The sequence below is a fragment of the Populus nigra genome, chromosome 1 (genome assembly GCF_951802175.1).
Source record: "Populus nigra chromosome 1, ddPopNigr1.1, whole genome shotgun sequence".
Lineage (NCBI taxonomy): Eukaryota > Viridiplantae > Streptophyta > Magnoliopsida > Malpighiales > Salicaceae > Populus > Populus nigra.
The window spans coordinates 6,569,648-6,630,595 of record NC_084852.1 but is presented as its reverse complement, the minus strand read 5'-3'; the positions used below and the strand labels follow the sequence as shown (position 1 = coordinate 6,630,595).

The 60,948-nt window shown below is 32.8% G+C and overlaps 5 protein-coding genes, 1 long non-coding RNA gene and 1 other non-coding gene across 8 annotated transcripts in view; 2 read left to right on the top strand and 5 right to left on the bottom strand.

Annotated features, from left to right (window-relative positions):
- The first annotated feature begins 12,290 nt into the window (after positions 1-12,290).
- Positions 12,291-18,977, top strand: LOC133680026 (cyclic nucleotide-gated ion channel 4). The gene is made up of 7 exons (XM_062102814.1): positions 12,291-12,972; positions 15,439-15,654; positions 16,646-16,959; positions 17,114-17,222; positions 17,650-17,886; positions 18,179-18,265; positions 18,400-18,977. Exons 1-7 carry the CDS (start codon positions 12,391-12,393, stop codon positions 18,913-18,915), a joined length of 2,061 nt encoding a protein of 686 aa, XP_061958798.1. The 5' UTR covers positions 12,291-12,390; the 3' UTR covers positions 18,916-18,977.
- A 6,769-nt stretch (positions 18,978-25,746) lies between these two features.
- On the bottom strand, positions 25,747-27,608 carry LOC133683892 (uncharacterized). The gene is made up of 2 exons (XR_009837420.1): positions 27,507-27,608; positions 25,747-26,585 (listed from the first exon to the last, which is right to left on the bottom strand). It is a non-coding gene; the product is annotated as an uncharacterized LOC133683892 (long non-coding RNA).
- Positions 27,609-29,923: 2,315 nt separating this feature from the next.
- On the bottom strand, positions 29,924-30,915 carry LOC133681018 (uncharacterized). Its single transcript, XM_062104102.1, has 2 exons — positions 30,458-30,915; positions 29,924-30,273 (listed from the first exon to the last, which is right to left on the bottom strand). The coding sequence occupies exons 1-2, from the start codon at positions 30,593-30,595 to the stop codon at positions 30,061-30,063; spliced, it is 351 nt and encodes a 116-aa protein (XP_061960086.1). The 5' UTR covers positions 30,596-30,915; the 3' UTR covers positions 29,924-30,060.
- A 2,240-nt stretch (positions 30,916-33,155) lies between these two features.
- On the top strand, positions 33,156-39,029 carry LOC133704157 (uncharacterized). Its single transcript, XM_062128923.1, has 2 exons — positions 33,156-33,837; positions 38,496-39,029. The coding sequence occupies exons 1-2, from the start codon at positions 33,385-33,387 to the stop codon at positions 38,853-38,855; spliced, it is 813 nt and encodes a 270-aa protein (XP_061984907.1). The 5' UTR covers positions 33,156-33,384; the 3' UTR covers positions 38,856-39,029.
- Positions 39,030-43,591: 4,562 nt separating this feature from the next.
- On the bottom strand, positions 43,592-43,664 carry TRNAE-CUC (transfer RNA glutamic acid (anticodon CUC)). The gene has a single exon. It is a non-coding gene; the product is annotated as a tRNA-Glu (tRNA).
- Positions 43,665-44,046: 382 nt separating this feature from the next.
- Positions 44,047-47,296, bottom strand: LOC133686078 (vesicle-associated protein 4-1-like). Its single transcript, XM_062106949.1, has 7 exons — positions 46,943-47,296; positions 46,762-46,832; positions 46,258-46,339; positions 46,014-46,132; positions 44,831-44,908; positions 44,624-44,743; positions 44,047-44,528 (listed from the first exon to the last, which is right to left on the bottom strand). The coding sequence occupies exons 1-7, from the start codon at positions 47,211-47,213 to the stop codon at positions 44,475-44,477; spliced, it is 795 nt and encodes a 264-aa protein (XP_061962933.1). The 5' UTR covers positions 47,214-47,296; the 3' UTR covers positions 44,047-44,474.
- Positions 47,297-56,552: 9,256 nt separating this feature from the next.
- LOC133675152 (diacylglycerol kinase 1-like) overlaps positions 56,553-60,948 on the bottom strand; it is a 6,483-nt gene continuing 2,087 nt past the window's right edge. For both annotated transcript variants that reach the window (XM_062096448.1, XM_062096443.1), the window contains exons 6-13: positions 60,634-60,757; positions 60,284-60,332; positions 59,934-60,016; positions 59,300-59,367; positions 58,808-58,885; positions 57,556-57,643; positions 57,201-57,317; positions 56,553-57,035 (exon numbers count right to left, since the gene is read on the bottom strand). In XM_062096448.1, coding sequence (XP_061952432.1) covers positions 56,724-57,035; positions 57,201-57,317; positions 57,556-57,643; positions 58,808-58,885; positions 59,300-59,367; positions 59,934-60,016; positions 60,284-60,332; positions 60,634-60,757 — 919 coding nt within the window. In that variant the 3' untranslated portion in view covers positions 56,553-56,723. The remainder of the gene's footprint in view (positions 57,036-57,200; positions 57,318-57,555; positions 57,644-58,807; positions 58,886-59,299; positions 59,368-59,933; positions 60,017-60,283; positions 60,333-60,633; positions 60,758-60,948) is intronic.

Here is a 60,948-nt window from a genome sequence, read left to right as displayed (position 1 = left end):
TTTCAGATACCACCACAACCTCCTATTTCATGAACAACCATGACAACAACTCTAACCACCCATAAATTAACATAAAATCACCATGTTCCCTTTCTTTCGCCTCATCTATTTTGTAACTAACCTCTTCTAACATAACCTCACATCCTCCATGCATGATGTTAGGATCTAATTGGCCATTTAGTCCCTCAAAGAAGCAAGAATAACAAGCTAATATAAGATTGACTCTATATTTATCAAAACATCAATTAAACTTCCACTACATCTAATAATTTTTATCTAAAGTAAAATTTTACTCTTATTATAAGATACGAGAATCTAAATGAAAGATTAACTTTCATGGACAAATTGTCTTCATCTCTTCTAAAATCACCATCATTGTCAAACTACTCAAACCTCTCTTCCCGCCGACTAAGGCAATTAGCAGTAAAAGCACAACCTTCAGAACACATTTTACTCACATTAACTTGCTTTCGATCCACCCACAGAGAAACCCTCTAACCCAAATAAAAGGCCAAATCGACTGTAAAATCCATAGCCATAGATTTCCCCAAAACAATTCCTACTTGAAAACACCACGAAACACCCCATAAATTTCAAGTTGCCAACCACCCAAGAAACTTTCCTCACCAACACGTTGTTTCTCTCAACGAGGAAATTGATTTCTGTATAGATCTTGGCTTCCTCTCAATTTTGGGTTTTCTGATATAATATATATGGGGTTATTTTATTCATTTTGATTGATTATGATTTTTTTGTTGATCAAAGATGTTCTATTATTTTCAAAACAATGGAAGCAAAATGTAAAATAGATTAAACTATAGGATGCTTACGGTAGCTTTTCCTTTTAATTAAAAAAATTATTACAAAATTAAGAAAAACAAAACATAAAAATATAAGACCAAGGCGTTAGTTTCATTTTCTTCTTGTTTTTTTTTATATATTAAATTTAGGCAATGACATGGAGTTGGCTTTATACTTTAACCATTATAGACGAGTAGGAAATCAGGATCCAACATATTTGAACACTAAAAACTCAGTTTGCACCTCCGAATTCCTTAGACTGGGTGCTCGATACCGATTGGAAGCTCCTAACGGTTGAGACACCAAGGTCCGCTTTCAAGTTCTCGGCCGTAGTGTTGGAGAGTCTGTACACCCGATTTTTATCGAGTCCACCAGACGATCCTGCCTCCATCCATAAATCAGGATTGAAATATGGGTGGGTTGAAAGATTATCCCCGTATATCTCCCTCAACTGGCTATTATATGTCTCCTGAAAATTAAAAAAGAAATCATCAAATTCAATTCAAGAAAATAATAACTTACGAAAGAAAATGGTTAAATGAACATACCACGAAGTGTTGAACGCGATTGTTGATGAACTGTTGCACCCCCTTTTGGCGGTCTTCACTTCGGACGTGCGTCTCTACAAAAAGCTTCATTGAGCTTGGCTCACGTCTAAGAGACGTAGCCTATAAGAAAAAAAATGTTGCAAGTTAAATATATTTATAAATAACAACAAATTAATTAAAGATAGATGTCATTAAAATTAATCTTACCATCCACTTCGCATGTGCAATGAACGGAACAGAGTCGACGGTGTGTGTTGTAACTGAATCATGAATTTGCCAGTTCTGGTTCTCAGCATCAGATTGTGAGCGTCGTATAAACCGCTCAGACATCATGTGCTAGATATATTGTGCCCACTCGAAGGCATTTCACCTTCATCATCATGTCATGGAACATGGTTGATTCTCGTTCTCAAATGAGATTCAAAATAGTACGAGATAAATGTTGAGATCTCCTTAATAATATAGGCCTCACATATCAAAGCCTCAACATGCACCTTGTTTTTAACCTTTTTTCTTAAGATTGAACAAGTACTTGCATGAAATTAAAAAAATATTTTAAATAAAAAAACAATAAAAATACATTAATAATACATTGCATTTGTAATATCTAACATCTTGAATGGATATATCCATCTATACTGGATTGGGCCTCCAACTTCTGCCTCATACAATAAATATATGAGTGTATGCTTCATTTAGTCAAAAAACAATAGAGAAAATATCATCTCAAGTTTACATATTGTCTTGATGATATTCATTTCAAGCCTCTCAATGTGATGTGTCTGCAACTTGCTGGAGCATATATCTCTAAAAAAATGATCGATCTCCGTGAGTGCATCCCATATCCTCTTTGGCAACAAATCACGATAAACTAATGGAATGAGTGTTTACATAAACATGTGGCAATCATGACTCTTCATTCCATACAATCTGCATTTCTCTAGATTAACCAAACTTGATATGTTCGAGGCATGTCCATCGAGAAAGCACAAACTTTTAAGCCATTGGTAGATTAGTAGTTGTGCATTCTTTTCTAAGACGAAGCTTGCTCTTGGCTTAACGACCTGTGACCCATCAAAAACCAACTATATATTTTTACGGTTACAAAACAACGCTATATACATTCTAGCCTTCATGTTGTCCTTTATTTTCCTCTTCACATCCATGACCGTGTTGAAAATGTTCTCGAACACGTTCTTTTCTATGTGCATGACGTTAAGATTATGGCGAAGGAGATTAGTCTTCCAATAAGAAAACTCACAGAGAATACTTTACTTTACCCAGTTGTGGGTCAAACCAAAACCAGGAAACTTCTGTTTAGTGAATTGGAAACCAAACACAATGTCACCATACTCTAACACCATGTCATTCAATTCTTTACTAGAAATACATAGGGGTGCAACATCCTTTTCAACTCTACCAACAAAGAAATCCTTTCTGTAGTTGTGATTTGTTGGCAAGAAATGATGATGGAGGTAAAAAAAAACATTTTACCTCCGTTTGTTAGTGTGAATGTCTTGTTTTCCATGTAGTATCTACATGCTAGTTTTCCATGCATGCTCCAACCAGAAACCATTCCATAAGCTGAAAAATTATTGATAGTCCACATCAAAGCTGCTCTCATACGAAAATTTTGTTTTCTTGATACATCATAAGTCAAAGCCCTGGAGGACCACAACTGCATCAACTCATCAATCAACAATCGAAGACAAACATCTATATTTCAGCTCGAACTATTAGGACCGGGTATAACCGTAAATAAAAACATGAACTCCAGCCTTATACATATCCTAGTTGAAAGTTGTAAACCATGGGTATAATAAGAAGCAACAAATGACCCAAATGGGTTGAATCCGTCTATACACAACCCAAGATACATGTTCTTTGATTCAGCTGAAAAGTGAGGATGCACATTGTTAAAGTGTTTTCATGCTTTACCATCAGAAGGATGCACCATCATTCCATCTATCGCATCATGTGATTGGTGCCATGTCATGTGCTCAACAGTTTTTGATGACATGAATAACTTTTGTATTTTAGGTGTAATTAGAAAGTATCGAAGTTTTTTATATGTCACGAGAGTCTTTTCCATGCCAGTTTTGCGTTTGTAACAGGAATGTCCACATGTCATGCACTCGGTCAGCTTAACATTTTCAAGGTAGTACAACATGCAGAAGTTAAGACATAAATTTTTTAGTATTCTAAATCGAGGGGTTTGATTATAGACTTAGCAACATAAAAGTTCTCTTTCAGCATATTCCCTTCGGGTAAAATGCTTTTTGTCCATTCAATAATTCTGTCACAACTGTCCTCACTTAACCCATAATTCAACTTGATGGTGAACACCTGTTCAACGACTGATAATTTATTATGATTTGTATAACCATCCCATAATGGTTTATCAGAATCTTTCAACATATAAAAAAACCTGGTCGTGTTTGCATTAGGTTCTTCTATTATGATTGGACATTGATCGACATTACCTTAATTCATTCTCATTGGATCTATACCCATATTCATATAAGGATTACTGTTGTAATTTACAACTCCATGCACATTGCTAACATTAGAAGTTGACCAAACCATCATTTCTACCACGCTCTCGTTACCTACCAAATTCGTTGAATTTCTAGTAATGCTTATCCATTTTATAGCTAACCTTCCCTAACATAACCTCTTATCCATTTTAGAGCTAAAAATTCCATGTATGCTGTTAGGATTTGACTAGCCATCTAGTCCCTTAAAGAAGCAAGAACAACAAGCTAGCATTAGATCGACTCTGTATTTATCAAAACATCAATTAAACTTCCCCTTCATCTAATAATTTTTATCTAAAGTAAAATTTTACTCTGATTATAGGATATGAGAATCTAAATGAAAGATTAACCTTTATGGACAGATTGTCTCCATCTTTTCTAAAATCACCATCATTGTCAAATAACTTAAACCTCTCTCCCCGCCGACTAAACCAACCAGTAGTGAAAGCACAACCTCCACAACATATTTCTCTCTGCCAATTTCATAGCCTCTCTCACGACCCTTTTCTCCACACATTAACTTGCTTCCGATCCACCTATAGAGAAACTCTTCAACTCAAATAAAAGGCTGAATTTACTGTAAAATCCATAACCATAGATTTCCCTAAAAAAATTCATACTTGAAAACACCACAAAATATCTCATAAATTTCTAGTTGTCAGCCACCCAAGAAACTTTCCTCACCAATACGCCGTTTCTCTTAACAAGGAAATTGATTTCTGTATAGATCTTGGCTTCCTCCCAACGAATGAGAGTTTTTTTTTTTTTTAATTCTAAATAGAGAGAAGAAGTCGCAAGGTGAAGAGAGAGAGGGATTAGGTTTTTGGGTTTTCTGATATAATATATAAGAGATTATTTTAATAATTTTGATTGATTAGGATTTTTTTATTAACCAATGATGTTTTCTGTTATTTTTAAAATAATGAAGGCAAGATGTAAAATAGATTAAACTATAGGATGTTCATGGTATTTTTTCCTTTTAATTAAGAAAATCATTACAAAATTAAAAAAAACAAAAATGTTTTTAAAACCAAGTGAAGCTAGACCCGCAAGTTTGGCATTTAGAAAAAAGCTTAGGTGCTTAGGCCTAGCAAAGCAAACCTAGGCATCTATTTTATTTTCTTCTTGCTTTAAAAAAACATTAGGCGACAACATGGAATTTGCTTTACATTTGGACCGATAAAGTTGAGTAGAAAATCATGATCCAATATATTTGGACATTAAAAACTGAATTTTACACCTTAAAAGAACATGAAAATCTTCATAGAAAGCTCTAACCAATAACAAACCCCAAATGCCCTCTAATATGCCTAAAAATTCAAAATTAAATGAAAAACATTTAAAGCTTAAATCTTTTTTTTTTTGTGTAACTGAAGGCGAAACCCAACTTTATTATGTTTCTCTCTTGAAGACAAATCCACAAAATCCAAAATCAAAGTTAATAGTGTTCGTAATCCAACCACCCAAGATCTTTTTCTCTCATCATTTTTTTTTAATTATTCACTCTTTCCTCGCTCAACTTCAATGACTAAAATGTGATAAAAATAAAATTTAGAACTAAAATATAATAACCTTAAATAGGGATAGAAAAGGAAAAAAATTGAAACTTGAGGGATTAATTGAAGCTTGTGTGCTATTTATGAAAAAAGGGCACCGTCTCCTTCTTCATATCAATTTTGATCCTCAATCTCTCAATTTTATTTTTAAAAAGAAGCCAAAATGTATTTTATAAAATCGATTGTTAATTTAATATCAAAATGTTTAATGACATACTAACAAAGGAGTGAAGAAAGAGCAAAACAAATCATTTGAGTTCATAAAATTACACAGGCATAGCTTTAAATGAAAATGATGCAATTGAAAATAAAAAGTGACGTGGTTGAATTGAAAAAAAACTATAAACTTCAAAGACCAAAATGTGAAAAAAGTGAGCAAAAATGCTTGTGAAAGCATGAACAGTAAACACAAAACAGTAAAAGAACATATTGTTTTGGTTTATTTGATAACAAACAAGACCGCAGGCATCGATATTGATACAAATTGCACGGAACTGGCAGTAATATGCCACAAAATCTTCATTAATTGACGACTGTTTTTGGCACAAGAGAGCAAAGAATAGAAAGGCTAATGCCTGACGACGGAAAGCATCCATAACATCATCCAATAATAAAGGCACCCAGACCATTCAATGACGAGATCGAAGACCCCAGTTTGGCAAGCAAATCAATCAGCACATGACTCTTCCTTTCTTGCTCAAGCCATGTTTGAAATTGAATCAAACACGCCACCCCTAGCATGGCCTATTCAACATTATGGGCCAGAGATCCCAGCCGAATTCTGCAACGCAAAATGTCTGTATCTGGGAAAATGCAATAAAGTATATACTAGTTAGAAGGGGCATCTTCTATTTGTATTATGGAAGCTAGCCACATTACAAAGTCTTTGTTAGATGGAAAGATCTCCATCTTATCGTCTAAGATTTGGTTGCTTTCACAGTTTATAATTAAAATCTCTTTCTACCTAGCTAGAAGCAAAGCCTACAATGAGTTTCTAATTTATCTAGCATAATAAAATTTTAATTTTCTCTTTTTAAAAAAAAATAATAAAAAACTTTGAAACTTATTTTACATCCATCAACGAGAGCTCATCCATGTGCCACGGAGTCACATTTGAGGGCCATGGCTAGCTAGGTATGTACAATTGCAACCTGTCTTGTCCATTTTCTTGCATTAACTCTGCAATCATTCACATGCTTTCTGAAACAACAGGCTCACTTTCCATTAACCATCCAAGTTGGTACGAGTATAGAATAAGAGAAGGAGATGAGTCGGGCTGCTGAGAGAGAGAGAGGATGTTTTGTTCTGTATAAGCTGAGGGCAGTGGTGTGTTCGATGGGCTAACGGCCCTTCATCACTGCTTACCTGTTAGTTCTTGGTGGCTAGCTGGGAGAAGAAGTTGCGTCGTTCACGTCCATGAATTCCTAGGTATCAAACAGATAATTGATGGGCAAACAGACAAAAGGGACGAAACTGCATGGAACCTGCTGTTGTTCAAACTTATTTGTGAATGAGACCGCAACCGTCCCCCAGTCCTTTTCTTGACCTTCTCGCCTTCCTCACGTATAGTTACTCTTGCCCTCCCCCTCCGTTTCTCTCTTCTGAGTTTCCTATAATGTCCCCGTGCTTTCACAATTTAATCATATCCTTCATAGATCCACTTCGAGCATAGCCACAAGCTCTCTCGATTATTATCAAAAAGAGCATTACCTCCGCTCCCCTTATCAATCAAGCTAAAGTACAGTCCCTTTCCTATTGATTAAAATTTGGACTGGTGGTCAAATAATTCCAAATTTCGTGAAAGAAAGAAGAAAATGATTGATATGAATAACGATGGTGTATATTTGTGTGTGTGTATCTAAAAATAAAAAAAAACGGTGAATCAAAGCTCAAATGAACTGATCAATTCTTAGAAATGATTGTTTACACAATAAATTAAAAAGAAGACTGGACGATCTAGTTAAATTGACGAATCAGTTAACCTAGTGGTAGGCCGGTTCTTAAACCGCTAGCTAGCTTTTAATTAATTTTTATGTTCTAGATTATTATTCTACTGTAATGTTAGATAAATATATTTTTACCATAATATTTAACATGGTAAAAGAATAATAAATATATGAAGATTTTGTATATATTATTATAAAAAGATACATGGTGGTTCAGCTATAATGAGTAAACCACCGGTTAGACCTCCGAACTGCAACCGTAGCGGGCTCACCTTGGTGTAAGTCGTTCCGATAGCACTATATATATATATATATATTTTAAAACAGCGCCGAAGAAAGACACGACAGTGATCATTAAAGTGAAAACTTGGGTTTCCCAGCATTTTGGCACAGCCTGCATGAACATAAATGTGTTTTCTATTTTAAAGTTTTGACGTGACAGGAGTGCCTTGCCTTCCTCCACACTCTTGCTGAGGCAGTATCATCAAGGGAAAAAAAGATTAAAGTGTAGTAGTTAAAAATCATTTCTCCCGATGGTCCCGCTGAGTTATATACATATCAATTGTCTTCTTGTTTCCTGGTAAATTAATGGCAAAACAGTTGCTGCACAGTTACTTCTCCGTCTTTATATTGATAGCGTAGTACAATAATTATAATAATTTAAAATGTTTTTTATTTTAAAATATATTAAAATATATATTTTTTATTTTTTAAAAATTATTTCTTATATTAATACATAAAAAAATTAATTTTAAATAAAATAAATTTATATTTTTAGAAAACGTGGTTTCAACCGTGTTTCCAAACATCCCCTTAACATATTAAAAAATATTACTATTATAAAAGTAAAAAAAAATTACTGCTGTAAAAGTAGGAAAAGAAGTGAAAAAAAAGAAAAAAAAAGAATCCAATATTAATTACTGTTATAATCCATATTGTATTGGGTGTCGGTGAATAGTAAAATCCCAACACCCTTTAACTTATTACTTAATACTCATTTATATCATAAAATTTAACCACTCAATCCAAAGATTTTGTTTTGTTTTTTTATGTTAGATATTCTTATCATTTATTTTCATCGACTGAGGCTACATCCCTTTCTAATTAAATTGAATTTTTGCTATAGTAGCGTTCTTTATGGAGTTAATAAATAGTTTGTATTTTCCTCCATTTTAGGAGAGAATTTCTCAATGAGCTTGACCTTTTGTATTATAAAAATCCCTTTCTAATCAAATATTAGACAAGACATACACTCTCATGAAAGCGGGATTAAAAGTTTGTAAATAAAGATGCCATTATAAAAAGGGATAAGGACCCTCTCGTGTTTTTTGAACATGATTTATCATTTTTTCTTTAATATAAGTCTTCTAAAATAAATGAATGTCTCTGAGATATTAGCAGCTAATATTTACTTAATTAAGTATTAAAACTAAGATACTTTGTATTAATACTTAACTTTTAACTTTACTCTAAAAAATATAGAAAAGAAAAGGGAATTTAACAAATGATCATACAAAAAAACTAAATTCTAATTCTCAATATAAAATTTTTGCCACGTTATTACTAAATGCTATAAAGTTTTTACACAAGTTTCTAGAATCAAGAGTATCACGGGATGATTGTTTGTTGAGTTTCTTTATACTATATTTTCATTTCTATCTAACCTTTTCTTTTTAGATTCTCATGACCACCAATGCCGGAGATATTTCAATTCAAACGAGGGTTTCAATAATCATGTATACGAAAAGAAAAAAAAACCGAATTAAGCAATGTGATGGACTATCAAATTTTTTTTAATCTTTCCCTGGATTCTATCTTTTGAACAAATGAACAAAGTTTAGGATATTAATTTATTATTTTTAGATTCAATTATGTATTAAGCTCAGACTTTTGTAGATCTAATGAACTGTAGACCCCTCATCTCTAAGCCTACCAAGCACTAAGCCCAAATATTTATAAGTTTAACAGCTCGCTAAACCCACAATTTCTAAGCTCAGCCAAACGTTATGCCCATAATTTTCACTCTAATGAAACATATTTTTATGTTCGGGATATTTTTTCTTTTTAACACATATCTCAGGAATATTTTCCATCAACATTAATATATATGTCAATGATATTTTTTCTCTTTAATACATATGTCAAAGATATATTCCATAAACATTAGTATATATGCCAAGTATATTTTTCCTCTTTAATATTATTAAGGCAATACTATGTTTTTACCCCTCCTCTCTATAAAAAAATTTACAGGCTATAAATAAGTCATAAATCCTTCAATCATGAGGTTTAAAATCTTCATTCTCTATTGTATATTTATTTTTTAAAGTATCTCTCTATAAAATTATTATATTTTCTCTAAAAAAATCACTGACTTAATCAATGGAGAGTCCTAAATTCACCAAATCGAACCTTTTTGCAACCACCTGTCACCTCAAGGGGAGAATGAATTAGATTTCTAGAATAAAATGATTAACCAATTATCCAAGACATAAGTCTTACCCTAAGCTGCTTGGATTTTTTAAGACATCATCAGTGATGTCGTTTGTGGAAAACATTAAAAATAACCATAAATTATTCTTCTAGGGCTGTTTAAAAAAGAGACGCGTCATGGACCTCATTACAACCATCAACATATTCGCTCCACCAGAGCCTCAACATTCTTGGATAAGAAGCAAAAAATGCTACGTAACAAATTGATCGCCCAAAATCAGAACATGTTTCTTTATTCATGCTCATGGACTTGATAAAAACGAGCAAGTCTGGGGGTGGTAATTTCAAAAATAAACCCGAGTAGATCCTAGGGTTTGCTTATTGATATGCTTAGCATGATTAGGTATCTGAGCCATATACTCTCCTGGTTGGTAGCGAGCCACATACTTTACATCCTCAGCACTTATGTTGCTGGGGATGTTATTCATAAGGTTCTAGGGCAACCTCTCTCTCTGCTAAGTATCTCTAACATGGGAGGAGAAGGACTCCTGTGAGAAGGTTCTCTCATTAAAGGACCTAGTTTGATGGACCTTTATCCTTATGGCTTCTTTCAGGCTATAGTTGAAACCTGAACTCCTCATTGAGTTTAGGAGCACTTTTTTTTTATATCAAATCTGACTTTTCTAAGGTCCATTTTGTTCTGACTAAGACATAAATAAAGAGAAATGTCCAAATAAAAAAGGTGTCTGAAGTATTTTTTTTCTCCTTTTGGATTGGGAACAAAGGTGGAAAAGATATCTGAGATCTTGTTATGAGAGCAGGTTTTTAAAAAGCACAAAAAGTGAAAGTAAAAGAAAAGTCACTAGTAAGAATGACAAGGGTTGTAACAAAAAATATTTTTACTCCCATTGTTGGATGGATGACTCTTCATATCATCACAAATCTCTAGAAATTCACTTAATTGTTACATTAGAAGCCACTACCACTTTGTTTCCCAAAGGACACCTTCCACTAGTAAAGACAAGTCACCTAGACTTGAAGATCCTGACTGTCATGTATGGGACACGTGAAATCTTTAGAAGAAGGTAAAAAGGTCATCATCTACTGGTAACAAAAGATTTTCAAAATCTTTGTGTATAATATAATACACACAGATTTGGGGGGTTATTGATGGACTACCAATTTTTTTTTGTCTTTTCATAGATCCTCCCTCATAAACAAATGAATAAAGTTTAGGGTAATAACCTATCATTTCTAGGCTCAACCAAGAGCTGAGCCTAGATTTTTATGAGTTTGGTGAACTACCAGACCCATCATCCCTAGACCCAACCAAGCACTAAGGCCAAGTATCTGTGGGTTTGGCGGTTCGTCGAACCCATAATCTTCAGGCTTAGACAAACGCTGCACTCATGATTTTTACTTTGATAAGACATATTTTTATACCAGGGATATTTTTCCTCTTTAGGTACCAGCCACTAGTCACCTCGAGAAGAGAATTGATCAGATTTCCAAAATAAAAAGATTAACTAATTATTCAAGATAGAAATTTTGCTCTCAAGCTGCTTAGATTTTTTGAGATTTTATTATCAAGAATTTGAAAATTTTATACCATACTGTTCTCTTAGAATAATTTTTCTTGACAATTGTATATATTTTTGTGTCATTTTCTATGTTAATCTAATTCTCATCTTAAAAGAAAAGAGTTAAGGTTTTTTTTTTTTATAAGAAATCTTGAATTTAATTTTGAAATAATAATGTAGAAAGTAATTAATCCACTAGCCATCAAACCCATAAGGATATTTCGAAATAATAATGTCATAAACCTTTTCCAAAACATTATATATATATATATATATATATACATATATATATATATATATATGGAGAACATAAATTAAATATGATTGTATTAGAATGTATTAATAAATATTATTTTTTGAGTTTTCATAAAAAAATATCAAACTCATAGAAAGTAATTAATTTATTTTTGTTAAGTGTGGTTGGAGTTGCTTTTCAAAGAATTTTTTGTGCCGAATTGTATTAAAATGATGTTTTTTTAATTTTTAAAAATTATTTTTGACATCAACACATCAAAATGATTTGAAACACTAAAAACATATTAATTTAAAATAAATAAAAATTAAAAAATTAAATTTTTTTAAAAATACTTATAAAACATATAAATAAACAGAATAACCCGTAGAAACACTTTTTGATATTTCACATGGCGTCAGTGAGGAGACATGCCAAAAACGTGTTGGGTAATTACCATTGCTGATCAATTATCCAGAGTTAATGCTGACTTTTTAGCTTTATCTCCTTTACTAATAATTACTCATCTGATTAAGTGAAGGATTAGAGGCAGATAATGGAGGAACAGAACACCAACCTAAGGGTATTTTGGTACTTTAATAAAAGGATCTTATTTCTCTCAAGTTCTATCTCCACAGTCTACAGTTGTGTCCTTATTTCTTATACATATTCATGCCCCCAAAGAAAGTCATACGTGTATTGCTCTCCCCTTACCAACCTAAACACCTCCTCCAGCTCCCTCTCTTCACCTCTTTTCATGGCTAGTGAGCACCAAGAAAACTCAAATGCTGCACAGTACTTGCAGTATTTTACAGATGAAGACAGCAAAACTGAAGAAGATGAAGGTGAAGATGATGATGATGAAGAAGAAGAAGATGTGGAGGACGAAAGTCCACCAGATTGCAAAGGCATGTTCTTGAATCTGTGTGGTGGTGGCTCTAAAAGAAGAGGGTGGTCTCTAGGACAGGTGTTAGACCCTAGAGGCAAATGGGTTCAGGAATGGAATAGGGTTTTTCTCCTTGTGTGTGCCACAGGACTTTTTGTGGACCCTCTCTTCTTCTACGTCCTCTCAATAAGCGACACGTGCATGTGCCTATTCGTCGACGGGTGGTTTGCCATCACGGTCACGGCTCTCCGGTGCATGACTGATGTTTTGTACCTGTGGAACATGTGGTTGCAGCTGAAAATAGCCAAGAGACCACATGGTGGTGGTGAAAGTGGTGGAGATGGAGAAAGAGGAGGGTCCCGAGTTGCCGGCCCTTGCTCCTCGGCTCTGAGGTACTTGAAGGCTAAGAAAGGATTTTTCTTTGATCTCTTCGTTATTCTGCCTCTACCCCAGGTAAGATTTTCAGCAAATGACAACAGTAATTAACATTAATTACCATTCAAGTAACTATCACCAGCATATTGAATCTGTTATGTCATGGCAACTAGTATATAACACCATATATGTTACAAGGGGCATGTTCATAACTTGTTAAGTACATTTTTTGTATGCTAGTGTTTGAGAAGGTGACAAATGCAAATCCATGCCAGTAGTTGTTTTTAGCCATGGATTCTTTTGGCATGCAGGTTAACTCTCTCTCTATATAGGGTAGTGTAACCATGTGATCTAGCCATGTCGTTTTTTCAATTTAGAAAAGAAAAAAAAAAGGATAAAAATGGGTAATGGAAAACAAACACAACGGTCTGTTGATCAATTTGATGCTTGGTTTTTGGAAGGAGCTCTATGGCTTTCACTTTCTTAATTAGGCTTGTTGGGAAGTTGACTTCGTGCCATATTATATAATATAATCAAAAGAACTTTTTCCAGGTTTTTATATATGTTTACACACCTCACTAACTATATAATATATAATGATTTATAGATAATGTTTGTTATTGTAATGCAAGTGTTTTTTAAAAATGTTTTTTATTTGAAAATGTATTAAGATATGTTTTTAGTTTTTTTTTTTAATTTTTAAAATCAGCACATCAAAATTATTAAAAAAATTAATGATTTAATGTTTTATCAAGTAAAATATACTTTTTTAAAAAATAAAAAATAGAAATTATTATATTCTCAGTCACTCACTAAATCCCATAGATATAATTAACCCGAACTATAAATAATGATTCTATTAATTTAATTTTAGATTCCTGAAACACACGTGAATTGATATAAATGGAATGTTTCACTTTCATAAATTACTTAATTGAAATTTCAATGCTACAGATTACAGAAATTAATTAGTACTTTCATTTTAATAAATTACCTACTGATTTGCCATAAGAAAGTGAAATGGAAGCTAATTTCAACCGAGTCTTCAATGCTATTTGCCATTAAATAGTAGTTGAGGTCAGCTATATTCCTTAATCTGGACTAGCATACAAGAAATAGAAAAAAAAATAAAAATCTGGACTAAACTCTTACAAATTATGTGCATATAATGAAGCATTCCATGAGTGCACACATGATCTAGTACTGTTTCTAGATTCCTGAATTAAACGAGTTCTCTGTGTGATTGGAAGTGTAGATGATGATGTTATCATAAACCAAATTCAAGGCTAAAAGCTGTCCAGGCCCCCACATTAATTGTCAATCAGCTATAAATATTCCCTATAGGACGTAAAGAATAGGTGCAAATGCTGCCTGAATAATTCCGGTTCTGAAATTGAGTCTCAACTTAGCTTTTCATCATCCAAGTGTCCATTCATTTGCTCCTATGCACGTGTCTGTCACATGTCTTGCCGCAAATGATATTTCTGATGAGAACATAAGTTCAGTCAGTAGAAATATTCGATTTTAACTTCCAAATTCAATCAGAGTAGGGAATTACAGTACACTCTCTTTGTTTCAGAATCATTAATTCAATAGCTTAGCTGACTTTTAGCTAAAACTCTAATGGCGGATGAACGTGAAATATATAATTAAAGAGATGAGATTAAGGAGGTCTAGAAAGGAAAAACGAGAGTGCTGTTACTTTCATGTCTAAACAGTCATTATCAATTACATGTTTCTAGGAGACAGGTGGTCGCAGCTGTTTGGAAGGCAAAGTGGTAGAGAGAAAATAAAGTTACTTTCAAATGGGAACTTTAGAAAAAAAAAATCAAAGAAAAGGTTGAGATTTATTTGAAGATTTTTTTTTTAAAAAAATTCAATTAAAAACTGCTAAGCAAAGAAAAATTACTTATAATTAATTGTGCAGTAAGAAACTAAAGAAGTTTAATCTAGGCAAGAATATTTGCTAACTTTTCAATATGTCAGTAGTTGCTGCATGAATATTTGCTAACTTTTCAATATGTCAGTAGTTGCTGCATGAATATCTATATATTAGCTTACAAGTCGTATCAAAATAATTCTATTCTTCCTAGTTTTGATGACTCACATGAAGGATGTTTTTGTAAGACATAGGTTATCTCTAGACCCTTCTTCTAGCTCAATATAATTGATCTTAGAGGTGCTTTCCGAAAAAAAAAAAAACTGCTTTTACAAATATATTTATCTTGGCATTTCACAAATATATATATAGTAGCATTTATGTTAACTTTAGCGGTGGTTATGGTATATTTTCACTGATATTGAATCCAGCAGATTTAAGCAAAATATGAATTGAATTTGACAGAATTACTGTTTAGAGTCATTGTCGTAATAAAGAGATATGTATATATACATCAAAAGCAAACATTGCTTGAAATGCCATTGCATGTATCTATAGATGACGGACCTCTTATACGCTAAGTGAAAGTGACAAACAGAATGAAAGTGTCCATGATATGTTGAAGTTGACACAGGATATATATATGCTTGCTTTCCTCACTGCAGATTGTGTTATGGGTGGCAATTCCATCTCTGTTGCAAAAGGGATCAGTAACGCTACTGATGAACGTGTTTCTGATCATTTTCCTCTTCCAATATCTCCCAAAAATACACTATTCCGTCTGCCTCCTTCGACGCATGCAAAGTCTCTCTGGCTATATATTTGGAACTGTTTGGTGGGGAATCGCTCTCAACATGATTGCTTACTTTGTTGCATCACATGTAAGTTTCCTTTATCTATATATATATCTCCTATATCTTTTTAATACAGTTGTTTTAAGCCTTTCTTTTTGTATGTTCTCGAGTTTGTGTCCTTGAAGTGGGATATTACCGTTGCATGCTTTTGGCCACGCAAAATCGAAATATGTATAGACACCAAGGGAAATTCACATAATCTTTTTTTTTTCGGTGAAAAAATAATTGTATGCATGTGAAGAGGAAGACAAAGATGAGTTATATATATAGATATTCAGAACATGTTTTCACGTTTTGAACTTCTTAATTTATTGACTGTGAAAACAATTTTATCAACTGCGATACTCAGAGCGGAATAGAAAGTCCTAAAAGGGATTCTCAAAAGAAATAATTTATCAGCTTCTATTTGTTATCTTTTGAACTTTTAATTATTTAGGCCCTGGATTCTAGTGCCATGGAAGTTGCGAAACTAGTCATTAAGCAAGATTCTTCGTAAATATAATTTCTTATCTAAAGAAGTACCTTTTAATCATATAAAGATGAAAAGTAAAACAGCATGATAATTGATCTCTTTGACAGATATCGATCCAAATTATTTTGTGAGTTTTTTTTTATAATTATTAATAAATAAAGTATAAATATTGTTAAATCCCACTTCAAATTACTTGATTCGAATCTAAACCAATATATATAGCATAAATTGTCATTTAATACAAACATGATTTCATTATGTATTGTTTTTTATTTATTTCATATTAAATAATAAACAATATTTAAAAACCAATAATGGGTTTGGATATAATAATTAAAAACCCAATTCACCGGTAATCACTGTCATCCTTACTCTTTTCCAACTGTAAACCATACAGTTACTCTTTACCAACTGTAAACCATAAAGTTGATGTGCATCATTTTGTATTTAAATATTGGATCAAGAAGACAATGCTTGTTTTTACATGTTAATTTATTAGGAGGACTGAATTTTCCCTTCTTAAAATATTCAAATGAACGTGTGCAGGCAGCAGGAGCATGTTGGTACTTGCTGGGAATTCAAAGGGCTGCAAAATGCTTGAAAGAACAATGCATAGAAACACCGGGTTGTGGCCTGGGATTGTTGTCTTGCAAAGAGCCTATTTACTATGGAACGACAAGAAAAGTGATGGAGAAGGCGAGATGGGCATGGGCGGATAACAAGCTAGCAAGATCTATGTGCTTAGACAGCCCTGATAAATATGATTATGGTGCATATAAATGGACCGTTCAGCTTGTTACCAATGACAGCAGATTAGAGAAGATACTCTTTCCTATCTTCTGGGGCCTAATGACTCTCAGGTAATTCGATCGACAGTCCTCAACATGGACGTTCTGTCCGGCAGTACACCGTACACTAAACAAAAAGGCTCACGAGAAAGAAATTCAAGATTAAACCATCATCGATAGATACTCTTCTTTTTAATTTTCTGACAATCATGTGTTTTCATCACAGCACTTTTGGGAACCTGGAGAGCACAACTGAGTGGTTAGAAGTTGTTTTCAACATCATTGTTCTAACGAGTGGGCTGCTCTTGGTCACCATGTTGATTGGGAATATCAAGGTGATCTCAACATTTTATTCAACTTTATTATTTCTTAATGAGTCGTAGATAGGTGACAGTGGCAGGTGCTACCCCATGATTAATGGAATAGATTCCGTATTTACTGTGCTTGATAATGGCCACTCGTGAAGACCATTTTACCTGACACACCGTTCAATTCTTGCAAGGAATCCATTTAACTTCCTCTTGAAAAAAATTTCGAAGGACGGGTTGTCTTATTGGGACAGTCCATCATGCATTGTCCAGAAAAATTATAAAAATTATAGAGCTTTAAAGGGCCCACGTCCTAGTGTTCCCTGTTTTTCAAACCAGCACCCATTCTTCGTCTTCTTCTTCTAATTTAATTCCCTTTACAAAACTTCATTTTCATTTGAATTAATCATCAAGAGAAAGAAGATTATGTTTACACCATTGTTTGTGCATGAAGGTGTTCTTGCATGCAACCACATCAAAGAAGCAAGCAATGCAATTGAAGATGAGGAATATAGAGTGGTGGATGAGGAAAAGGCACTTGCCTACGGGGTTCCGGCAGAGAGTGCGCAACTACGAGCGGCAACGGTGGGCAGCGATGAGGGGTGTTGATGAATGTGAGATGATCCGGAACCTCCCTGAGGGCCTTAGGAGGGACATCAAGTACCATCTTTGCCTGGATTTGGTGAGACAGGTAAATGCCAGATTACCAAGCTATTGTCTTTTTTATCTTTGTTTTTTTTCCCTGTGGGTCTAATGGGGTCCAATACAGTTAAGAAAAACAAAATTGTGGTTTATTATTATTATTATTATTATTATTATATTGACTGTATCTTCTTCCTATTATACAATGGGCTTCTAGTCCACGCACATTTTAAAAAGAAAAGACTGCTGAGTTCGTTTTCAGTCCAGTCAGATCTGGGCTTTGCAAATTCTCTGGTTTCAAATTATAATTTTCGAGGGGATGTTTCAAAAATCTGTTTCAGGTACCACTGTTCCAACACATGGATGATTTGGTCCTCGAGAACATTTGTGACCGTGTGAAGTCTCTCATCTTCACAAAGGGAGAAACAGTAAGTTCCTCTTATGATCCAAAGCAGAAATTTATTGTACGGGAAACGTTAACATGAGCGGGCAGAGTTGCTCACGCGTGAGTAATAAAATCATTTTCCTGAACATTCCTAATTGCTAAATGATTTTCTTGTAGATTACAAGGGAGGGAGATCCTGTCCAAAGAATGTTATTTGTAGTAAGGGGACATCTCCAAAGTAGCCAAGTTCTCAGAGACGGTGTCAAAAGCTGTTGCATGCTAGGGCCTGGGAATTTCAGTGGTGATGAGCTCTTATCATGGTGCCTGAGAAGACCCTTTATCGAACGTTTGCCACCATCTTCATCAACGTTGGTCACTCTCGAAACCACCGAGGCTTTTGGCCTAGAAGCTGAAGACGTGAAATATGTGACGCAACATTTCAGGTACACATTCGTTAAGGAAAGAGTTAAGAGAAGCGCAAGGTATTATTCACCTGGATGGAGAACTTGGGCTGCTGTGGCTATTCAGCTGGCTTGGAGAAGGTATAAGCATCGGTTAACGCTTACCTCATTGTCATTTATAAGGCCTAGAAGACCTTTGTCAAGGTGTTCTTCTTTGGGAGAGGATAGGCTTAGGCTCTATACTGCTCTCTTAACTTCACCGAAGCCGAATCAAGAAGATTTTGACTTTTGAAAATGATCAAGTGTTGTATACTATGGTACATTTCGTTGTTGAAAGGCAGTTGCATTATATTATTCGGCTGCTTGCTTAGTGGCCATAAGGCCCCCATTACTTCAAAAATGAGAAAATACCTAGCAGCATGTGACCTACCATTTCATAAACGGAGGCCAAGTATAACTTCGATGCGCCATAAGATTGATATTCGCGGCGAAAAGAAATCCATCGAAGAGGAATAAACTTAAAAGGTACTTTTCAATTAAAATATATGTTTTTTTCTTAAATAACCGTTTTAATTCTTTCTCAATAAACAGGTATTTGATATTTAATGAATACAAATAAGTTCCATCTATCTTTTTTTAAATAAGATAATCGCTCTCATTTCATTGATTAGAATATTTTATAAATTCTTCACAAACTTGTATAAATGTTGTTCCCTTTCATTCTAAGAGTTTTCTACCTTTAAAAAATGGAAGGACTTTTTTTTTAAACCAAAAAAAAATTATTCTTAAAAAGAAACTACCATATATATATATATATTTGTGCAGGTGCGCATCCCATCAACTGATTTATATACTTTTTTTCTTCTAAGTTTTTGATAATCAACTCATCACACGAAGAAGAAGAATTCTTCCATCTTCATTTAGAATAAATTCTTCTATATAGATATATTTTAATTTATCCTCTAAGAATTATATAATGTCTCAATTTCATCTAAAAATTTTATTTTATTTTAATCAATCCTCATAAGATTCATAATTTCTATACGATTAATCTTCTTAAAACAAGAAAAAATAATAGACTTTTTTACATCAAATTTCTTTCTAAAATAAAATAATTGATGTTGATACTATTAAATAAGAATAAAAGATGTGAAAGAACCATTAAAATATGTTCATTGTAATTATAAAGAGCCATAGACTATAAAAACATTTTGGACACTCAGCAATTCAAGAATATGGTGAAAATAAAAAATCTTGAATTCTAAAAAAGAAACTGTAACTTTAAGAGTTTATAATTTCAAGTATTTTATCAAATAATTGGTGAGCAACTTGAATTTATAGCTTGCCAGTATATCTTTACATACTCAAAGCTAATCTGCAATGGTTCATATTATAACCAAAATATTTTGTAACATGAAATCATAGATGAAAAATCTAAAGTTTCAGCTATCATGCTCTCACCAATAATAGTTCATCATTATCATTATCACAACTCCACAACTGAAGAAATTTAAGACAATGAAAAATAGAAATCTTACAGAAAAATAGAATTTCATTCATATTATTCTTTTGTTGTTGTTGTTGTTGTTGTTGTTGTTGTTGTTGTGTGTGTGTGTATAGTAGGGAAATTATGTGGCAAGGAAAGATAATCTTGCATATAATTTCTCCCAAGAATCTCGCTAAGATTACATACTAATAATAAGAGAGCATAATCGTATCTAAACTAGGTAACAAATAAATTACATTAGGCAATAATATAATGCTAGAATATCTGCAGAATCATATTCATCAATAGCTGCATCTGTAGAATCATTTTGTCATCAATAGATGCAGTATCTTCAACACTCCCCTTCAAGCTAGATCGAGCGAATTGGTGGATCCAAGCTTGCTCAAAAACCGATGAAATTGAGTAGATGGTAGAGCTTTTGTGAGCACATCAGCTAATTGATCATGAGAATGTATATACTGAGGTTAGATGAGTTTGGCTTTAACCTGCTGACGTATGTAATGACAATCGACTTCGATGTGTTTTATGTGTTCATGAAATACCAGATTGGATGCAATATGCATAGCAGCTTAATTTTCACAAAACAGTGTCATAGGAGTAATGCCATAAAATCTGAAATTGGCAAGAAGTTGTTTGAGCCATATCAGTTCACAAGAAGTAGAGGCCAAAGCACGATACTCTGTTTCAGCACTTGAGCGAGCTACAACGGATTGTTTCTTGCTTCTCCAGGACACTAAATTGCCACCTACAAACATACAATAGCCAGTGGTAGATCGACGATCGAGAGAATTTCCTACTCAGTCAAAATCAGCGTATCCCATGATGTTATTATGACCATCGTGAATCATAACTATACCACAACCAATGGTGCCTTTCAGATATCGCAAGATATATTTAACCATACCTAGATGTTGAATTGTTGTAGTATGAATATAGCCACTAACAAGATTGATAGCAAATGTAATATTCGATTGGGTGATTGTTAAGTAAATTAGTTTGCCAAAAATCTTTTGATAGTAAGTGTAAGAAACAAGAGGTTCACTAGAAGATTCCAACGTTAATTTGTTGTCTAAAGGGTTCACAAGAGGCTTAGTGTACAACATATCAACATCCTCCAATAGATCAATGATGTACTTATGCTAATTGAGAAAGAGGCTACCATTTTAATCCTTAATAAATACTTCAAGTGGCCAAGATCTTTAATCGGAAATTGTTTCTAGAGAGATTTTTTAAGTTGAGTTATGGAAGCATCATTACTCCCCGTTATAATAAGATCATCTACATATATTAGCACGACTAGTTTATGAGCATAACCAAGTTGAATAAATAAAGAGGAGTCTGCAGTACTTCTCGTAAAACCAAGACCTTCAAAAGCAATATTTAATTTAGTATGCCAAGCACGAGAACTTTGCTTCAGGCCATAGATAGATTTGTGAAGCTTGTAAACCAACATAGAGTTTCCACTTTGAGGATGCCCGAGAGTCCGGGAGGAAGTTTCATGAATACTTCTTCAAGGTCGCCATGTAAAAATGCATTACTGACATCCATTTAGTAGAGAGACTACCCCTGGTTGATGGCAACAAAAAGAAGAACTCTAACAGTAGTCATCTTGGCCACAAGAGCAAATGTCTCCTTGTAACATAAAATTTCTAAGTAAAACCTTGTGCAACTAGATAAGCTTTGTGTCGATCAATTTTCTCATTGGATGTAAACTGTCTTGAATATCCAACGACATTCGACAACTTCCTTGCCAGCAGGTAGTGATACTATACTTTATGTGTGATTTTAAGTAAGAGCCTTCAATTCTTCATTCATGGCCTACTGCCATACTGTCTGTGATTGAGTTTCCTTAAAGTTCTTCGGTTCATGAACATTTGATATAAATATAAGGAATGCACTATATATTGGAGACAGTCAATGATAAGATATAAATATGGAAATAGGATACCTCACATTATAGGTGATATAATTTTGCATTCGAGATGGCAGTTGACGTGTTTGAAAAGGAATTCTTCTAGTAGCTAACATAACATCAAGAGAACTAGGTAGATCTGATTTACTAATACAGTCAAGTCGAGGATTGTTGGAATCAGAGGCAAACTGGAGTTTATTATATTGGTCAGTTTATTGTTGATATTTTCGCAGAACATCATTGCTAGAAATGGATGCAGTGGAGGACTGAGTTTGTTGGTTCGGATTGAGAAGAATAGAATCAGTACTAGGAACAGTAGACAAAATTGGTTGATATTCTCAATATTAGGCAAAGGAAAAAAGATCAGACAAGATCTCCCCCTATTTTCCTACAGGAAAATATGATGTCTTCAAGAAATCTAACATCTCTGGACACATATAACTTCTTCAACAACGTGTTAACTTTTTTAACAATGTGTCATAGCATTTGTATCCTTGTTGGGTTGTGGAGTAGCCTAAAAATATACATTGCTTGCTCTAAGATAATTTGTCATGATGTGTAACTGATAAATGCATGAAACAAGTGCAATCAAACACTTTAATGTGAGATACATCTAGAATTTTATCCTGTAAAAATTTAAAAGAAGATTTAAATTCCAACACTCGACTAGGTAAGTGATTTACAAGATAAAAAGCTGTAAGGACTCTATATGACCAGAAATATTTTGGAACATTCATTTGAAGCATAATGGCACGAGTTTTTTCAAGCAGATCATGATTTTTACATTAAAATATCTCATTCTATTGAGGTGTGCCAACACAGCTAGTCTGATACAGAATTCCATTAGAATGTAAATATTTTGACATGTCTTTGGACATATATTCGGTGCCATTATCAAATCAAAAAATTTTAATATAAGCAGAAAATTAATCAAGTATTAACAAATAAAAATCCTTAAAACAATTGAATATGTCATGTTTCGTTTTCAGCAAGTACACCCAAGTAACTTTAAAGAAATCATCGATGAAGGTAACAAAATATTTAAAACCATCAATGGAAGTATAAAAGAGTCCCCATACATCTGAATGAACAAGTTCAAAGGCATGGGTGCTTTTCGACACCAAAGAAGTAAAAGGAAGTCTTGTAAATTTCAAAAAATGACAAATCTCATAATTAAAAGGTTCATGTTTTTTAACCAATTTTATTTTACTAGGAACAAACTCTGAAGGGTGTGTCTGACAATGATGTCATAAAAGGTTCTCATGTAAGGATTAATTGTTGTTTGAAAACCCCCGAAGACTTAAGAATTATGAGAGATATAATAGAGACCATGTAGAAAAAATCTTTCACCAATCATCTTGTTGGTGACAAGATCCGGAAACACAACCTTGAAGGGGGTAAAAATAACTTCACAGTTTAAAGTAGATGTAATTTTACTGACAAAAAGAAATTGAAATGGAAAGAAAAAACATATGACTCTATCTTATTGGAGAGTAGGTTTATATTTTCCTTCCCTTTAACATAAGTATTTTTCACGTTAGCAACAAATATAAAAGTGAAATAGATAAATGACTTTAAATCATGAATGCTATTTAATTTGTTTGACATGTGATTAGTGGCACTAGAAATTATCCAAAGATCATGTAAATTTACAAGCTCCAACACAGTCATAAAAGCAGTCAGTTTACCTTGGCTATTTTTTGGGTCTATCTCTACTAAAAAATCAGCAAAATGACTAAGGAGGATAGCTGATTGCTTCTGGTCTTAACTGGTTGGTTGATCATGTAACTTTTCTTGGCCTTGTCTGTCTTGTAAATAATTTGCAAAATCAGATAAAAAAGTTGTCAGGTTGGCCCAAAAAATCTTAGTACTGGAATTATTATGTGTAAGTCATGATTTATGATTATTTACGCGTCTAGGTAATCTCTTTAAATCATTTGCAAATTTAGGCTTGATTTCGGGATGCAGAAGCCAACAACGATCCATATGATGACCAAGACTGTGATAGTATTGACACTTCAAATTAGTTTGTTTCCCTTTGTAAGATTTATTATCATATAGTGATCTATATTGACCATGATCAATGGTTCCAGAATTCATATCTTACAGCAACAACTTGGTCTGATATGGTCTGATATGTATTATTTTCAGATACTTCAACTTCACGAGTCACTACTTTTCTGCGTATTTCTTCACATTGAATGGTGGCACAAACTAACTTTAAGGATGACAGTTCTGGATTCATCAGAATATGACTTCATAGATCTTCAAAATCTGGACTGAGACTTGCCAATAGCTAAAAAATTATATCCTCATTAGTCCTTTTCTGAAGTATGGTAGCATCTATAGTGTGAGAGTGATACATTTCCAATTCATTCCACAAGCTTTCAAAACTTCCCAATAATTGAACAAAAGGTTTTCCTTCTTGGTGAAGGTTGGCAACTTCTCGATGAATCTAGAAAGTCCTGGCAGAATTATTTTGATTTCCATACATGTGACAAATAACATCCCATAGGTTTGAAGATGATTTTAAGAAACTAAAAATTTTAGTAAGGTTTCTTTCCATGAAGTTGAGAATCCAGACATAATTAGCTGGTCTTTGGACAACCACGCTTTATATTCCGGATCATTCACTTTAGGAGAAATGGTCGAACCATTTATAAAACCCAATTTAGATCTTCCACCAAGGGCAATGGTTATAGCCCTTGACTAAGAAAGATAATTGAACTCATTCAACAATACAAAGCTCAATCTTTAGGAGGTGTTTGTGTCATCTAAGTAATTTGCTGGTGTAGAAATCTTTGAGCCAACATCAATGGCATCCTTTAAGTGATCTTCTATGGCAGCACAACTAATTCTGCCTGTGGTTTTTTAAAAAAAATCAAAGAACCTGCTCTGATACCATGAAGAAAGTTAAGATAGCGGAAAATAAAAATCTTACAGAAAAATAGAATTTCATTCATATTATTCTTTTGTTTTGTGTGTGTGTGGCTGTAAATATATCAGGAAAATTATGTGGCAAGGAAAGATAATCTTGCACATAATTTCTTCCACGAATCTCGCTAAGATTACATACTAATAATAAAAGAACATAATCTTATCTAAACTAGGTAACAAATAAATTACATTAGGCAATAATATAATGCTAGAATATCTACATAATCATATTCATCAATAGCTGCATCTGTAGAATCATTTTGTCATGAATAACTGCAGTATCTTCAATAACAACATTAACAATCCACACTCAATTCTATCATCATAAGTTTGCATCCTTATTGAAAATTTCAAAATTAATCATGGCTAAAAGACAAAACTATTCTTTGCATCTTCATCTTGATGCATGAATTTCTATCTTTGCATAAAATCTTACTTGAAAACTATTAAAATTCAAGGACAATTTAATTCCCTACAAATAAATATAAAAGTAACCTCAATAATTCTTCACCATTTGCTCCATCAATTAGGCAGAAAAAATTACAACTGACTTCGAAGTTTGTCACGAGATGCTTGGAAATCAGTAGGTGGCTAATTCTGCTAATGTCACGACCCGAATCCCCGGATCTAATTCTGCTAATGTCACGACCCGAATCCCTGGATCCATGATCGGCACATAGGCAAGGTTCCTCTCCAAGGTTCCATACCTATGCGAACCCAAACTTACACACAAACTTATCCTAACTCAATCAGAGTTCAACGCAGCATTAATAACAAAATCAACTTCATAATATAATTGAATTGTCTTAATACAAGAGTTTATATAAGTTCAGAGTTTTGGAGCACTAACTAGACATAAAGGAAAGGTACAAAGTACATCAAAAAAGCAGGTTCGGAAGGTCCAACAAAATGACCTGCTATCAAGCTATAAGCCTGAAAAGGATAAATAATGAGATGGTGAGTTCAACAACTCAGTGAGTAGATAACGTTCAATATACACACACGAGGTAATAAAACAATGAGAAATATATATACAAGTATGGCTCTAGGTTCTTATAGGAAGGTTTCTCAAATTGGCCATAACAAGAAGATCATATGGTAAAACCCGTCAGAAAATCAAAATGCAATGAGCATGAGGCTCCGTACTGTGGGATGATCAGTCCACACAGGTTGGTGACTCCCCCGACCAACTAGGGTTCAGATACGATGTGCACAAAGACTAACACTACCCTGTTAGCATGGGTATTCTGACTGACATACCATAGGTTCATAATCATAATCTAACAAACATATTCATATCTCAAAGCTCAACTCATGACATCAATCAAATGAGGAGCTATCAATTCAGAAGTCAATTCAAAATATATGTTGGTTCATATCAAGAATTCAGATTCAATAATTGATCATGCTTTATCAAAACAAGGATAATAATCAACATATATATTATCAATAAGCATGATCCAATTCATATTAACAAATCAAATATTTATAATATTTCTCATGCATATGGAAAATTATCCACTCACCTGACTCGAAAGCAACAAAACTCAAAGCTGATATCGAAGAAAATCCTACTGACGTCCCGCCGGTAGAATACCAGGATTATCTGAATATAAAGGAGACATATTTAAGAATGACTCAAAAGAATATATATAACCTATTTAATACACTTATCTAAGGGTGTATTCCATAACCCTAAATGTTTTTGAACTAACTAGTTATCTTTCCTAAAAACCCAACATTTAACGGTTTTCCCGAAATCTAATCCATAATAAAACAAATAATAAAATTGGTAATAATTCACTAAATAACCCTCAATTATTCATCAAACCAATCTGAAAAAGTTAATGTTACAGCTAAGGACTAATCTGTAATTTATCATATTCTTAAGGGTTAAATTGCAACTTTTGTCAAATTGGAGGACCAAACTAAAATTTATCATAAATACATGAATATACTGAAATTATGTCCATAATTCATCCTCATTTCTGTCCAGATCATCTCATTATACTCCAGGGACCATTCTGGAATTTTACCAAATTTTTAGGGTCAAATTGTAATTTTTGTCAAATAGGAGGACCAAATTGAAAGTGTTAAATTCTCTTATCTATAAAGTAATTCTGTCCATAATTCATATGTTATTCTGTTCAGAATCTCGAAATAGGCTCCAGGGACCATTCTGCAAATTTCCCAAAGTTTGGGGACTAAACTGTAATTTTCCAAAATTGAGGACCAAATTGAATTTTCGTTATCTTCAACCTCCAACTCAGAATTCTCACAGGTTACCTACTGTTCTTGCCAAATTTCTAACTCAACATTCACCATTTACACAATTCATAACTCAAAATCATCACAATCTTCCATAATCAACTCATTAATCAATTACCCATAACAATCAACCTTATAACATTCAATTTAATTCATGAATTAAACCCAAAACACAAATTTTCAAAACCCTAACATTTATCAAAACCAAAATTAAAAGCTCAATAATACAAATTTATACATTTAACAACCTAAATCTTACCTTTAAACTTATTCCCTTCAATTCCTTTCTATTTCCCTTCTAATTTCCCTCTTTTCTCTTCTTCTTCTTCTTTCTCCCTTCTCTCACGGTTTGCTCTCTCAAATATTCAGATCTCTTCTTTTGTTTTGTTTTTTTTTCTTCTATTTATATTTATCAAGTTTTGTTGAATTACCACTATACCCCTTATTCATTTATTCTAACCTTTAAGCCTTCAAGGGCTTTATTGTATTTTCCAATCCCTTTAATACAAAACATCACAGCTAAAATAGTAACTCTTTCTTCATTTATCTTGGAAAACAAAACCCAAAATAAAAAAAAAAGTTATTGTTATTGCTATCCTAACAACAAAACCAAACCAAAAATTCTAAATTTATTTTTCAACGACTAGTATGATGACATCGTCCAAGGTCTTTTCTTCTTTATTCGATTAGTCGCTCTCATGACTGTTAGTGTTAGTGACGTTGTTCTTGAAAAGTAAGGATTCAGGGATATAAGATTTTGGAGTGGTAATTTGGAGGCTATTATCATTTTCAATGTTAAATGAAAAAGGACCGGAAGTGAAGAGTTTTGTTTAGGTGTTGGGATCAGGAAATTAGGGCTTTCCTTTTAAAGAATGAGGGGGGAGGGGCTAGGGATAAAAACTAGGCTTTTTTTTTCTCCTAGGGGTGGTAGTGGACTGGATTGTTCTTGCAAAGAGTGGCAGTGGAAATACTAAAGGGGTGTTTGGTAATATGATAAGTGTTGTTTTTCAAAGTATGTTTTATTTGAAAATGCATTAGAATAATTTTTTTTAAAAAAATATTTTTGACATCAACACATTAAATAATCTAAAATATATATAAAAAAATTAATTTGAAGAAAAAAATAAAAAAATTCATTTTTTTTAAAAACACATTTGAAACACAAAAACAATCAGATCGTAAATGAATTGGGGAGTTGCTTCACACATCATATGCACAGTGAAGCAACTAGGAAAAAAACCTAGTTCTTCTACTAGTGTGGTTAGGATTTATTAATTCAATGTATAATGCATTTATCTTTTTTTATTCAAATAATCTATTTGTTAGTTGAATTTTATTCATTACAACTTAATGAGTTAGAACAGGTTTTTTCAAGCGAATCAACAATAATGTACAAGCTTGTTTGCTTAATATAGAAAAAACTAAAAGGCATGGGGTTTTTAACCATTGTCTATATACAAGACAGAAAGTATTGTGAATTGCAAGAATGCTTCATTTTTTTTTCTTTTTTATAGGACCAAATTGATGGTCAATTTAAGTGAATTTGTTGACAAGATTCAAAGCTAGATGATCAAAGTAAAAAAGCCAAGGAAAATAAGTGGTAGTTTTGAAATGGGCATGAAAAGTTCACTTTGATCATTCTACTTTTCAATCTATAGATTTTTGATCTTTTTTAGTTTTTGAAAATTTAATTTTGATACAAATCTTTATTTTTTGATCCTTGGTTTGAGAACGGATTCACTAATTTCTAATTGAAGAAAGAGAAAGTCTCAATTGATACTAATTCTATCCATGAAAAAGATCGATTTTAGTGTCAATAAGTTTTATTCGATGAGAAGAACTCGTTTGAGGTGTTCATTTCCCTTGTCATCGCCTAAGATGGTAAATTTGAACTCGATAAGTTTTTTAAATTCAAATTGATATTAGGCTTTTGAACCAATTTTGGGGTGTTTGATTCTATAAATGGGTTTATCAATGTCTTTATCATGTTTTCTAGGTGTTTTGGATTAAAAAATGAGTTGAAAACCGAGTTTTTTGGCATAAAATACTCTTGATTGACTTTCCAGCGACTCTCCAATCATCAGATTTTGAGGCAATAGAGGATATGTTGTTTGCTTCGTTTTTTTAAAAAAAATATACATATAAGGGAAAACAATACACACACACTTAGCACAAGGCCAGATTTTTTTAGAATGGATCATGCATGCAAACCTATCCATATTTTTTGTCTATTTTTTAATTTTACTTATATTTTACACTTTGGTCCATTCAAATAGATTGAATATAAAATAACTTGAAATTTTTTTTATTGGATACTATTCAAATTCCATTTTTTTTAATGAAATGATAACCTCTTTTTATATTAGTGAGTGGTGCTTTTGTTTTAGGTTTTATTTGATTGTTGAAATTTTTTTTGATCAAATATTGTTTGGTCTTTTTTTTTGTGAAATTTTATAAAATTGGTCTTGTTTTTTTACTACCCTCCACAATGGTTTTTACTCAAAAAAAAGAAAAAATTGTTGCACAAGATTTTTCTTTCTAAAAAAAATTATCCGACATAGAAAAAAATTATCCAAGATTATGACTATGATTATAACTATAAAATAAATTTATTTTATAATTAGTACCTATTACAACTCTCTATGTAAACCTGAAATCTTGTGCAGGCAAACCAAATTAAGCAGAACCAAACATAAGATAATAAGCAACCGCAATTATATTTACAGAATCCCTAAAAGCAATGGATCCTTATTTTTCATTTTCTATACCACACAAGGCAGGTTACAAGAAAAGTAGAACTTGAAATGAGATATTTAGTCTTTCATTGTTTCCAAGGTCTCTAAGGATTCTAAGGCTTCAAACTGGTTTTCCTCTGGTTCTGGATAACCAGCAGAGCCCCTGAAGAGCAAAATTGAAAGGCTTCCAATCTGAAAATATATGAAACATCCAAAGCAGTGAGTCACAAATGAGCCAAAATCGCTTCCCACAATGCATTGCCACCCTGGTCCATACATCCTATCAAATTCCTGCATTAAACACAAGTACAAAACCATTTCAGTCTGCCTGGAATTCAACTTTGACATTCTAATTGCAGAACATGGACATTTAAAGTATTATTGGCCCTTGCATGCATATATATCCAAAAAAGTTTTTTGCTTAGTCTATATATATATTCATACTCCACATATATACATATTATATATAGCTCACCTTCTTAATAAGACGAGCTATGTCAGTGGAGTCAGTGACATCAAAGAAGTCAAGGGCTTTGGCTGCAAGATCAAGTGCATCTTGTTGCATTGTTTGAAGCATATCGGTCTCACCAATAACTGCCTTGCCTTCTAGCATGGCTGATATGATTGTAGCTCAATACAAGGCTTTCCTGAGAAGGAAACTGTGAGAGCTAGAGATGTTGGTAACTAAGAATTGAAGCAAAATGGACTAATTCTGGATATTGGACCAAGTTCTGGATGAAGTACTAGAGGTGGTGATGATGGGGATTTATGTTGAGTTGAGGAATAAAGGGGTGGTGCACTGGTGCTAATGGGTCAGCCACGTATAGGATCCTTTCTTTGTGGTCAGTAAGTAATGCTGTGGAATTATGCTATTGGTGCATATCATCCTGATGAGCTTAATGGACCCTTTAATTGTGGCAAATGGCTCAAACTAGATTCTGCTACTATGTGGAGAGGAAATGGAGTCCTGGAGATGCAGGGGGTTGATAAAAGACGGAATTCATGCAAGGTTACAAAAATTTTAGGCCCCTTTCTGTCTCTGACAGGTGGGCGGTTGTTTGTGGCCTGTCAATGGGATTTTGCAATGTGTCTTCCGACAAGATGTTGCTCATGGTGATTTTTTGTCTGGTTCTCCAGTGGTCTAATTCTCCATTGAATTACAACACTTAACCTATGAATTTATATCAGCTTAGGGATAAATCAAGAGACTCGAGAAATAAACACATCACTAGTAGCTATACATCCACACATAGAAGAACTAAATAAATATTTAAAATATAAACTTTAAAAATAACTTTAACACTTCTTTTTAATTTTGAAATTCTCAAAACTCTTGAAATTTAGAGTCTATTATAAGATCATCTTGCATGACTTATTAATGACTTGTTAATGGCTTATTATTGCCAGCTCTTCAATCTTTCTTTAAGAATTGTTTTTGTTTAACCTAGACTATTCCTATATTTTTTTTTTCTCTTATAAAGGCAGTCATATTTCTTTAATTAAATTTTTTTCTTCAAGATTTGACTCTTCATCTAATCATTATATTTTAGCTCACTCTTCGTCATGCTTTCTTCTTATCAAGACTCATTCATCATTTTTCATCCTTTTTTTTTAAAAAAAAAGTTTTTTTGTTCACTTATTAATGTGTGGTCTTTCTTGTACCATGTATTATCTTTTATATAAAAAATTATCAGCTTATATTAAATTTTTTTAAACTTCTTTTATTTTTTTTTATGTAAAGTCTCAATTCTCTTATTAGATATTGTCATCTTGCACCTCTAATTTTATTTTATTTTTTGATATAACTTGTTAATCCACTCTTTCTTTAAATATGCTTTAATTTCTCAAAATCATCACTAGATTGAATTACCTCCGATACCCTATATCTTAATAGGAAATCCTACTGAACTTGAACTTGAATTACAATACTCAACAAAAGTATTTATACTAGTGTAAGGATATATGAAGAGACTCAAGAAATAAATGTACATACACCTAGAAAACACTTAAGAGAACTAAAAGAATAATTTGAATGTAGAATTCAAAATTAACCCTAACAATACATGACAATTTATCTATGGATCATTACGATTGTATACTATTTTATTTTGGTACATTGTGTGTACGTGGAACTAGACTATATATAAAGCTATGAAAAACAGAACCACGGCTTCTAAACCTCCTTCCCACCTAAATGCATAATGCAATGAGTTTTTTTCTAGTGGGAAAACTTGCTGAAAACACAGGAACTTTTGGGAAAAGGAACTACAAAAAGAAGGCAACGTAGAATTCGCTGAAGCAGTTTAGGTTGCTAGTAACAGACCAAATGTCAAGTGAAGAGTGTTAGTTATGGTTGGGTAAGAAAAATATCCAGGCCCAATGATCAAGTCTTGTCATGAGGTGAGCAGTATTCAAAAGAATCAATATGCAATGTGATGAATCATTCCGCAGATGAAATTAAACAATCGAACTTACAGCAAGTTCTGTCACTTTAGAGTTGGCTACATTTGACTTCTTCATATGTAGCATGTCTAGTTGTTTAACAAACTTTAAACAAGTTAATATAGACGGCAGTGGTTGGTGGCCAGTTTCAAGTTGTTCCAGCTAAACTGGACAGTTCAATTGGTTACTGCATTTTGTTCGAGAAGAAATTCAATGTCAACAGCTACAGTCCATCATAATTAGCCCGATAACTTGGCATTTGGCTACATAAATTTTCCAAGTGATGGCGAAGAGCATCCCGAAATTAGCGTGCATCCATATATAGGGAACACATGCGAGACTTGTCATTGTTTCTGACATGCACTAATCAGCAGGAACTGACATTGGGGCAACAAAAACTTATTATAAAAATGAGAACTTATTTTATTTATAAACATATGCCGGTTAGTAAGATTCTCAAGCAATATCTACCAAGGTTGAGTTGTTGTGCCTTCCCTCTTTTCCACATTTCTTTACATCTAGGATTCCTCGTCAAAAACAACCTTCCCTGTCTTGTCCTCTCTAGCTAATAAAAATGAATGTGCCAATGTTGTTGCTATTTCTTGTTCAACTCTCTGAATACCGACACCCAACCCACTTCTGACAAATCACAGCATGTCACCGACATACCCAACGGTGTCGGCGACGCTACAATCACCAACCAGATCATGCCAACTGTCCTTTTTTTTTGAAAGAAAATGCAAAAGTAAAATTAAACCATTCAAGAATAGAAGAGCTTCTTTGTTGCCTACCTTCTCTCTTGATCACCAAACTTTCTAAACCTCCCTTTGATTTCTTTCTTTCAGTACAACTAATTTCTTCCCTTTCTCTTCTCTGCAGCGCTTCTCTTACTTTTCTTTCTTTCTTTTTTGTTAAGGCAAATCGGAGGGGCAAGGGATTGTTGTGCCGCATTGTAACAAAATGGCACCACGTCTCTTATCTTGCTTTGCCAAAGGAAACGATTCTTCTGCAAGAAACCAAAACCATGCAAATGTAACCGTTGATGTATCTGCGGAGGAGCAACACCGTGGTGGGGCTGTTTTGGTGGAGTTGTTTTCTTCACAGGGATGTAAAACATCCCCGGAAGCTGAGTTGTTGGTTTCAAGGCTAGGGAGGGGTGATTTTCAGCTTGAAATGCCTGTTATTGTTTTGGCTTTTCATGTTGATTACTGGGATTATATGGGTTGGAAAGACCCTTATGGGGGTAGTCAGTGGACAGTTAGACAAAAGGCTTATGTTGAGTCTTTGAAGCTTGATACTATGTTTACACCACAGATTGTTGTTCAAGGGAGAACTCAGTGCGTGGGAAATGAAGAGGAGGCTTTGTTGTCTTCCATTGTCAATGCACCAAGGTTTCCTGCTCCCACTTTTCAGGTTAGATTTCTAACTCTTTTCCTCTCTCTTTGCTTTTTATTATTATTATTATTATTATTTAGGCCTGTAGGGATGGATCCTGTAATTTCGATGCAATGGGGTAAACTAATAGCTATTGCTTTATAGAGACATAAACTAGACGTCGCAAGTCGGAGAAAACAAATTTTCAAATGTGGAAAAAAAAATTGTATTACTAACATGTATACTGAAAAAAAATTAATTATAAATTTAAAATAAGTTACATATTAAATGATGATTTTATCTAATATCGGTATGAGTTAATTTAAGTTCACATGCAAAACTAGCAAAAATAGTTTTTAAAAAATAATTAAAAAATTCAATCACAAGTTAACTTAATATTAAAAGATAATGATAAAAATAAATAAATATTCAATAAAAAAAATTTAAGTAAACTTAACTCAATAAACAAAACTCACGATGTCAGTTTTGTACATGATTAGATTTAATATTTTTTTTAATCTCAAATATTATTTTTTATTTAATAGATTTGTATAACAATAAAACACATGAAAATTTTTTGTATGAATTAATTTCTTTTTTAAAAAAAAATTACATGATATGCACATGTAACTAAGATAGCAAAAATAAATAATTGATAATAAAATGTGAAATTGCTTTTTTTTTTAGTTTTAAGTTAAATAAAATAATATATGATCGATTAAAAATGATAAGATTTGATTTTTAAAAAAATAAATTGAGGTATAAGAAATACATAAATAATAATTAAAAAAAAAACAACAACAGCAACAACAACAATGAATTAGGATGTTATGGCGTAACTTGTCAAAAACCTACTATTCAGGTCATGTATTTAACCAAGTTCAATAATTGTTTTTCATAGATCTATATTTAACCTAAATATAAAATATAAAAAACACTAAAAAAACATCAAAAAAGAGCCAATGGCTCAGCCTGCATGTGTGAGTCTATTTTTTTCCTTTTAAAAGACAAATACCTTTATTTAAAAAAAATAGATAATCGGCACATTGCTCGCTATGGCAAATGACATGTCATCTATCAGCTCAAATTTTAACCACTACTATAGTGGTTGAAAAATTGGGACAGTGGATTTTTTTTTATCTAAAAAACTCATTTTAACCCAAAACACCCTACAAACACTCTTAGGACATTTAGAAACTAACTTATCAACCAAAAAAACTAAGAAAAAAGAGTCAAAATCACAAAATCAAACCAAACAAAATTTATCATCCTCAACTTAGATCTGTTTTTTTAAGATAATATTAAAATTTAGAACAACCAATAAGACTTTCTTCACCGAATAGAACCTGTTAACAACAATTTCAATCATTTTAATGGTCAAAATAAATGTAAACGATGACATTTTATCTCTATAGTATCAAAATCTGAAAACTCTTTCTTTTCTCAAACAAACCAGAAATTAAAAAATGAGGAAAATAAAGTTGTCCTAAAATTGAATTTTCAACAACTAAATGAATTGATTACCTATTAATTGAAGGGAAAAAAAGAATTGAAATGAACTTTTTGTATGAAAATTGAAATTGCCATCTATTTTCCTTACTTTATCACTTTAGTCCTCTGTCTTTCAATATAATTTTTTTTTTTAAAAAAGTAATTGGGTACTAATTTGGGCTAAAAAAGGCTCAATTATACAAAAACAAATTTTGAGGACTTATACAGTTTTTCCATTAAATTTAAAAAATAAAAACTTAGCCATGACTTTCATCCTTTTCTCATCACTAGAATTTAGATAGTGATATGATATATAGCTACAATGAGTCAAGAAATAAACACTAAAAATATAAAACATAGAATTGTACACAACTAGTCAAGAAACAAACATTAAAAATCAAATTCATAGTTGCAAACACCTCCAGTGGCTCCACCATGTTGACTTAGTCTCTTCCTTTCTTTTTCTTAAATTAAAACATTGCGAATAGCTAGTCAAGAAACAAACATTAAAAAAATCAAATCCACAATTACTAACACCCCAATGGATCCACCATGTTGAATTAGCCTCTTCCTTCCTTTCTCTTGAAATTGAAAAGTTGCAGCAACTAGTCAAGAAACAAACATTAAAAAAAAAACTCTTGAGCTTGGTAGATTCAACAGTCTAAGCATATCAAATCTCTTTATAACCCGTAAGCATACCTATATATATATATAAAAAAAAAACCTTGATATTCCCCCTTAATCTAGATATATTAATAACCCATAAGCATACTCATATGAAAAAAAAAATACCTTGATATTCTCCATTTGTTAATAAAACACCAACCAACTAAGAGGAATCTTGTCAGATAGTGGTACATTATCTTATCTGGTTCTCTTGATTTTGTAATTTGTGTTTAGAAAGATATAGAGAAGATGATGTGTGGAAGAGAGAAAAATTGTCACTTGAAGAGAGAAAAGATGAGACGTGTTGTTTGGTTAATTTTTTAATTTAATATATATAAGGGTAATTTGATCATTTCATTATATTTGAAAAATTTTGTAAATCGAGGATGTAAACTATAGTTTTCCCAAACTAAATAGACAAGTGCAACTTCTACCATATTATAGGATATTAAGGGTAATTTTCTCTTTTATAATTTATGAATTTTGTTTAAAATTGTTAGGCAAATCTTGCCTTTTTATACGAGTAAAGTGGCCTTGTTTAGCATCTCTTTTTACACTTGGCTTATAAAAAAAATAAAAGGGAATAGAAAATCATTGTACACATACACTCATATTACTATTCAGCATAATAATGTAATTATTATTTTTCCTCTTCTAAAAAAATCAATTGCTTTGTTGTTAGGGTATTCAGGTCTTTTTACAAACCTGTTGATCATTAAAGAATTGATCAAGGGTAGGGTTATCTTTTTTTTAAATCACAATAAAATAAATAAATTATCCTTTATGCCAAAAAAATTAGAACTGAAAAATAAAGGTCTTTTTTTTCTTTTTACTTCTTGAAATGCAATAAAATTACAACTTTACCCTTTAAAGAAATAAATAAACCTTGTATCTAGAGGCTTTTTCATCTTTTTATTTTGATTTTTTTATTATTACCAAGTAAATCAAGGACAATTTGGTCTTTTAATATACATTGAATATTATTTAAATTGAAAAGGTTGGGTGTTAAAGTCGTCTTCACACTTTGGGTTACGCATGAGAGCCAATTAGACACTCGCCACCTCTCGATTGTAAAAAATATCCTTTCATTATGTTGTTTAATTTGTCATCGTGTCCTTTTTTTGTTAAGGTAATGTGTGTAGGTTGTGGTGGGCGATTTCTCATTAATAGGGCTTTTTTTCTGCTTTTCTCTCTCCTCCCCTTAAAAATTTCAGAATGGTCCTTTTTGTTGTTGATATTACAACTTCAGTCCTTATTCTTTTTATTTATAATTTTTTATCTTGGTTTTTTTATAAAAGATTTATTTGTTTTTAATTTATTTTTCAATCTCAATTTCTTATATATTATTTTTTTTCCAATTCAGTTCTTTTTTTTTAATTCTTTTCTTGATCCTTTTGCAAAAATTTTATTTGTTTTTAATTTCTTCCTTCAATCTAAATTTATTCTATATTTTTTTTTCATTTTGGTACTTATTCTTTTGATTTTTTTGTCCTTTTGTTAAAGTTATTTTTCTTTTCAATTCCACCTTTCAATCGAAAATTTATTGTTTTCCTATAATTTAGTTTTTTATTCTGATTCTATCCTTGTTTGTTTAATTGCTATTTTTTGTTTTGGATCCTTTTGTATAATTAGTTTTTTTCCTCGATTTTATCCTTCAATATTTGATTTATTGAGAGTTAGGCTCCGTGGGTTTTCTACGTATGGTGCTTTTAGTCTAATATCACAGGTCACAAGTTTGATGAATTAACATGATTTAACATTCTTTTTTTTTATTTATTTTCTTTTTTGATTTCATCATTTAACATTATTTTTTTAAAAAAAATAGCTTTTCAGTTCTTTTTTATTTTGTTTCTTTCAGGTTATCACAATCTCATGACCTCAGTCTAAGTATGACAGTTTAACCTGAGTTGACTTGCCTCTTATTACTCAAGTTACATGTCTATCATGCTAACACGGGTTGACTCGGACAAGTTTTTTTGTCTCTTTTTTAACCAATTTTATCTTTCCATATTTAATTAACTAAAAATTAAGCTACAGTATTTTTTCCTTTTGAAGAAAGGTTTTTTCCTAAGTTACTCATGATTATTTTTTTATTTTAGTTTGTTTACTATAATTATCTACTTGTTATTATCTAATTAGAATAAAACCAATTTATTTGACTAATCAGTGCTATAACTTGAATTTATTTTTATTTTTTTAAAAAATGCATTTGAAAAATAATAATACACCCCCACGGCATAGCACGAGCACGTCTATTGCCAACTAAATGTTTAAACAAAGTATTCTAGACCAGCTTCCATGTTAATCAAGATTATACAGCTAATTTAGTGACAACGAAGGAGGAAATGTCAGAGTCATCTTTCCTTTAAAACATAAACCCGTGTAAATATAATCAATGAATGTTGACATGTTTCATTAAGTAAATAAAGCCTTAAACAAATTAAGGGCCAAACGTAAATAAAACCTCAAATAGAAAAAAGTTGGAACTACAAATCTTTGTAACCTTAAACACCGATCACAAGTGAATTCTGGTGTAACAGGCAACATTTCAGAGGCCGACTCCAGATTGCTTACAAGTCTCTTTATCAGGAGCCTTGAGAACTAAAGCTGACAATGATGGTGTCAACGTCATGGTAGCTCTATATGACAGTGGATTAGTGACTGATTGTCCTAGGGGAGAGAACAAAGGGCGTGTCCTATCAAATGACTATGTTGTTAGAAAGTTTGAAAAACTCTGCACTGTCAAAGACATCTCTGCCAAGAAGACAGTTTCAGGAACTGTTAATTTTGCTTTATGGGAAGGCTTCAACAGCAGCAAATGTGGTCTTGTTGTCTTTGTTGAAGACAGCTCCCATCAAATTTTTGGGTCGCAGAGCATTCAGTTCCCGGATGCTGTATGAGACATTCAGATTGAAACAAAGACTAAATGCTGGCTATGATCGATATGACACTTGTGTACAGGATGTGCTGGATAATAATTTCTTTTTCCTTCATTTTTTGGTCTTAATTTCTAATTATTTTTGTTCAGTTTTTATAAAGAAGATAACTAGAGACATTTTTGTGGTTTGATGGCATAGATTGAGGGAACGTTTGGGAACGCGGCTGCGGCTGCGGCTGCGGCTGCGTTTTTAAAAAATTTGAAATTTTTTTTTGTTAAAATTTAATATGGTTTGTATATTTTGGATCGTTTTGATGTGCCGATATCAAAAATGATTTTTAAAAAATAAAAAAACATCATTGGCATGTATTTTGGCACGAAAAGTTATTTGAAAAGCACCCGCAACCACACTGTCAAACACGCTCTGAGTTTAGAGATTTGGATTTCACTTTCTTGATATCTTTGTTTGTGCGCGGAAATGGAATTGGAAATTTGAAACAGATTGATTGCTTCTTGATGATGTTTCAAAATTCAATATATTTAGGAAAGAGATTATTTGGTGTTTGGATAAAAATTAATCATGCATTCAGGTTAATATTCTCTTTTTCAAAGCTCACGAAGTAGATGGTTAGTGGTAGAAGGCTCAACACCTACAAAACAGTCCTTTTTTTATGGGGTTTATGAATCCTCGGATGATAAAATCAGTGACTTTTAGTAAAGGATTATAATAAATACTAGAATGAACTTTAAATTCTAAGAAGTATGTTTGTTCTTGTTTTGGTATGGTAAATGTTTTGAAAATAAGAGTACAAATACTCAAGAGAATAAAAATTGTAAACCTTTACTTACATGGTTAAAGGTATATATATATAGCTCATGAACCTTGTCATGTCGCTTGAATGAATGAGTTGAAGTGTCATTTACACCTTATAGCATTAATGAGGGATACATATCTCTTATACAATATTAATGTTGATGGAAATATATTAGGCTCTTTAGAAGACTTTTATACACTCACGGGTGTAGAGGAATAATTATTCTTGACTTTCAATACTTTATGTTAAAAGCCACAAGAATGAACAAACAAAACCTCATCACCCAACATAAGGCCCATACCCACTTGGACTTGGAATGATGTTAAGCCCAAGGGTGATGGGTCTAGCAATTTGTCATATCCACATACAAACCCATGTATGTTTGAGCTCAGCGCATAGCTGATCTTAAGGACGTTGGGTCTGACAGATCGCAAGACGTATATCTGTTTGGGCTCAGCGTGTGGCTAAGCCCAAGAACATTGGGTTTGACAGATCTCTAGAACCATATTTGTTTTGGCTCAGCGTGTGGTTGAGCCCAAGAACATTGAGTCTGACAGATCTCTAGACTTACTACTATTTAGGCTCAGCATGTGGTTGAGCCTAGGGACGTTGGATCTGCCCACTTGCTAGAATAGTTTAGGCTTAATGCATGGCTAACCCCAAGGATATTAGGCCTAACAACTTACTAGACTCATGTCTATTTGAACTTAGTGTGTGGCTAAACCCAAGAATATTGGGTTTGGCAACTTACCAGACTCATATGTATTTAGGTTTGTTGCTATCCAATTTTTTACCCTATTTTTTTAAGTATTTTCGAGAAATAAACCAAAAAATAACAAAAACCCAAAAAAAATTATGTTCTTGATGTATTTATGTTATTTTTAGCATCGTCTCAAAAGGATTCAAATTTCAAATGTATTTTCAACGCGTGATTTTTAAAATTATTGATTTTTTTCATTGAGTCAACGTTGATGTTGTTTTTTTCAAAAAAAAAATCAAAATAAAAATGTTGGACCAAGTAATTAGGGAAGAAGACAAACTTTTCCACCTATATTGATTTTTTGCCATTAATAGTGATTAGAGTTTTCAAAAACCAGTTTAGGAAGAACAATTGATGGTTTTTTTATTAGGTTCTCATATACAATGCTAATTGATGTTGCCCCAAAATCTAATATGCATATGAATAAGGTTTTTTGGTGTTTGTATAGTGATTACTCATATGTTCAGGTTAATATTCTCTTCTTCAAAACTTATAAAATAGATGGTTGGTGGTAAAAGGCCTAACACCTACAAAACAGTCCTTTTTGTGAGGTTTATAGACCCTCCAATGATAAAATCAATGACTTTTAGTAAGAGATTATAATGAATGCTAGAATGATCTTTAAATTCTAAGAAAAAAAATATTTTTTTTTATTTTGGTATGGTGAATACTCTGAAAATAAGAGTATGGATACTTAAGAGAATAGAAATTATAAATCATTTACCTAGGTGGTTAAGGGGGGTATATATAGCCCCTGAACCTTGTCATGTTGCTTGAATGGATGGGTTGGAGTGTCATTTCCTCTTACTTTTTATTTACCATAGCATTAATGAAAGAAATATATTTTATATAATATTAATGAGGGATAGATTCTCTTACACAATATTAATATTGATAGAAATATGATAGGCTTTTTAAAAGATTTCTATACATCTAGGGGTGCAGAAGAATAATTATTCTTGACTTTTAACATTTTACATTAAAAGCCATCAAAATGAACAAACAAAGCCGTGTCACCTAACATGACTCTCATACCCACTTGGACTTTGAATAATGTCAAACCGAAAGGTGTTGGGTCCGGCAGATTATTAGACTCATGTCTATTTGGGCTAAGCATGTAGTTGAATCCAAGAATATTAAATATGGCAACTTGCCAAACCTATATAAATTTGGGCATCAGCATGTTGCTAAACCCAAAGACATTGGGTCTAGCAACTTTGCAAACCCACGTCAGTTTCGACTCAGCACTTGGTTAAACCCAAGGACGTTAGATCTAGCAACTTTGCAGTCCTACATCGATTTGGGCACCGCATGTGACTAAACTAAAAGACCTCAGGTCTGAAAAGTTGTCAGACTCACATCAATTTGGACTTAGCACGTGGTTGAAACTAATGACATTGAGCCTGACAACTTGATAAACCCATATCTGTTTATACTCAGTGCATGGCTAAACCCAAGAATGTTAAGCTGGCAATTTGCCAAACCTATATGTATTTGGGCTCAACATGTAATTGATCTCAATAATATTGGATCTGGCAACTCGCTAGACTCATTTGTATTCGAGCTCAGCATGAAGTTGAACCCAAGGATATTGAGTTTGGCAACTCACCAAACCCATATGTATTTGGGCTCAACACGTGGCTGAGCCTAAAAAAGCTGCTAGAATCATGTCTGTTTGGGTTTAACACGTAGCTAAACCCAAGAACATTAGGTCTGATATCTTACTAGACCTATATGTACTTGGATTTAGCACATAGCTAAATCTAATAATATTGGGTGTGATAGCTCATCAAACTTATATGCATTTGGACTTGACACATAGTTAAATCTAATGGTATTAGATGCAGCAGCTTGTCAAATCCACATGCAGTTAGGCTCAGCACATAGCTAAGTCCATGAATATTAAGCCTGAAAAGTAAAAATAAATCAGACCCATATCATCTATACTTGGTCTTTTGCCCAACCTAGGTCCATTGGATTGTCACCATCTTTTACCCTTTTAAACATGACTTTAAAATATATATATATATATATATATATTCTTGTTATTTAATTACTTTCAAGTAGTAACATATGGATACTAGCATCACAAGCTTATTGGTAGGAATCACCCATAGGACGCGTGTAACGGCCTTGAATTGCAGGGCTAGAAATATACATGCAATGAACTCAATACAATTTTTATTTTCAGGTTCTTGAACATCATCAAGATCACTAGTTTCTTTACAGAGAGATTGTTCAGTGCTTGTCTGAATTTGGATGTTCCCTTAAAGGGCTTAAATTTACATAGAAGTCCGTCTCCTATGGTTTATAGGAATTTATAATTGAATATTTAGTACAGTCAATTAGGGCCCCAACAACTCAAATAAAAAATCATCCTCATTGATTTCTCTGCTGCCTGATACTTCTCATTACATGTTTTGCCACTTTCCCTTCTTGGATCAAAAGAACTGGAGACGGGTTTAACTTGCATAACCGATGATCCTGCTGCAGAGCTCCATTTCTCTAGAAGAGCTGGTGATTTGGGTATGATCATATGATCTTTGAGCCCAAAGGCAGCTCCTAGAGTGAAAACAATGCAAGCTTTGTTTGTAAACCTCATTGTCAGAGTTAAGCTCTAGATTAAGAAGTTTGAGGCTTTAGTGTAGGGTTCTTCTGTGACTGAGAAAAATGAGATTATATAGACCTGGAATGGCATAGTTGAGGCTCAAGTAGCAGGGGGAAAGGTTCCTATCCATTTGGATAGGAACATATGCTATTCTGTGTACATGGACTACTGCATCAGTATCTTCCTTCCCATGTTGTCTTATTCTTTTTTTCTTCTTTCCAGTTTTGATTCAACTAGTCATAAGTACTCGTGCGCATTTCTCACTGCGCCTTGTGTTTCTACCCAAAAAAAAAGGGTCCTTGTAATATTCCCTTCGCTTAGTAGTTAAATTCCCTTTAAATGGAGCTTTCCTACCTAATTCGTCATGTAAGGACAGAATAAGTTGAAATAGAAAGAAGATTTCTATTTGGTTTTCTACCAAATTGCAATTGTCCCTTGTTTCTTGCCATTTGAAAATATTTATATATATAAAAAATAAAAACTAGAAGGTCCCAATATTCGTTTTAATGTAAAATTCATGGCCTAAAAAGCTGTCACAAGGAAAAAAAAATAAAAAAATAAAAAAAACTAAAACTTTCCGTTGCCGGGACTTGAACCCGGGTCTCTCGGGTGAGAGCCGAGTATCCTAACCAACTAGACTACAACGGATTGTTGTGAGGTGTTGAGAATAATATTATATCAAATATTTCATATCTAAGATTTTTGGAGCAGCCACTCCATGACAGATAAACGAAAACGGCTAGCATCCATAATCAAGGAATCAGGAAAGTCCAGGAAACCATGAAAAACATGGAGAACGTATCCACCCTGTTCAGAGAGCAGAGTAGGCGTAGGCATAAGATGGAAATGAGAATGGTAGGTTAAGCAGGTGCTGTAGTGACGATCTTGACCATCTCTTGGCCAGAAAGTTTGTCCAAAGTTATTGCCACGCCGTGACAAGATAATCTAATGGCCCAGGAAACAGCAGTCAATGATCCCTGACATTTGCTGTTGCGGCAAAAGCAAGAGCCAAACTTCAAGATTCATGACGGGAAAAAAAAAATATAGATTATTTTACTATGCAAGTCCATGATGAATCATGATGTCCCAAGAAATGCACGAGAAGTAATATACATGTAATAAACAAATGAGCTACCACCTTATTGATCAAATACAACTTCCAATACACCAGCCTTGAAAAGCCGGCACAAATCTGAGCACCCATCCCTAAGGAATACAAAAATATGCCTACTTTATTTTCATTGCAAAACAAATCCACTATCTACATGCAGGAGGTCAAGCCCATCCCTAGCACCCTGAACTGACCCCCATACCATCCATCAAACAAATATCAGCATGGTAACAGAATCTTCTCCTCCTGGTGCGCCTGACTGCCAACTCAACTCCACCTCCCCTTGCCCATAAGTCAAGGGGCTGAATCAATACAACTTGCAGCAAGATCAAAACCACATCTCACAATTACTGTACTGCTTCAACCTGTTGTCGAGCCAGGTACTTTTCTCGCCGCTCTTTCTGAAGAATAATAGTAATGAAGGAGAGATGAGATTATATTCTGATACAGATTATAAAAACTGAACATTCTGGGAGATCAGACGGAATATTTATACCCATTCATCAATAACAAGACCTTCCCCAACAACAGGGGGCCCTGTGTCTGGTGGAGGTTTCTTGCGTACTTCAAGAGCAGCTTCTGCTTCAGCCAATTGACGCTTCAATTTCTCCATTGCCTTCAGAGAAACAATCTCAATCTTATTTTTAGTTGTTTATTGTGCACATAATCAACAACTGAACACAGACGAATCAAATTTACTTACAGGACTAGGACGCTCTGCATCTAAAAACACAACCCGCAATACTCGCTCAACTGTTACTTGATCCTTTTGTTCATCAAACTACAGAAAACAAGGTCAATTTTGGTTCAAATTGGTTTATCCTCTTGACATGAAAAAACTGTAGAAACTGCTATTGTCATGAGAAGTTGAATAACCTTAGTTACAAATGGCGTTAAGAAATGGAAGATGAGCATAAAATAAGTACAAACAAGAAAATATATGATCAGTCTCCGGCATCTCCAGAATTATCATGTTTAATTACACTTAATGCAAAAGTAGACAATTGCAATCACATTTTCCATGTGAAATACGATAAGAAACAATTAACATCTTTTCAGAAAACTAGGGGAAAAACTAGAAACTTAACAAGTCATCTCTTTTTGATGCATTCATTTACGGAGTTCTTTAAAACCCATACATGACAATACTGCACAACAACTACATGGTTTTCACCCAACCACCATAACAAACCTAACAAATAAGGCTTATGCAGGACCTTGATTCAACATCAAAGTATGAATGAAGACTATTTAAAAATCATTATCTCCAATGAAACTGACCTGTCCAAATAAATAAGCAGTATACACTTGCTAAAATAGTTAGAAAATTCAACTCCTGTCCAGTACACTACTTGACTAACATGCTCAAAGCTAAAACCTTTTTTTCTTTCTTTTTGGAATTATGTTCCTTGATCTTAGCCGCAATCATTTGGCATATTCAAGTATGAAATGGAAGATAGAACCTTAATGTGCTGCTTCTATCTCTCTGTTGTTAGTTTCATTTCCATGAATGGAAAAAAAATCAAATCATTAATATAACCCGGTACCATGGAATTAAAGTTCACTCAACATCTTTGAATCCCACAAGCTCATGAGCATATCTGAAAACCTATTAAGTGCCACAAATCCAATAAACAAAGTTTCTCGATGCTAAACTTCCAAAATGAACCCTGAAAATGTTTATCCGTGGACATTACAGCAACAACCAAAGATTACATTTCTCAAAACAAACACAAAAAAAAACAAAATCATCAGATTTTTCATTTGAATTTATTTCAAAATTCAAAAGTGAAACAAAAATTATCAATGTGAACAACTATTCCTCAACACCAGCTATAATGTAGAGAAGGAGAGTGATATGAAAGGCACAAGTCAAAATGACTTACCAGTTCAGGCACATACTCCAATCCTCCCTTCACTTTCAAACTCACAATCTTGAATTTAGCCTTGCTCTTCTGGTCCAATTGTTTTTCATTGTTCTCCGGTGGATCCACAAACTTGAAAACTGTCGATCAAAATATAAAAATTCAAAACAACAAATAAAAAACACAAGTCACACAATTAATACAACCACGAGCTAACAAATACATCACCCCTAAAAAAAAGACAGAATCATCATGACTAAATTACCCGTCGCAATAAGGCTCTCTCCTGGAGCAAGAATACCACCGGGCGGACGCATATAACAGCTCTTCGGTGCAGTTGTTTGAAACTATAACATCACATAAAGAAACCAGTCAGGTGGTTCGATAAGATTGCTTTCAATGATCACAAGTCACAACACTAACAAGCATAAATTCAGGGTTTTTTTTTAACAATCAGATAAAAAAAAAATCCACAATTATTTTATAACAAATACTAGAAAAACAACTCATAACAACAAATTAGTACAGGTAGGACACCAACAGAAAAGGCATCATCCAGTGTACTTACTAAATATTTAAAACAGAAAAAAAAAACAAAAAAACACAAAACTGGTGTAATATTAACATTAAAATAACAATCCCCTTTACACCTAAAATGCAAACCACTAACATAAATGCCGTTCATATTATTAAATAATGTAATTAGCCTCTGTGTTATTAGGAATTCTAAACAAAAAGTATAAAATAGAAATTAAACAAATAATTATACCTTAAAAGCAACATGAGACTTGCTTGTGTTTTTTAACCTTACTGCGCTTTTTACTTGCTTCCCGGGTTCGTCTAAAAAAAAATTATACTAAGAAAAAATTAAAACGACAATAATAATAGCTAAAAAAAGGAGTTGACCAAGTGAAGAGTCAACGGGGAGAAAATTAAAAACGACAACGTACAAGGGAAGTAGAGATTATTAGAAGGATCAAGCCGGAGCCTTCGCCGAGCGGGTAAAAGCGATCGTGCAACAGAAGAAACTGTCGTTGACTTCAAACCGCTACTATTAACCGCCGCGCTTCGGCTACTGTTGCTGCCACCGTTATGACTGTGGTTGAGGTTTTGTGTAGACGACGAAGCGGAAGAGTTAGTTGCCGCTTGCCAGAAAGGACAGAGCCCAAACAGCTTCATGCTGTGGTCGCCGTTGGTTTTATGTCGGTCAGATATTGCCATCTCTTACCGGGAATTCCACGTTGCCGGTAAGTAAAAAGATTAGCATCAGTTAGTTATGTTGTTGCTTTGTAAAAGAAGAAAACACGTCTGGTCCCGAGATTTAAATATGGTTGTCGGATTTGAAATGGTTTTGTGGATTTCATATATTAATTTTGGAGTCCGTGCTTGGCAGGGCTGTACTTAAGGGTAAATCTGGGATAAAATAAAGATGAAGGGTATTTTGGTACAGAAAATACTAGGTGATGAGAATTGATAACAAGGGAAAACTATATTGTACGTAAGGGTTAATGTCACGGCATTTACAGCTGTCGGCTGAGTTTGTTGGTGTGTAGAAAGGTTAGTTGGGAATTAATTGGGCAATTAATTGTTGAATAATGAGTTAACGACATTCTTCTTTTGTGTATATATGTAATTTTAAATATTTTATGGCTTGTACAGTTAAAAATGATATTATAATTTATTTATTGCAGAACTTTATTCTATAAAAAAAGAATATTATCCTGATAGGATGAGATTTGTCTAGACTTGAAAGAATTGTTATGGGTGATTTGTGGCTTAGGTCAAAAGTAAAGGAGTTTAACTTAATACTCTGCCGTTTTCTATAACAATAAAGTCAACTACGACTTTAGATGTGTCCATAAAGAACAACTTTTGCTTTCTTCTCTATTTTGTAAGGAAACGTGTGGTTTAGATGTCTAAGGTTCCGGTTTCGATGATTTAGTCATTTATTTGTATCAAAATTGTTTGGAATTTGGATATTACGAGGTTAATGAAAAAAATAGAGGTTTATGTTGAAATCACAGAATTTACAAGATAGATTTAAATGTCGCTATTATGGTTTATTGTGTTGTTTCAAAGATTGTTTATGACAGATTTAACAACAATAAATGATTTATCTATGATCCTTATATATCATAATTCATATATTTGTAACCCTTATATATTTATATTGGTTTTCATTATTATCAACATGTCTTGATAATGAAATTGGAGTCAATTTAATAATACGAGTCAATCTAATGATGCTATTGCAAAACCAATAGATTTTAATATGAGTATGTCCTTTTCAATTTTGAAATTTCAAATAAATCAACATTTAGTAATACCCTCCACATAAATACCATAAATATCAAGAATTCATAATTATCAACATGCTAGTTGCATTATAACTTGATATAACCTTGTATTGAAATGAATTCTTGATATACGACTACTTAATTGTAATAATACATTTAGACTTTTGTTGGAGTTTTCGTCCAACATCCAATTCATCACCTAATAAGCCTGGATTTCTATTATTCAAATAATTGGTTTAATGGCTCAACTCACTCAACATCCTCATCTTTCTCGACCCTATTAATATGATGATTATTTTTGTCATTACTTGATTTGGATTCTCCATAAAAATTAAAAACAACAAATAAAAAACACAAGTCTATTACAAAATTTGCTTATGTTGGAATTGCAAAATTTGCAGGACAGATTTAAACGTCACTATTATGGTTTATTGTGTTGTTTTAAAGATTGTCTATTACAAATTTAACAACAATAGCTTGAATATCTATAATACTTGTATTTATATTAGTTTCATAATTGTCAACATCGTCTCCGTAATGAGATTGGAGTCAATCTAATGGTGTCGTTGCAAAACCAATAAATTTCGACATGTGTGTATCCTTTTCAATTTTAAAATCTCAAATGAATCAACATTGAGTAATACTCTTCACATAAATACCATAAATATCAAGAATTCATAATTATCAACATGCTAGTTGTATTATAACTGGACATAAGTTTTAGACCTTGTATTGAAATGAATTCTTGATATACGACTTCTTAATTGTGATAATACATTTAGACTTTAGTCTGAGTTTTTGTCCAACATCCAATTCATCACCTGATAAACCTGGATTTCTATGATTCAAAGAATTGATTTAATGGCTCAACTAACTCAACATCCTCATCTTTCTCAACCCTATTAATATGATGATCATTTTTGTCATTACTTAATTTGGATTCTCCATAGAAAATACAGAACAGATGTAATACACAACCAAGCTTACATATCTACAATGTTTTACTTTGATGTTAAGTTCCTTGCATTACCACTTAAACCAGAGTAACGAATTATATGTGATGCTTGTGTGGTTCTTTGAGTGTAATTTGGTACTCAAGTAAACTTCATACTAGGAGAGTTTTCATGTCTAGGTCTATAATTCAATTATACCTCTAGAATATGCAACCCATTATTATTGGCAAATCCAAACGTTGAATTCACACTTTCATCACTAGAAATACATACAACAACATAACGAGTTAGACTTTTCTTCATAGAAAATATGGAGCATATGGCATACACAACAGAGCTTACATATCTATAATGTATTGCTCTAATGTTAGGTTCCTTGCATTTCCACCTAAACTAGTGTGACCAATTATATATGATGTTTGTGTAGTCTTTTGAGTGTAACTTAACACCCGATTAAACTTCATGCTAGAGGGGTTTTCTCATTTTGGTCCACTATTTAAGTATAGCTCTGGAATATGTAATCTATTATTGTTGGCAAACCTAAACATTGAATTCATACTTTCATCACTACAAATAAGTACACTAACCTAACAAGTTAGACTTATCCTAGTTTGCATCCTCCAAGTAAATTCAACTTCAATTTCAAATAGATTCTAGTCGATTTGATTGGATAACATTCTAGATAGCTTGGTAAAAAATACATCTAAAGTGGAAGTTAGGAACTCATTAGTTCCTTCATTGTAAGTGATACCATTATTGATATTAATGATGATACAATTATAAAAGTATAGCATTTCAATACCAAGAGATATTTTGTCAAACAAAATAATAAAATCCAAGCTTAATTTATCAATATCTCAAATTAAACAACATATATAATTTTGACAAAAGTTTCTTCAATGAAACCCTAACCACAGCATAATTGGAAAAAAAATCTAAATTCATCAATTTTTTCTATAAAATAACCAGATTATTATCTAAATAGATAATTAACATATTTTTATCTAATTCAGTAAAATCTCCTAATTTAATAAATTTATAATTTTTTTTAGATTTGTATAAAATAACAAGACATTGAAACACATGTAAAAGACACCAAGCCAATCTGGTTGAAATAATTTTTCATCCTTCTAATTTAGAATTTTGTAAAAAAGTAAATTCTATAGTACTTTCAACCCAATTTGTTTTTTTTTTTTGGTTGTGCTAAATCCAAAAAAGAACTCGATTAATCCCATAGCTTTTGATTGATAAAAAAAATTCAACAAATGATGTACGAACCACCTACTTCAAATCAAATCATAAAAAAACTTAAGATTGATAGTCCGCATAACACCAAAGCTAAAACTCTTTTTTTTTCTTAGCAGAAGCTAAAACTGCTGTCGGCCACTAATCGATTAATGAGGGTTTGTTTGGAAATAAGTATAAATCATGTTTTTTAAAATTTTAAATTTTTTATTGTTAAAAATTATTTATATATATATTTTTATATCATTTAAATATACTAATCTCAAAAATAAATTTTAAAAAATTAAATAAAAAAATATTTTTTAATTATAATCGCTATTTCAATTCTACACAACTCAATGAAGGGAAAATTTGATGATTTTTCCAGCTATGAGAAAGTGTGATGGTTTTGAGAATACTGGGATTTAACTGTGGGCTTTTAAGGCTTTCAGCTCCCAGTTTGTGGGTATGGTTTTAAGATTCCAAGGGGTGAGGGACTGCGGGTGGCTCATTTTTGCTTTCGGTTGAAAAGTTTCTTCATTGGTCTCTTCATTTCGTTTCGTGTAATTTATAAGGTAAGCACGTGCTGAAGTAACAGTAAGTTTCTAGTTCACGTTGTAATAATTTTTATTATGGTGGTTCGCTCAACTATTAAGGCTAAGTTTTTTATTCTAACTATAAATTTAAAAATATTTAATTAATCAACTAATGTTATAATGTTACATAAATTTTTTTTAAAATCATGATTGAAAAAAACTAGAATTTATAATTTTTTAAATCTATTTTTTTCAAAATTAAAATTATAAATACAACTAAAAATACCAAACTTGAAATCTCATTTAATACCACTAACTGATATATATGAGAAAACAAAAGGGTTAAAGCCACTTTTGAGCACCATTCTAAGTTATTATAATAATAGTTATTTTTTTTAAAAAAAATTATTTGAAAATATATTATCACATTTTAGTTTAAGAGTTAAATTATTTGTTTTTTTTTTTAATCAATATTTTAATCCATAGATAAAATATGCATAATGTAAAATCTGCGAGAAAAACACCTCCCAATTTAGTTTTTTTTTTATATTAGGTTAACTTATATTAACTTAAATTTTTTTTAAAAATCAAAATAATATGGTTTTCTTTAAAAAAAAATCAATTAGTTTTGTCTGATCAGCCAAGTTGAAAGGAATCAACTTTCCCGAGCTAGGAGGCGGGTTGGCTGGTCGACTTGTCCTAGCCATACCTGTATAATTTCATGAAAGAATTTACAAATCAATCCCATTCCTTGTACCTTTAAGTTCCAGGAGTCTGAAAATCATTTTATCTGTTGACGAAATTATAGATATACGCAATTCCTCTTAAATTTTTGTTCTAATACCATTCAAATATCAAGATGATTTTGAAATCAAATCAAATTAAATCGTCTCACTTCTACTTGGATAGAATTGTTGATCTGACCAATCTACTTTCCAGCCATTGGACTTTAATTTCCTTCCCCTAAATAAACATTAATTTCCCAATAAAAATATAACAATGCTGTAATTATTTTAGATTTAACAATTTTTCAGTTCTAGTTACAAGAAATTCTACGAATTTCTAAATTTTGGATGGAACTAGTTTACTCTCTTTCATGTTTATTTTCTCTGTTCCGTCCCTGTTATGACCCATGAGCTGCAAAAGCATGCTCCATTGGGATGATTAGAAGGGGCAAGACATGGAAAAGGAGAGCTACAATTTTGGGTCTAAGAAATTATACCGTAACAATTCATTCCATCATGCATTAACTTGGATCAATTGGTCTGCAATGACATTGCTAATTAGCAAGCTTCGAATCTCTCAACTTCATCAAACATTAGACATACTCATAGCAAAAATAATGGCATGACTATTACACTTCGGATATCTAAAATCTAGTAGTACTTGGACCCCAGCAGCTCAGATTCATACTTCTCTCCAAGGAAATCTTCCTCTTCATACTGGCTTTTCTTATCTCATTAGACACTGCTGCTGCTGATGAAGAACTAGAATAAGAAGAGGAGGCCATGATCTTGGATTGAGTAAATGATCTGATATTGCTCTTGGCATGCTGTTGTAGTAACCTTATAGTGTAGTTCCACCTGCAAATACCTTGGTCCTTTAGTGCCTCCACTGCACCAATGCTAGCTGCAACAATCCAGGCTTTGCTTGCTGAAGAACACATTTTCTTCTCGTTTAAAGGTTTTGGTTTCTTGGGTTGCTGGTGGTGTGAAGAAGGTATTTCTTAAGAGAGCGTTGCGGATTGAAAGGGCGAGGATTACCAAGTTCTTGCGTGTTGGTGTGGGGAAGCGACAGCGGAGTGCTCACTGCTATATATATTGTGAGAGCTGGGCGTGGTTTTTGGCAAAAAGCCAAAAACCAGAGGCGGAAAACCAAGAGTTGGGAAGACTACCCATAGTTTTTTGGGACAGTAAAACCGGAAAATATACACTGACGGCAACTCCAGCCATGTTTCATAAGACACACGGAAAAGGAAAAAAACATTATGGTCCCCAGCTTTTATAAGTCTCAAGCATGTCCTGAGACTTTCACTCTTTTTTTTCTTTTTCTTTTTCTTTTTTCCTTTTGAGATTATATATCTTTAAGTATGTTTTGGTGCCTTGATTTATAAAAATATGTAATTAAATTCATAATTAGAGCAAAGAGTATAAATTTAAAATAAAATCTTATACCTAGCTTTCATATTCATTCTCTTATAAGATAACGTTATAAAGATTCAAAGTTCAATTATATAAATTGAAATATAATTGAAAGATAAGCACTATTTTTCTATGGTTATTGAAAGAAATTGTAATTATAGGACAAGCTATATAAAAATAATTTCAGCACTTTGTAATTTAATTAATTAGTCATTAATTAATTGTGCTGCTTATGAATGGTTTAGCATGATTAGATTAATAAGTATTGTTACTTTAAAAACAGAAAAAATAATTATCACCCGGTTAACTAGTCGGGTCACATCAGGTTTTATCATGTAATGAGTTAGTAAGGACTTACCTAAAACAGAGGGGTCTAAGCTAAACTTTTATCATCCGATGTGGTCCTGTTAGATCCCTCCACGTGCTAATAAGGGATGGCAATCAATCATTTCCGTTTTATGTACACCTTAATTAAGTTTAAAAATATTTTTTATATTGTAATGTATTAAAATTATATATTTTTATTTTTAAAAATTTATTTTTAAAATTAGTATATCAAAACGATCTACAATATATAAAAAATTAATTTTTAACAAAAATAAATTTAAATTTTTTTAAAACATAGTTTTATTTATTTTTTTACTTTAAATTAATATATTTTTTATGTTTTCAGATCATTTTAATATGATGATATCATAAATAATTTTTAAAATGTAAAAAAAAAATTGTTATTACACTTCCAAACAACTCTCTTAGAGGTAAGCATAAAAACCAAAAAATCAATTAAATCGAGAAAACTAGAAAAAAATAACAGAAAAAACCGAACCGTAAAAAAACCGATTAAAATTTTGAAAAAACCGACCTGTTCAGTTTTGGTTTTATAAGCATGAAATCGAAAAAAACCGAACTGAACAGAAGCCAAACCGGAAAAAACCGAGCCACACTGGAAAAAAACCGAGCCAAATCGAAAAAACAGAGTCAAATCGGTTTGAACCGGTTTTTTTTCAAAAAACCGAACCGAAACCGGTTGGTTTGAACCGGTTTTTTTCAAAAAACTGAACCGAAACCGGTTGGTTTGAACCGGTTTCGGTTTTTTTTTTAAAATTCGGTTTGATAACTTTTTTTTGATAAAAAACGAACCGAACTGAAAATTTAAAATGAAATTTTACATTATAAGATTCCATTAAAATGGGAAAATAGATTCAAGTTTCTTTTCTAACTTTGCCCTATTTCCATTTAATTTGACCCTAGATAAATTTACAACCTAAATAAATATAGTTTTCTCAAAAACAAAAAATACTATTAAATGAAAGTTACATGGTTCAAGCTGTCGGTAATCAAAGCCATCTAACTCAATTTATAATTCTTTAAAAATGTCCACAAAAAAAACGAACCACACGTACACTAATTTTATGAAATATAAATCATTACATGTAATTTAATTAATGACTCACAAAACCAAACTACCACACACAACTCACACAATTTTTATTTCACACGACACCCACATAGGTTGCCGCAGGACAACCTCTTTAAAAGATTAAATCCTCATAATATAAGAATTGAAGATCAATACCTACCTACCTACTTAGTTTGTTTTCACGGTGAAAAAATACTAAAAAAAAATAATTTTTTTGATGTGTTAATATTTTAATATACTATTATTAAAAATAAATTTTAAAAAATAAAAGATATTATTTTAATATATTTTTAAATAAAAAAATACTTTAAAAACAACAAAAATCTCAATAAAATACATGGATGAAGAGGCATAAAAAGTGCAATCCAGCAAAATCAACCGAGTTGTCAAAAGCAACACCAGTAACTCGCTTGAGAGAGAGAAGGACAGGACCGAGGAGAAGGGAAGGAAGAAAGGTGGTTTTGGAAGATAATTTTCAACGATCAATTCTCAAGTAAATAGCATCCCTTGAACCGGACCATTTCCAGCGTTCGAAATTATGAATAAGTTAATGATTGTTTCTATATTTTAAAAATATTTTTTAATTTTTTTATTTTAAATTAATATATATTTTTAGTGTTTTCAAATTATTTTAATATGTAAATATTTAAAATAATTTTTTAAAATTTAAAAAATTATTTTAATCTATTTTTTAATAAAATATATTAAAAAAAAAAACAATCATAGAATCATATACTTCAAAAAAGGGTACAGAAAATCTTGTATAAAAGGAGCATAAATGCTTTTACTATCTTCGTACCTGTCCACCGTCATGAACCCTTTTTTATTTTCAATTCTTTAAGCCATAAAATCACGCATACTTTGTCAACAGACTGGGAAAAAAAAAAGATCAATCATTATTTCAATTTGTACTCGCTTAGACTACTTTGCATTCGACAGGTGGGATTGGAACACAGAGATACACATAGTCTTGGCTGAAGAATTAACATTACAGATACTGACAATCATTTATAGAGCCAAAAATCTCATCGACATTACATCCACCAGAGCCATATAATATTTTGTTTTCTGGCTAGCGCAACGGTCGATGCGTCCTTCCATTATTTTTTTCCACACTATGTCATTGCATTTAAAACCTCACTGTATTGGGACCCCAACAGCCCAGATGCATAATTTTGTCTGCATATAGCTCTGATTTCTTCATCTCAACATTTCCAACCTGATCAATCATCGTTGATGTGAAGGAAGAATTAGAAGAAGAGAGTGTCTTTGCCTGGGCAGATGATCTCAAGCTCTTCTTGGCATGTTCTTCCAATGACCTTATAGTATAGTTCCATCTGCAAATTCCTAATTGGTCTTTCAATGCTTCAACAGTAGCAATAGCAGCTGCCACAATCCAGGCTCCACCTGCTGCGCGCATCACCCTTTGCTTCCTGATCTTGCTTTGGATTTACAGAACTGAACGCGAAGGACTCCTGGCAGATAAGTAGAGAAATGGGTGCAAAGGGTCTTCTTATATATATATAGGCTGTTGGTATTTTTCCATGAGGTTAACGAAAAAGCATAGGCAGGCTCACCAATAACCTTAGTAAATAACTAACAATACCAAATCATTGTGCTAAGCTTGACACGCTTTGAGCTGTCTCTATGCCCCGGAATTAGGCCAAGAGGGGAATAAGAACAAAATAAGCGAATAAGAAACAATACTAAATTATAAATTGTCTTTACTCTAAATGTTTACGATCACACTCTATGCCAAGACTCTAGAGGATTTATGAAAAAATTTATGCATCTCTAATTGAAATTTGAACTCTGTTAACGGATGGGGAAGTGCGGTGTCAGCAATACAGAGACTGCTAACAGAGCTACCGTTAAGGATTTTGTGGTCATAAAATATCGTGGATTAGGTTTTCTGGTTCATGATTTATGCATTACAAGGTTGTGGTTCACGGGAACCTTCCTAAATCTTAGTTGTCCTTTCCAGAAACATTAAGAAAAAATCTCGTGTTATTTGAAAATGGATTTTTACAAGGTCATGGACTGTCGTCGGGAGTCATTTTATCTATAAGCCTAGAAGAAAAACAATTCAGCTGTAGCTGCAGCAAGGGAAGAAATGGTGAGTGACTCGCTTGAAAAAGGGACAATGAGCGTGTTGATAAATTAACTAAGTTGAGCAATATCAAACCCATCAGGAAATTTGAAAGTGTCTGCAGCTCCGAATTTCCTCCTTTCTTCCCTATCTTCATCGCTGTCATTGCTCTCCTCTTGGTACCAGGTAGGTGAAGATGGGTCACACACGCTTCTGGATCGGCATGATGGAGTGGCGAGCATGGTCACTTGGCCACGATGAGAAATTTCCACAACAACCTTGTCATCATCAACAGGGAGGGGCTGTTTCCAAGGCTCCCCGTCAATCCTCATGAACGTATGGCCAGCTGCACCCTTACGGAACTCAAAGCGTATTCTATGTGCCTGCACACAAAGAGAGGACTGAAAAATAGAACCCAAACCATAGAAGGAGAGACGGACAAGAGAGTTAAAATGGATTGGAACAACGTGAGATAAAAAGAAAAGTCGGCTAAAACTCATTAATGCAAGAATTCAAACTCTTTTGGTAGGGAGAATTTATTTTGCTACCTGTGCAAGACGAGTCCCATGTCCATTTGGAGCATACAGAACAAGCCCATGCCAAGCATTTCTGAAACCGACAACCTCAAAGAATCCATCATCTACATATGGAGGTGTCAAGTCCCTCTACACAAAAATATCCAGAGTTAGCAGCAATTCGTACTCGAGAAATACTTTTTTTTATTTTTACCAAGGGTAGATAAGAATTAAGAATACTTGGATTAGAACTCAGCATGATCTGGTCATGTATCAGAACAGATACATTCACATGTAAATAAGCATAATACATCTATAAATGGGAATGTGCACACACGCAATGTAGACAGAGGTGCACAAAGAGAGAGAGAGAGAGATCAGAACTAACATCAAGCAGTTTCTTGTGCCCGGGCTTTCCCCAAGGATTCAGTCCACCAGAAAAGCTAGGCAAGTTGAGGCAAACAATGGACCTGACGCTGTATATCAAAGAGAATTATCAGATAAATGAGACTCCAAATTCTGATTGGAATTAAAATAGTTTATCCAGGTTATGTGAAGAATAAGATATTACAGCACAATTAGAAAGGGAATGAAAAAAGAAAAGGCCCCACGAGAACATCCAGGATCTTCAAATATTACTTTCCAGATTCTGATATTCCATTCAGTCTTTTGTTTCATATTTTGATAGTGCTTGGTCCATCTCCACAGTCATTTATGTAAGGAACCCAACGTCAAAAGGAGTAGGTTTGAGAAGAGAACATATTATATAAACTATGATTCCACATCTGAAAATATAACATTACAGGCGATCTCAGAAATACTAAAGTTCCAAGCACTTCAATGCAGGTTAGAACAGTTATTGCCAAGAGAGCTCAAAAGCCAGTAGGATTTAATATTAAATTAAATAAGAGAAATGGAAACATCCAAGAATCGAAAAATGCAGTTAGCTAGAGAAATAAAATTCCAAAATCTTTGAATTCTAACTGCCAGAAAATAATTTAAAATTATCAGATGAAAACCATGATATTCCCAAATCCCAATTACCATTATGCTCGGCTAGCTATCCCAGACCATTCAAGAGATTAGGGAAAAATTGAAGATCCAATCTTAAAGTTTCAAAGGCAATGATTGAAAATTGTTCCTGACGTTTGCTTACTAACCAGAAGCTCATGCATGATGTTACATCTCTTTGATAAAGTGTTAAGCTCCAAATGGTTATGCAAAGAATGCAGCCATACAACATTCCCTTGTAACCACATAGAACCAATCTCAATGGCACAAGAACCACGTATTTCTTCTATCAAAGCATTGAATTAAATCGATGCTACTTAAGTGCTAAATTTAGCAATTCATTATAGTTGAGGTAAGTTAAGTAAGTTCTAAAAGAAAACCATTTCACAAAACCTAGATCTGATGAAATCAGCCATATGCAGACTTTCTCCATACTATTTCTTTAAATTGAAAAAGGAAAAAAGAATGAGAAAGTAGATGCCAAGTCCCCAAAGTTAAATTAAGAATACTCATATATTGTTCATGATTCATGATTAACTTCATAGGTGGCAGGACTGTACAAGCTAACTGGAATCGTGGATAATGGGCAGAAGGTTGGATTGTAAGAGAAAATGAACATCTTATTTCACCTGCGAGGTATATCGAGGTCCACCCATTGACTTTGTCCTACTTTCATGATCTTAACCCTTGCTAACTGTGCTATGTTCCTGCATTGAAACTAAGTCATTGTTACAAACAGAAACATCAATTTGAAGAACACTTCTCGCCACAGATCTCAAAATGTTATTGCAAACGGAGAAGAACTACATTGAAGATCAAGCTAAAACTTCAGTATGTAATGACAGGATTCATATAGCCAACCCCATGTCTTTGACATTAAGCTAAGATATCAAGTTATGTAGGGGGGCGATAAGTGTATAATATTACAGCTAAACAATGTGTCCATCAGAATATAAATCCACCTATTATGGGCATCAAATATCAAATTTTTACTTCAACATCTAGCTAAGAACAATAAGAGTATATTCTTCTTCATAATGTTGCTGATAAAATTTACAGGGAAAAAAATTAAAAATTCTCTACAGTTTTAGGAAAAACTTTCAATCTATCTATAGACTCACCGTGAAGAAGGATGAAAAACAGAAGCAAGAAACCATCCCTGAGTGCATCCAAGCTTCAAATAAGTACTCTGACTCAACCAAGAAAAATAAGAGGGATAATAAGTAATTCCATTTTTTCAAGGATTTTAATAAGAAATATATCAGAGTATACATTGTAAAAATGAAATTATTCCTGTAATATATATGCGTGTGTGTGTTAAATATGAGGGCATAAATTAGAGATGGAGGAAGAACCCCACTGATATTCATGCTTATTAGTTATTCCGTGTGAGGTATAGACCCATTTAAGGTGCTGCAAGACATAATCTTTCTAGGATGTTTCAGTATCAATCATACACATGGCTACTTCCTAATGATGAGATGACTTAAATATACTATGAAATTTATGAAAAAGCTCTCATTGTTGAAGTGATCATAAGCAATGCTAGCATTTGTTCTTTACATATTTCATTACTCTGGCATTATCATATTCACGCAAAACCACTAATCACACTCCGTATACAAGGACAACATGGATAAATAATCCAATTTTGACTGGAACATAGAGGGGAAACCAAAGTAGCCATAGATAAGACCACAATATCTTATTGTCATGCTTGCCAAACAAACAGAATTTAAACATCCAACATGATACCTGATTAACTAATTGGTTTTTAAATTTTTCTGGGTGTAACTTCCTCTCGGAATGAAAGGCATATGATATTTGAGCATCCATTCCTGAGCAGGACAAAAAAGTTATTTTTAAAAGAAGTCAGCAACGTGAAATGAGTAAAGACCGCTTGCGACAAACAAGTAAAAATGTTCACTTTCACATATTATTTTCTTATGCATTCCTAAATAACTCCACATTCTTTTGCTGTTTGTTTGTATTTTCCAGCCCACACCTCTCCTCAAGACTAAATGAACTTCATCTGCCCCACAGAGACTGAAAGAAATAATAAGACACTTGCATGAATGTTGTCAAGACATTCTTAAAGTTCTTACCCATGCTGAAGTAGTTCCAAAATCCCCCTCGAAAAGTATGATAACCATCCTGACAATAGCCAAAAGAAAATTTTCAAATAAGAAAATAATTTCTAATGTGAAGCACAAACACCATGAGAAATCAAGCAAAAGTCAGAAATAGATTATATGAGTTCTCAGATTCACATTTCAGAATCCAATTATGTTCTTTCCAGTATGTTTGTGTTGCAATTGTTAAGTGGCACATAACTCCACTATTGATTTTAATTTTGTTTTATACTTAGCCTTCTAGTATCTGATAACAATCATCAAGAATTGTTTCCTCCTCATTTTTCACACTCTGCACACACAGCAGGGAACCAAAAACTTACCATATTCAATGAATCTGAATGAGAGACCCGATGAAATGCATGCAAAGAATGAGGTAGTTCGAGGGGCGCAATAGGATCAAAAGAACCTTCTTTTGGAATCCTCATTCTCATGATGATATGCCAACTGACAAGAAAAAACAGCATTGGTAAAACTTACGGGAAAAATTAAAACAAAGAGAAAAGAGAACACAAACAGGCATGAATCTCATCTGCAAGTATAAGGAAGCAGGATGGAACTATTTACGAATTCAAGGCCAGGCTAAAAGATCAACAGTACGATTCCACATTTTGAGGTTGTCTGAAGTTGTTCTTAAA

Excerpts from the sequence above, each read along its gene's own strand:
- LOC133680026 (XM_062102814.1), top strand. The coding sequence starts at position 12,391 with ATGGCTAGTGAGCACCAAGAAAACTCAAATGCTGCACAGTACTTGCAG. Across the intron at positions 15,655-16,645 it reads CTTACTTTGTTGCATCACAT|GCAGCAGGAGCATGTTGGTA; the intron begins GTAAGTTTCCTT and ends GAACGTGTGCAG. Across the intron at positions 17,223-17,649 it reads TGTTGATTGGGAATATCAAG|GTGTTCTTGCATGCAACCAC; the intron begins GTGATCTCAACA and ends TTGTGCATGAAG.
- LOC133704157 (XM_062128923.1), top strand. The coding sequence starts at position 33,385 with ATGGCACCACGTCTCTTATCTTGCTTTGCCAAAGGAAACGATTCTTCT. Across the intron at positions 33,838-38,495 it reads TTCCTGCTCCCACTTTTCAG|GCAACATTTCAGAGGCCGAC; the intron begins GTTAGATTTCTA and ends CTGGTGTAACAG.
- LOC133681018 (XM_062104102.1), bottom strand. The coding sequence starts at position 30,595 with ATGCTAGAAGGCAAGGCAGTTATTGGTGAGACCGATATGCTTCAAACA. Across the intron at positions 30,274-30,457 it reads TAGCTCGTCTTATTAAGAAG|GAATTTGATAGGATGTATGG; the intron begins GTGAGCTATATA and ends TGTTTAATGCAG.
- LOC133686078 (XM_062106949.1), bottom strand. The coding sequence starts at position 47,213 with ATGGCAATATCTGACCGACATAAAACCAACGGCGACCACAGCATGAAG. Across the intron at positions 44,909-46,013 it reads TGGAGTATGTGCCTGAACTG|TTTGATGAACAAAAGGATCA; the intron begins GTAAGTCATTTT and ends TGTTTTCTGTAG. Across the intron at positions 44,744-44,830 it reads ATGCAGAGCGTCCTAGTCCT|GCAATGGAGAAATTGAAGCG; the intron begins GTAAGTAAATTT and ends GTTTCTCTGAAG.